The sequence below is a fragment of the Phyllopteryx taeniolatus genome, chromosome 9 (genome assembly GCF_024500385.1).
Source record: "Phyllopteryx taeniolatus isolate TA_2022b chromosome 9, UOR_Ptae_1.2, whole genome shotgun sequence".
Lineage (NCBI taxonomy): Eukaryota > Metazoa > Chordata > Actinopteri > Syngnathiformes > Syngnathidae > Phyllopteryx > Phyllopteryx taeniolatus.
Genome location: NC_084510.1, coordinates 4,221,514 through 4,285,611, shown reverse-complemented (window position 1 = coordinate 4,285,611; position 64,098 = coordinate 4,221,514). Strand labels below are relative to the sequence as shown.

Below are 64,098 nucleotides of genomic sequence, written 5' to 3'. Positions count from 1 at the left end.
GTGTGGAGCTGAGGAGGAAACTTGTCTTCCCACAGGATGCGGCAGTGACCCCACGCCAACCAGACATTCTCCTGCTATTCAGGAGCATGAAAATCATCATAGTTGCTGAGTTCATGGTGCTCAGGTAGGAGAGGCCAGCCACCTCCCACTAACTGAAAAAAGCCAAATACTGAGATCTGATCGGTGAAGTGGTTTTCAATGTGTGGCACACAACCACTTGAATGACGCCCCTAGATGGCATCGTCCAGGTCTATCGTCAACGGGGCTGCGTGGGACGGTGCTGATGGTAAATTGTCGCCGATCAGCAATGTTAAAAAAACAAAGGGTATATCTTTAGTTGTGTTTGCCGCAACCTTGTTACAAATACTCAGGCACCTGTAAAACTTACACTATTTAAAATATTGCTATTTAAATTATTTTCACCGAAATTAAGTTAAATATTATTTGAATACTAAATTAATGTAGGATTTCTCTGATTATAGTAACATGGTTGTAAATTACTACTAATGTTGGAGTTTTTGCTCAATTGTACATGCTAGCTGTATTAGCTTCCATGATAACTGGTCAAGAACAAATTTAGCAATATAATCAAATCGCTGGGGTTATCTGTAATGTAACCACTGCATTAAACAAGGGATTACTGTACACAGTATTGATGGTGGCGGCACGGTGGACGACAGGTTTGCATGTCTGCCTCACAGTTCTGAGGACCTGGGTTCAAATCCGGCCTCGCCTGCGTGGAGTTTGCATGTTCTCCCCGTACCTGAGTGGGTTTCCTCTGGGTACTCCGGTTTCCTCCCACATCCCAAAAACATGCATGGTAGCTTATTTGAAGACTTTAAATTGCCCGTAGGTGTGAATGTGAGTGCGAATGGTTGTTTGTTTAAACGTACCCCGCGATTGGTTATCGATCAGTTCAGGGTTACCTCGCTTCTTGCCCAGAGTCAACTGGGATAGGCTCCAGCACGCCACTGACCCTGGTAAGGATAAGCAGTACGGAAGACTAATGAGTATTGATGGTGCACTGTTCCCCCCTCCTGAGACGTAGGATGCCGGACCAGAATTTTCTTGAAGCCGTCAGCAAGTCGTTCTCCATGGTCTCACCAAACTCCTCGCATTCCCTAGGTTTTTTGCCTCAGCAACTGCTGAAATCGCATTCCGCTTGACCTACCAGTACCCATCAGGAGTCTCAGGAGTACCATAGAACAAAAAGGCCTGATCAGACTCTTTTCGCTTGACTGCATCCCTAACCGCTGGTGTCCACCAAAAGGTTCAGGGACTGCCACCACGACAGGCTCTGACCACCTTACAGCCACATCTCTGGTCAACCGCCTCAAAACTGGAGGCACTGAACATGGCCACTCAGGCACGATGTCCCCCACCTCCCCAGTGATGTGTTTGACGTTCTGCCAGAGGTGGGAGTTGAAAGTCCTTCTCTCAGGGGACTCTGCCAGACGTTCTCAGCAAAGCCTCACAATACGTTTGGGTCTGCCAGGTTGGACCAGCAGCCTCCCTCACCAATGGAGCCAGCACACCACTAGGTGGCGATCGAATGACAGTTCCATATCTCTCTTCACCTGAGTGCTCAAGACAGGCTGCCACAAGTCTGATGACACAACCACAAAGTCGATCTTCAAATGCAACTTTAGGTGTTCTGGTCCCAAATGCACATATGAGGACCCGTATGTTTGAACATAGTGTTCGCTATGGACAATCTGTGATGAGCACAGAAGTCCAACAGCAAAGTACCACTGTTTCAGATTGGCATGGCCATAGCAACAACATATCACCACTGGTTCCGATCAGGAGGACTCTCTAGCACCACCTCCAAGAACTCCAAAAAGAGTGGGTACTCTTAAGCACAAACAAGAGTCAGCAGGCTACCTTCTCGTCCACCAAGTTGAACCCCAACGTATAAGCAACGAGCTGGGGTGTGTGTGTTTGTGTGTGTGGATGTGGGGGTGCGGGGGTGGGTCAATGAGTATGCCCATGCAACGCACTGATAAACTGCAATATAGTTGGGGAAGTTTCTAGTTAATAACCGTGAGACCTAGAGTGAGACATTTAGTTTTCTTACTGAAAAGAGTAAATACAGTAGAACCTCGATAAAACGGACCCCGATATAATGGATATCGGATAAAATGGACCGTTGGGACTGAACAATGTGTCCTAAATAAGTCTGTTAGTTCCAGAATTGGCCACAGTTGTTTACTGGTGCTGTGGCGCAATGCAGGCAGACAATGGGAATGACGTATTTCCGGGTCACTGATAGACAATATGACTAGATCCAATTCCAAGACGTGCAAGCCATGCCTATGTGGTGGCCATGTTAAATGTGGGGCATTGACGTGGCAGCCATGTGGTCTGTGTGTAAAGCACTGGCATAGAGAGAGCGGCTTGGCTGCGGTCTTAACTATGCTATTTTTGGTAGAGTATGCTATTTTTTGTCAAGCCATTCGCCTTTGGCAACAGATTTGGAACTCGGAAGCACACCAATTCCTCACAGTTCATGAAAGCGACTCACCTATGATGAGTACTGTACATCAACAATGCCCAAGCACACTGGCGTCGTAAGCTTGGCTAAAATGTGAAACTTTCAAGCATTTTCAAGCTTTTTTATATTTATTTACAATAACTTTATATTTTAGTGACTGTTTTAGGCTATAAAAAAACCCTACAAAACAATAATTTTGTACTTTACAGTAATATGGGTGCACATTGACTAAAAAAAAAAAAAAAAAAAAACCCAAGCGCTTCAATGTAATGGACAATCAGCTATATCGGACGACCCGTTTTATCGAGGTTCCACTGTACGTGCATTTTTTTGTTTTAGTGGTTGTAATTGGTATTCCAGGCAGACCCATAGCACAACATAGTGCTCCCATTATGCCGACCTGATCCTGATGCCCTGAAAATTATATACACTCCCCCCTAGTGTGCTTCAACCTGTGGCCAGTGGCGTGCAAAGCTCCGCTGATACCTGGGGCGAACTGGTGAAGTGTATGCCCCTGAATCCAATTTGTTGATTGGGGGGGGGGGGGGGGGAATGCGATTTATACACACTTGTCGTTGGTGCTCGCCATTATACACACTCGCCATTGATGCCCCCTAAAGGCCTCTTATCGCCACTTCCTCTACATACCCTGGGTTCCTTTCTGCTCTTTGCCAATTTGTTCCTTTGCTTTGTCCAGTTACAGCATTTTTCCTCGTGAGTAATTCTATCCTTTTACCCGTTGATATCAGCTATAGCCTAGCCTTTTTTTTTTTTTTGTGCTACTTTGGACTTGCTACTTTGTACTTCTGTATTAACCTACTTTCTGTATTAAAGGACAACCAAACAAACAACCATTTGCACTCACAGTCACACCTACGGGCAATTTAGAGTCTCCAATTAATGCATGTTTTTGGGATGTGGGAGGAAACCGGAGTTCCCGGAGAAAACCCACGCAGGCACGGGGAGAACATGCAAACTCCACACAGGCGGGGCCGGGGATTGAACCCGGGTCCTCAGAACTGTAAGGCTGACACTCTAACCAGTCATCACCGTGCCGCCTATTTAAAGGACTAGTTTATTCTTATGATGCTCTGTGCCGTGCCTTTTGGACCAGCCTGTGTTGCACAGCTGTAACACTTCTACTATTTTTTTAAGTTTTAATATTATCATGGTTAACGTGTTTCTTTTTTTTCTTTTTTTTAACATTTGAATGACTGTAAGAAGTGTTTTAAATTATGTGTATAATTTATCATTTTTTCCCATATTTGCATTTTCTCCTAATGGAAAAACTGTTTTGCCTTTAGAGGTTCCAATGTCGTAACATTTCTTTGAAAAGCAACTTACAAGATACAGTATTTTGGGGTAAAAATATCTACCGAAGTTCACATACTGTATGAACAAAATGCTTTTGACATTCAGCAACGCACTTGCACAACAAATCTTTGATTTCACTGTGGGTGCAAATGTTTGAGATGCACATGGTGACTCTTGTGAGAGTTGACAGATTAAAAATGAAGTCTGGGAGACTCGATTTGTGCCTCCAGTACCCATAATTGACCATCCAGACATGGTTGCCTGGGTTACTGTATCCCATCAGATGGCCAGCTCAGTGTTGATATGGTAATGAGAACATATCAAAGCCACATGATGGTACAGCTCCTAATAAAGCATTTAAACGTGTGTTTGTTTTGTTTGACACCATGGTTCAGTGTGAGGACAGAGTTTGAAAGCTCACAATAATAAAGAATTAATGGAATAAAGCAAGTGATACTAAACATATTGCCTATAATATATGAAGATGGTGATTGTATTCATCTATTTCTGTGCTGTGTCTCTGCCCCCGCCCCCTCTCCATCTCTCATCTCACCTCTCCCACAGACTTTCAGTTTAACACTCTCCTATTTCATTATTTACATCTCCTTCTCCCCTATATTTTGGTGCAGTTTATCAGTTTAATCAGCCTGCGTTGGGTGAGGAGGAGGAGGAAGGGAGGGGAGGCGTGCTCTGCATCACTCTTATAGCCTCCAAGTGATGTATCTTTTTATACTCCAAACATCAGCCTGTGAGATGAGATGTGAATTCCCTGTCTTCTAACAAACACACAGCACACAGATGCATAGAAAGAGACATTATGTTTTATTAAAATATGCACAGCAGTGGAAAACATACATGGAATGTTATCAGGCAATAGAAGGTGCAGCAGCGGAGCTTGCGGTTTCATTTAACTGAGGAATCATTTCACAGGAAAGAATGAAGTTGGCAGGCTTTCATTCAGAACTGGGACAGATATTACATTATCATTTCATCATGGCTTTCTGGCAATATGGCTTTCTCAATCAGTGGTTATGCACATTATTTATTCATAGATGCATTTTAAGATGCACACAAGCATAGACAATCAAAACAGAATTGACAACAACAACAAAATATGTTAGTGACATGTTAGTGTGGTTGGGGGGCTAGACTTTATTGTTATGGAAAACAAGGTGAAATAATCCAAAGAAACAAAAGAAAGATTTCAGCAGAAGCACTTGGTCCTATTTTGTTATTCTCTGAAATCTCAAATGGATTTGTCTGAAGCTGCCTCTATATGGGCATCGGTTTTTGCTTGGCTGGATGAAAATCCACTTTTTGTGCGTGTGTGTGTGCATGCATTGTATGTGTTGTGTGAGTGTGAGTGTGTGTGTGTGTGTGTGTGTGGTCTGGCAACAGCACATACTTGCTTTAAGGCAAGTGTCTCTTTAGTGAGGCTTTGCAGCAAAAGGTAATCCCTATGACTCTTGACATACATTGCATTTTAAACACACCCCTCACACTCACACACTCACACTCTGACACACTGATTGGTGTATTTTTTTTAACACACCAAGAACTTGTCAATGACAGTCAGCTGATTGGTGGATTTCCTGAACAAAGTAAAAGCTTGTCAATGCCAGTCAACCCTTCCGATGCTGTGTATTTGTATTTCTTTCCACCCTATGTCCCACTGTGACACTCTCTGACCTCCTGTTTATGTATCTCACTGTTTCATGGTGTCAAACACCTCTTCTATGCATCTCATTCCCCTGTATTGAGCGCAAAAGTCACAGTTTATTAATAAATAGGAAATGAAGTAGAAAATGAAAGGAGTAATACATATATGTTTGTGCTCTCGGTATAACATCGAAATGTTTGGGGTTCAGTCATACATTGAATCTATTGAAGAGTGTATTTGTTTGTTTAGAGAAATTATTAGGTCCTGTTCATGTTCAGAACCTGCTCTGAGTGAATGCATTTCAATGTATAGCTACTGTCCAAGCAGTACAATATTCAACTGGTTGGCACTATTTTCTTTTTTTGGGGAAATAACGTTTCTGTGGACTAACTCAAGTATTGGTCAACTTTTGTGTTCAAATGATGGCTTTGCTTGCTTGTTTTAGAAGAGAATGAAGTGCTCAGACAATCAGCTCATTAGTGTCCCCATTGAACTTGTCTTAATGACTACTATCAGCCTGTATTGCAGAGTATTGTTTTTGTGCACAACAAAATCAAATGGTGTTTAAAGCATGTGCGCACGTGCTACATCAATGAATGATTGGTGAAGTGGTCTTTAAGGAATGAGTAGACACTTTGGTTTACAGGGGGCTAACAACCCCTGAGAAATCAATGTCTCATTTAGACCACAGCCACTGCTCAATACCTGCTCTGGTATCGACCACATTCACTGGATGTCTGTGTATGTGTGTGTGTGGCGGTGGGGTGGGGGGGGGGGTCGGATTGGTTACACTGGATTGGGATAGGACAGAGGGAGAAATGCAAAGGAGGTGAAGGGGTTATCTAGTTTTATCTCCTATTGATGATGGTGAGCTGACATTACATGCGTGAAACAGATCTGTTTACAGCTCCTAGACAACTGCAAAAGTTTCTTTCTCTCCAGTTGTGTACAGCTTAACAGAAAACCATTTCTTTCCTCTTGAAAGATTGCAGATAAAAATGAGAATGTTCACTGCATGAGAAATCTGACAGCTTGTGAGCACTTGTAGAAGTTGAATTGAATAGTTATCGAAGCTACTATTCAAAATGTCTCATTGTGCCTCTCGTTTGACCTTCAGTCATCCAAAAGTAAAGATTCCAACTAAAATTAGTATACGAAATAATTTGGTCCAACGTTTTTCTGGAAAAGCAGCTAGTGGTTACTTCAATATTTTACTGAAAATGAAACACTGGTTCCAAAATTTCACTCCAGAATTTCTGAGATCCTGACTGTCAGCTGTGTCTCCGTGCCTTTCGGAACAGTCACCATGGTAAATTACCAGGTGCAACTTTTACAGCACTTTATAGCTCATCTTAATTTCAGGACTCTCAAGCATCCATCCAATCTCTTGAAAGTGTCAGGATCGCTTTTCCATCACTAAGACTATTTGGAAGCTGGCAGGCAAACACGAATCACGATAAAATTAGTTGGGAAAGAGTGAGGGCTGGTAATGAGGCTGGAACACACCCAAGGTTGGCACAGCATACTTGTATCTCATCTGTACTCCACCTTGTTTTCATCTCGAGAAGGGAGACATTATTTAACAGTGGCAGTTTTATTTTCCAAATCACACCGCTAAAGGTCTACTCGACAGACCTTGACATAGGATGCCTGGTGTGACCAATCAGCATGTGCTTGTGTGTGTTGCTGGCTCTCTGATCTCTCTTTAAGCTGGTTAGCACTGTCCGATTAGTGGTGTTTGCGTACTGGTGTTTGATGTCTGCACACAGGCACAAATTGGAGATCAAATAAAGCTGACATGGACACAGGCCTTTCTCCACTAGGATTGAGATCGCTCCTCACTACTCCACTAATCTTTCTCTTCCTCTATGTGAGGGTTGTCAAACTCATTTTTGTCGCGGGCCACATTGTAGTGATGGCTTCCCTCGGAGGGCCGTTACGACTGTGAAGCCATATAAATTATCGCCTCATATAATTGCATACACTGTATACAACAAATTGATGGATAAATAGTTTAGAAATCAGAAGCCAATAAAAATGTTTGTTCAACTATTATTAAATCTATTTTAAAATGGGGATTGGTACATAAAATGCTTTGAATATCTCAATGTTATACAAGTGAAGACAATTTGCAATTTTGGCATTTTCACAAGAAAGATGAAGTCGACACACGATTTGCTTTCGTGGGCCACATAAAATGATGTGGCGGGCCATATCTGGCCCCCGGGCCACCAGTTTGACACAAGCTCTATGTTAAAGATTGATTTAGCTTGACCATTACAAGCCTGTTATTATGAAATGTTAGGAGGATTGTGTACAAAAATCAAGGCACTCTATTCACATACATATTACAACCCAAATTCCAATGAAGTTGGGACATTGTCCATCCATCCATCCATTTTTTTAGCCGCTTCTCCTCACTCGGGTCGCGGGCGTACTGGAGCCCATCCCAGCTATCATCGGGCAGGAGGCGGGGTACACCCTGAACTGGTTGCCTGCCAATCGCAGGGCACATACAAACAAACAACCATTCGCAGTCGCATTCTCACCTAAGGGCAATTTAGAGTTGTCAATTAACCTACCACGCATGTTTTTGGGATGTGGGAGGAAACCGGAGTGCCCGGAGAAAACCCACGCAGGCACGGGGAGAACAAGCAAACTCCATACAGGCGGGGCTGGGATTGAACCCCGGTCTTCAGAACTGTGAGGCAGACGCTCTAACCAGTCGTTCACAGAACAGAAAAACAGAATACAATGATTTTATGACAGCCATAAAATTCTATTAATTAATGATTATTTGCTAAAAACAATAATGTTTATCAGTTTGAACATTAAATATCTTGTCTTTGTAGTGTATTCAATTAAATATAGGTTGAACATGATTTGCAAATCATTGTATTCTGTTTTTATTTATGTTTAACACAATGTCCCAACTTCATTGGAATTGGGGTTGTATATACAAAATAGTGTTCTTTTGTATTACCATAGAACATCTAATGTCAAATATTGACATGGTAAAATGTGAAATTTAAAACAATATTGTCAGGGAAAAGATGAGAAAATAGAAAAAAATGCAAGAACAGTAAGTAAAAATATCCTGGATGTTGTGTGAATGGACATTACATTCAAAGCATTCACATCTGTGACACATATTGTCTTTGACGATTAAGTATTTATTGTCTATTTTGTGTTTACAATACCATTTAAATCCTACCCTAATATGACAGCCAATTTGTGTTAAAATGCTACTGTAATAGTTTGATCCGTGAACAAACTATTTAAACAGACTTTTCCATTATTTCATAAGGCAAATCAGAGGACAACCAGCTAATTGTAATGTAGTATGTTTTAGCAAACACACTTTCAGCCGAGCATGGACCTCTGCCAAGGTGGAATTGTTAACAAAAGTATGTTTTATATTGTGACTATGGGTGGGCCATAGGGGGCCGTGGACACCCCCCACCCCCCACTGGCTCGTATCTCTACAAATAAACATTTGTTTGCATTTTTTTTTCATCATAGTAGCTATTTTTGTGTTAAGAAAAACTATTATTGTGTTATACAGCACGAAAACAAAAATATTAACAAACAATGGTGTAATTTTGTTTGATTTATGGCCAACCTAATCTGCAACAGGCCTTACTTAACATTATGCAAGGTGCGCATAATTTTTTTTTTACATTTCTGTGTGCAACAAAAATACTTGCAAGTCCGGGGGGAAAAGACACTGGGTTGAAGCTACTAAATGTTTAAATGACCCCTCCTCTCATTTATGAAATAAAAACCAGAACTAAAATTATCTACCTGCAGAAATCCAAAAACACAGTTAGCTCCTGTATGCATCATCATTTTATTACTTGCACTTAAACGTGAACCTTAGCGCATTGTCTGTGTGTGCACATTACAGCTGTAAAATGCAAATATATACATAGACACTGCCTTGAACAGGGTGGCCCTTTCCGTCCGATATGTCAGCACATTTTGCCATATTGGACGTGGCATTCGTATTTGCCACAAAATCCGCAAATTATACATGTAAAATGGTGTTAGAATGGCCAAATACAATAAAAAGTTATGGTTCTCATGAGTTGTGGCTTTGAAAGTAAAACTGTTGATGCATCTCAAACCAAGAAATGAACAAGGCATCTTCACAGATCACTTTACTTTGCCACAGCCATACGGCTGCGATGTCAACGGAAGATTCAGTACTCAATGTGGGGTCTATGAATATGTACTGTAAATGTTGTCTACGGTAATACTTGTGTCGGGTGTCGCACAGGCCGCCATTATTGACTGCGTGCGGTGGAGGTGCGCAAATAGAGTACAGTATAGGGTCATTAAAAATACATAGCAAAGTTAAGTACTGTTTGTAGGATAATAACTGGGGCTGGGCATTTTGTTGGAACACAATGCATATTTTAAATATAGTGCAGTACAAATGCAAAGCTTAATTTGAGGCATGATTACTTAAAACATAAATTCTCGTGAAATCTTTTTGCCCTGACAGATGTCCTGGGCAAAACCATCCACATTGCCTATTAAATATAGTTCCTCTATTCTTCAGTTCCTTTTAATCTGCCCTCTTGCTTTCTTCCCTGCTGCTGCTTGGGGACTGGTGGAAAAACCAAGTGCAGTGTTGGCTCTTCCCTTATGACTCTATCACCAGTCTGTCAGTGCTCTGCTTCTAAGTCCTATTAATTGGCCTGAGTGAGACCATCATCTTCATTAGAAAAACAGGACCGATATGAATTAGTGCGGTGTAGCAATCACAGGCTGATGCGCATGAGGGCACTCAGGAAGGAAGGCTGAGCTGTATCATGCAGCATTAATAACCATGGCTTCAAGATTCCTCTCCCTGACGAAAAGCGCTAACATTTTCATAGCCCCAAATTATCGCACACAGTATTTTAAAGTTAAACACATGCGCTATCATTAGAGCTCCAGTCGAACTGAAATTAGCACTTATAAATTCACACATGCAGCAACAATCCAGGGATGAAATTGCATATATAAATATTACAATAAGATGTAACTTAGCTGAGGTTTGGTCTCTCTCCCATTAAAAATTCTCTCATGGACGTTTTTTCCCCCCTGCTGCTGCTCCTTTTCTGTTGTAGCCTCCCCCCCCCCCCCCCCACACTAATACCTCATCGTCTTCCTGTGGTAGGTGTGTGCGTGTGCATGTTGCGTGTGTGTGTGTGAAAAAGAAAAGAAAGTGATGAAGTTTCAAAGGAGAGGAGGGAGAGACGCAGGGTGACGCAAGTGATGAATCTCCCCACCGTCTGTAATATTTGCCTCTTCCTTCTTCTCCCCCCTTTCTTGACCCAAATCTAAAGCGACAGGACTCATTTTCACTGTAACCTTCCTCCCACACATACACACCTCCTCCAACCATCCCTCCTTCCATCCCACCATTGCAGAAGTCGTACACCACCCTTCTATTTTTATCTTTTTTTGTCCTTGAATTATAATCCCTGAGCATTGCTCTGATCCATAAAAGTGTAGGAGAAAATATACCCCATGCCGTGCCCGCACGTGTGTGTGTGTGTGTGAGCAGTGCATCGTTACCAATTTTAAGTCATTCACCATTACTGAAGCGAACATTTCTCTCATTAATGAGGTGAAATGGAGAGAGCATTAAACGAATGTAATGCTGACAGATCAGGCTGTTCTTTCCATTGCCATCCCACTCCTAACCCTATTATCACCCCCACCACACACAAACCCCCGCCTTAGAAAGTTATCAACTGTAGCCAATTAGCATGACTGCTCCGCCTAGAGTTTGACCCCCTCTTCCGTATTTATTCCTCCCTCTCATCTTTTCTGTTTTCCTCTCCTATCGTTTTTCCATCCAATACCCTCACCCGCTCTCTCATTAGAGCAGCGTTGGAACTTTGTGAATCATAATAAGTGTTCGACACTGTGAAATGGCTACAACTTTCTTGAATTTCAAGGCTTGTAGTGAGAGTATTAGTAAACAGACAATCTGCAAATTTATGCAGAAACCTTCTCAAGGCTTTGAATCGATCACAACTGGACTGTTCTGGTTGTCTTAGTAGATGTTTCACATCTCATCCGCGCAGGCTAAAGGTCTCTTTATGCTCCTGCGCTCGCATTGCATCACATGAGAGACGCAATGGGCCGCACGGCCCCTATGCGACACTTGACGTGCACACGGCACAAATAGTCGCCGCGCGCAGAATGTGGCGGAGATCATCTCTTGTCATTGGTCTGTTTTAGTCACATGCTGAGATGACGTAATCAGCTACTCAGCCGTACATACAGTACCACCTACGCCACCGCCTTCTTGATCGATTCTGCAATATAATTAAATGCATCATGTGGTCATCTAGGCCAATTTGCTCTAGCAGGCACTGTTCCAGGGTCACCATTATTGTTGCTTTGTTCCTTGTTCCGGAAAGTAAAAACGGCTACCGGAATTGGCTATAAAATGCAGAGGAAACTCCACCCTGTGGTGTCCTAGTCAATACCAGCTCTAGCGATAACCCCCGACTTGGAGGAGAACTGCAGTACATTTTCAAAACAGCGTGTGTGGGTTGCGGTCGAGTATAAAGGCAAACTGCGTGCAGGATAGCCGCAGTTGCGTCAGCACGGTCGCCGCCCGCACGAGTATAAAGAAGCCTTAAGACAGTGGTTCTCAAGTGTTGCGAGCCGCATTTCCCATTGTCATCAAGTCGCGACGCACTTCTACAGAACTGAAGAAAAATAAAGACCATGATCTAAACAGCCGTTGAAAACACATATCATATTTTGTCAACATAACAACACGTTACATGTTCAAAGTACCTTTCAGAGCACCTTATTAAGAAAAGAGGATGAGCATAACAACTTGTGCAAAAATGATTACCGTAAAATTAACTCAGCACAAAATACAGCCACAAATTTTCACTGACTTTGGCACTGATCTCTTCTTTTTGGGAATGTCCCTTACCCAAACTAATACCTTTTCTCACAGATAACTGTCAAAATAGTTATTTTCCAAATAAAATTCAAGTCCGACTTGGGCTACACTTGAATATTTCACTGGACAGGGTGTCCTCGTTTTTTTGCGTACGTACAGAATATGTATTTAAATCGACCGTGTGGTGTCATCAATAACTAATCTACACGGACACAGTAGTAAAGTCATGGTTATATTAGCTATTTATTTGAAAAACACTTGATAAATATAAAAGAATCCAATGAAGAACAGCAAGTACTTGAGGCTCCTGTCTTGTGCCATGTGACCATATATTTTTACGGCACTGCAGAAATGAGTTAATTGACTGGTATTCGTAACCTTGAAACATACGTCGGTACCGTTGAGGACCCCACGTCATTTTTTTACTACCTGTCTGCTACTCACCCATTATGGGTCAGCGACCCACTTTTGGGTCCCAACCCACCAGTTGAGAAACACTGTTATAACACAACATCCATCCATCCATTTTCTGAGCCGCTTCTCCTCACTAGGTTCGCGGGCGTGCTGGAGCCTATCCCAGCTATCATTGGGCAGGAGGCGGTGTACACCCTGAACTGGTTGCCAGCCAATTGCAGGGCACATACAAACAAACAACCATTCACACTCACATTCACACCTACGGGCAATTTAGAGTTATCAATTAACCTACCATGCATGTTTTTGGGATGTGGGAGGAAACCGGAGTGCCCGGAGAAAACCCACGCAGGCACGGGGAGAACATGCAGACTCCACAGAGGCGGGACCGGGGATTGAACCCAGCTCCTCAGAACTGTGAGGTAGACCCTCTAACCAGTCCGCCACCGTGCCGCATAACACAACATGAGACGCGAAAGGTCTCCCGAGACAACCAGAACAGTCCAATTGCGATCGGTTCAATGCCCTGAAAATGAAATAACCTGCTTGAATGAGAATATTCACAGTCATGCAGAATCATACATTAGCACCATAACGGCTGTCCACGCTGCAAAAATGCAAATCTTAAGGAGTGCATTTATCTTATTTATAGTGAAAACATCTTACTGTACTTATTTTAAGACTCTTCGGAAATTTTGTTTTAAGTTACAAGCGCTTATTTGAAGAATCTTATCAAGTCAAGTCATACTAGTTTCAATGGCTAATTTGAAGTGGCTGAGGCGAGGAAAGTCTGGACTTCCCTGCTAAAGCTGCTTGCCCCTGCGACCTGACCTTTGATAAACGGAAATAGATGGATGGATGATTCTTAAAATAAGTTGCATCTTAAAAGTGTTTTTGTCTTGCTGAAAATGTAGAAAAACAAGTGTTTTCACTCAAAATAAGATACTGTAAATGCACTAAGATTTGAGTTTTTGCTGTGTATATTTTAGTAGTCTTAAAGATAGCCAGAAAGGGTAAATGCTGGGAGGAGATGGCAGCACTGATCTGTTCTCTAAACCCAAAATGTAATATGCAAAAGGGGATTATCACGAAGTGCCAGGCATCGCTTTTTAGGACTTTGTTTCCGTGACACCGTGACGTTGGCTTTGTTTCCCTGACAGCGGGCGTGTGTGTGTGACATCCAGGCATCTGTTTCCTGCTGGAAAAGGTTAATTACATCTCCACTGCCTGACTGGACGTGTGATGCATAATCACAAACACTAATGAGACCTAGGAATGTGTGTGTGTGTGTGTGTGCATGTCTGTGCATTTTGTCTTTGGATCTTAATGTGAATTTTGAAAAGGCAGCGCTACATTGCCTGAATGGATATCTTATCCACTTATTTCAGGCCTGAAAGTCTATTGTTACAGCCAAGATGCACACATAAACACTCTAAACACACATTCAAACAGGTGATAGCTAAATATGCACTGTGGTGGCATTTATGGGCAGACACTCCCACTGGAGGGCATTAATCAAGGGTCTGCAGTGTTTTTTTGTGTGTTTGTAATTACTTGTCTGTCTATTAATGAGGGCAGGATGCTCTGATGTCTGTGGAGGGAATTCTCACAAACCCTGTTCCTCATTCTGACCCCTGACTCCTATCTTTACACTTGAGTGACGCTGCTGATTGGACAGCTGCTCAACTTTCGATCGTGCCCAGCTCAGTGTGAAAAGCAAGATGGGCTCTAGCGCACCACGGGTGACTTTGGAAATGGCTGTCGAGTTTCTCACTAAGTTGGAATTTTCACTAAGTTGAAGGGACATCAACGGGTAGATGCATAAGTGCTGTGTTCTGTTTGGCTTTGGTTCCAATTCAGTGTGGAATGGTGATTAAGGACAAGAAAAGATCAATGGGGCATCACTGAGAGGTGTGACATAATGAAATAATGGATTTCTGGAGCCAACTGACTTCACGTCACCATAAAGTGCACTGGGAAATACAAGAAAGGAATGGTCCCAAATGGGAAAAGCATTTTTTCTTTCCCCTCACAAAATACAAAATAAGAATAATTAAAAAACAAGAAAGGATAATGGGGTGTTCATTTTAAAACTCGTAGCATATTGAGCAATGGGGCTCACAATACCTTTGGAGTTGCTGGTTCAGGCAGTATAGGAAGCAAGTATTAAAGTTGGCACCTCGTCACCATTTCAGTTTGGAATAAGTGAGAAAGCAAACCATGGTCTATAAAAACATTTACATTCTAAAAAGACTGTTTCCCGTTAAAATATATACAGCCATTATATCGCAGTCTGGCAAGGTTAGTAATTCGTGTCACACGTATGTCTCCTGATCCTTCCATTGTGCTACCTTCTCACTTTGATCTTCCTTTAACTGTTGCTTTTTCTTGACCTTCTGTCTGTTGCAGAAGCTGTTTAGGCCACAAAAGCAGACACAGGTGAGGGGCATCTCCACACTAATTTGCTGCTGTCACGTAGACCTGTTCAGAAGAGGGATGGGAGATGGGAAGAAAGAAGAAAATATGACATTAAAACATTTCGGTATCATGGGGCAATATGCTAGGATATATAGTGTATCGTGAATGCTTCCCAATTCTTGCTGGAAACAAATGAATATATGGCCACCTCAGGGAAATGGAAGAAAACAATAGCACGGGATGGATGTCCTCAGGCTATTTCAGCGACACCGGCAGCCTCTCACAAATGGAGACTATTATAGTTATTTGGCGAGAATAGTAAAGTCCGGTTAGCAAAAAAAGTTAAAAAGAAGGAATTGACTCTCCACTTCAAATCAAAGTAAATATATATAAAGGTGGTGTGTGTCTTATACACAGATGGCTGCATGGCTGAGCTTGGAAAACCTCTGTGTATGTTACGGATTTCACCGATTCGTCAGGTAAGTTGATCACCTCTCTTACATTCTTAATTTATTGTACATCCTAAATAAATATAACATCAAACCAGTAACATTTCATGCAACGTTGGCTGCTCGCAGTTGAGGAAGGCCGCAGGTGAGTGGGACACAGCGGTCCCTTCCTCCAGGTCAATTCCAGAGGGCCGTCGACGAGCTTGCAGCAGACCGAGGTGCACTCTGAGGCAGGCAGGCGAGCGTGACAAACTTGATGGTTCGATTTTGTTGTCCCATTTTTGTGAACTGGGTGTTGATGGCAGGGGTGGGAGCGGGGACATTAAAATATTGCTAGCAGTTTGAAATATTGTCCCTTTAAGTCATACATGTCAAACCAAGGCCCGGGGGCCAAATTTGGCCCACGTTGTAATTATATTTGGCTCGCAAGACCATATCAAATGTGTATTGGAGCTGGCCCGCCAGTATATTGTACATGCGCCACTCATATTACAAATCCCAAATGTGTTGGCCCATCACTCTAGACCGGCGAGCGCCCCTTCCCTTTCTGTTGCAGTCGTTAGCAACTATGCTCCTCATCTCCTCGAGCAAATTTACACTTGTCCTTCCCAAAAATGGCCAAACAAAAGATGGAAAACGGTTTTCCAAGACAGGTGGGAGGCAGATTATCTGTTCGCTAAAGTAAAAGACAAACCTGTTTGTCATGTGCGGCGCAACGTGGCTGTAACAAAGAAAATATCATAATTGAATTGTTTTGTTTTTTAAAGCCCTTTATCAAGTCCTAGGCAGGGACTGTTAATAGCTTGAAGTTTGGATTTTTATTGAAGGACATTCTTATTTTTTGGGGGTTGTTTTGTTGTTGGCCTTTGAAAAAGATTTACATCAGAAAGAAAGGTACTTGGAGATAGATAAATAGAAGATGGAGAGACAGAGGAATTCATGTTATCTTTTTAAATACAAAACCCCAAACAAATACCACTGATGTCTTTTATCACAAATTTGATTTGATTTTTTTTTTTTTTATAATATTAAAGTTTGTTTATTCCAGATTGAGTGTTTAAGCAAAATGTAAGTTTGTTGTCATATGATAAACTTTAACGCTACATTTCTGCAGAAAAGGGAAAAATGCACATCGCAGTGATTTTTCATTAAATATTGTGTTTGGCCCGCGACGTTGTCCCAATTTTAAATTTTGGCCCACTGTGAATTTGAGTTTGACACCCCTGCTTTAAGTGGTTCACTTAACTTTACACTTACCTAAAATATTCCCTGTAAAGTTAATAAAGGTTTTATCATATGCATGTTGGCTTCATTGACAAAAGGCAGTTTGTTTTTAAACCATTTAATATTCATTCATTCAAATGGATAGCAAGTTTTACTGCAGTTTTTCTGTCTGGGATGGAGTTACTTTTAAGTAAACAGACTATTGACCTTCCCGAACTATGTGTAATTTGTCTTTGAGTTTAGAGAAGTCACCACATAAATGATATCCATTACCAATGTGCTTATGTATGGTCAAATGTGCTTTAAATTTAACTTCCTAATATGAAAATTGATCCAGTCAAAATGGAGCGGACAGCTGAACAGAGCACTATCTGAGCCGTACACAAAAAAACGCAATGCAGAGCAAGTTAGTGGGGTTTAATACATTGGACAGTTTCCATACTTTGACATATATACACAGTCCACTGAGTAATTGTGGCACTGGTTGATTTAACGCTGTAATTTAACAAAGAGGAAATTCATTATTTTTTTTATTCATAGAATACATTGCTTAACATTTTTACATGCACTCCATTTATTGTGTGTCTCTTTGTTTCTGCGCACAAACAGCCACAGGGAGTGTTAAGGCTCACTAAACTCCCAGCATAAACAGTTTTTATGAGTGTGCAACCAGCAAATCCCGAACGGGCACAGAGATTAGAAGACACAAAGTGAAACTGAGAGCTTCATTAAATACCAACCTGAGTCAGCAGCACCAGCAAGCCTGGCTGGGGAATGTACCCAATGCGTGTGGAGGAGAGTGGATGACAAACACACAGGCAGAGAACAAATACAAGGTGTGTGCATTATGTGCATGCATGTGACTTTAGGAACAGAAAGAAGCTTCAGTCTGTTTGCATGTGGGCAATGAGGTGAGGTCGGCTTTGGACAGGCCACGAGCAGTGACAAAAATGCCCCAGAACATGCATGTTTTACAACTGTATGCAGTACAGTTGCAGTACAGTCCACATACTGCATACAGTATGTTATTAAACCTCTTCCTTCGCTTTTTTTTAAAACCTGAAACCCCATATATTCAACTCGTCATTTGTGTGAAGACTTCCCACTCTGTACCCAATGGCTTTAGACCCTATGTGACATCCCAGAGTAAATCACATAGGAATAGAAAGCCATAAAACACAGCAGCGAGACGGTAGTGCAGTGGTAGCAGGAGTAAACTTACACTATGTTTGCACACTATGAGTGTGCAGTGCTTTTCTTTTAACAGCCCCAGCTTGTCTGACAGCTTACAAGGCCCTGCAGAGGATTTACAACAGTACTTAGACATACAACACTGCTGTCCCTCTTGTCTCCTGAGTATCATCCAAACATCTACAACTCCCTAAATACTCAATCCAAAGCCTCACTTTAGTCGTGTTGTGCTGTGTTTTTACTTGCGGCCTATATCACAGGCATGCAGAGAGATACAGCACAGGAAAACAACAGTCTGCAGACCTTCTGTATTATTAATTGGCTAAAACTTGATAAGTCAATGCACAGAGGGGGAACTAGAGAGAAAGAGGCAGCCAAAGCAGCCTACATGTATCTACAAATCTGTGTTGGGCAAGCAACTTGGAAAATGCAGTGTGCTAAGTAGTACTGTAACACTCGAAACCGATCTCGAGTTTGAATGTGATTGTTTATTCCTGAACACAGCCACATGCCAGTTTCAAGAGGGTGTGCACCGTCGTGCAACCAGATTATTGTAGTTATTTTCACCTCCTCTGTAAAAATGATTTAAAAAAATAAATAATCAACTGCGTTGGGCAAATTCTACATTAGGTCACATTAAAGGTAGATAAAAAGTTTTTAAATGATTATATTGGTTTAAATTATTTTACATCATATGAAAACCTGGCATTTGAACAGGGGTGTGCAGACCTTTTATATCCACTTTTGCCTTTTTCTTGGTTTTGTAATCTCTGCCTGGTGAGCCTTTGTGCTGTTTAAGAAGTGGAAACAAAATATTATAAGAACATTTGTTGGAGCTGAATTTGCCTTAATTCATTTTTTTTAAAGCTTGTATTATTTAAAGCTTGTATTATTTTAGATTAAGCGATATTGTTCAGCAATATTTGAATTTTCACATTCATGTTTGATGTCGTTATTTTTATTTTATTTGACTTTCATGCTCTGATTTAAGTTACTCAGCAGTTACTCAGTACTTAAGGATTTCTTTTCACTGAGTACTTTCTTACTCTTACCCAAGTAAGTATTTAGAAGACTACTTGTACTCTTGAGACTTGTACTTGAACTTGACTCCTATTATTCTAAAGTAACAGTACTCTTATTGCATAACAATTACTACTGTAATATTGTACTCTCGCGTATATTTGGTTACTCAACCCACCTCTGACCATGATGCATATCCAAAATGTGCCACTTGAGAGCAAATAATCACAATTGTGACCCTTGAACAATTGCAGCCTCAATGATCACTAGTTTATTTTTTTAAAGGTGTCGAAATACACATTGCATAATAACTACAACATGTGCACTATGAAATCTGAATTAAGATGGTTTTGCACTCCAAACTTGAGCATTACTGCAAGTTGATATTCATCAACTGAGTAGAAATATTGACATAGTCTTAGTCTTTTGCATTCACAGTCCATCCGGTATTTGTATTTGTGATGCAGGACAGCATAAGCTGTCTCTTTGGAGTCTGAGTGACAGAATCCAATAATGCTGATTTCAATGTCAACAGCACTAATGTCCCAAACTTTAATCTATTGCTATTCATTATTTAATACTACGCCTGCCATAGGGACGCACGCACGCAATCATGCACACGCACACACCAAATTGAACTATTCTACGTGAGTATGAATTGTGCTGATGTGAATCAGCCATTACAAAATCTCCAGCGCTCAACTTATTAATTGAAATGAAGTACTCTCGCTGGTCTGTTAACTAAGCCAACAGTGGGAATATTTACTCTGCCACCATCAATAATATTTGCACTTTGTCAAATGAATGGAGTACACTTGAAATCCAGGAGCATTTTCCAGATGAATAATGATAATTTCAAAAACATAAAGCGATACCTGCACATTCTGTTTTACTTACAGGCGACGTTTGTTGTTTCAGCATGAATCTTTTCTCAGTCTCATTATGAGGCTGGATACTTTTAAAGAAAACTTCTAATTTCCTCTTGACCCTGTCTCCTTTTTTTCTTATTGATGCAGTCCACAGTTTCTCTATAAAGTCTTCTGAACCTGTTTCAGGTAACTTTACAAAACCTGAAACTGTTACATTCTTATACCCGCCCCCTCATAAACCCTCCCCTCATGTTTCCCCTCTCCTTTGGGCTGTCTTCAACTCCCTTGTTTAAAACAAAACATCCTCTGTCCAGATTTCAAATGAAACAAACCCTCCCACCCAGGGACCATTACAATCTAGATAAGAGCGAAGGAAACAGAGAGGTATACACAAATGTATACAGATATAAAGAATGAAATATGTGCACTGGAAAGAAGAGGTTAACAGACAGTGATATGTTGGTAAATGTGTGCTGGAACAGAAGACATAGATGATCTGGCGGTTCAGGTATACCGTGAAGTCTGGTGGAGTCTCAGTGTGTGTGAGGTGAGCTCTCTTCCATGCAGGACGAACAAAGAACCTATTGACTTTTAACAAACAGGAGCATTCTGTCTTCTCCACAGGCTTGGGCTTTGTGCTACCTACTCACGATAACCCCCAACCCCCTCTCCCACCATCTCTCTTACACACGCAGAGATACACACACACACAAGCACAAAAAACACATACACCTGTGTCGGCCCAAAACGTGTTCAATACTCACTGTTCAAAAGCCCATAATGATCCAAGAATTATTAGCATGTAATAACGCCACAAATAAATATCAACTCTTGTTCAGGAACAATGCGGCCAAACATAAATAAAATAATCCACCTAACAAACTTAATTCACAACTCAGTGCTCCACAACAGTCTGCAAATATGCCTCATGTGCCACTCATATGAGTTAAAAACACTATGTATTTTTCCATGAAAAGGATTTCATTTTAAACAATCCATGAGTAAATTAGATTTGTGGTTTTAGACAGTCTTTGTACGAAATGACAAACTTCTTGTCTTTTAGAATTTTTTGGTTTGCTTGTTTTGTATGCCATTCATATAAATGGTTGTCCTCATTTGGGTCAGTGAGCTTTTCCCAATCCCAGCTGACATTGGACAGAAAGCTAGGGTAAAGCCAAGACTGTTGTAGACTAATATGCTCTATTTCATATTTGTAATATATTCTACAACCCCAATTCCAATGAATTTGGGGCGTTGTGTTAAACATAAATAAAAACAGAATACAATGATGGCGGCAGTTCTGAGGTGCGGGATTCAATCCCCGTCCCCGCCTGTGTGGAGTTTGCATGTTCTCCCCGTGCCTGCGTGGGTTTTCTCAGGGTACTCCGGTTTCCTCCCACATCCCAAAAACATGCTTTAATTGGAGACTCTAAATTGCCCGTAGGCATGACTGTGAGTGTGAATGGTTGTTTGTTTCTATGTGCCCTGCGATTGGCTGGCAACCAGTTCAGGGTGTACCCCGCCTCCTGCCCGATGACAGCTGGGATAGGCTCCAGCACGCCCGCGACCCTAGTGAGGAGAAGCGGCTCAGAAAATGGATGGATGGAAAATACAATGATTTGCAAATCATGTTCAAACTAATTGAACACACTACAAAGACAAGATATTTAATGTTCAAACTGATCAACTTTATTGTTTTTAGCAAATAATCAATAACATTTAATTTTATGGCTGCAACATGTCCCAAAAAAGCTGGGACAGGTGGCAAAAATGACTGAGAAAGTTGAGAAACACTCATAAAACACCTGCTTGGAACATCCCACAGGTGAACAGGCTAATTGGGAACAGATGGGTGCCATGATTAGGTATAAAAGGAGCTTCCCTGAACTGCTCAGTCATTCACAAGCAAAGGGGCCGAGGTTCACCTCTTTGTGGGGCTGTGTTAGTGCCAATGGCATGGGTAACTTACACATCTGTGAAGTCACCATTAATGCTAACAGGTACATACAGGTTTTGGAGAAACATATGCTGCCATCCAAGCAACATATTTTCCATGAACGCCCCTGCTTATTTCAGCAAGACAATGCCAAACCACATTCTGCACGTGTTACAACAGTGTGGCTTCGTAGTAAAAGAGTGCGGGCACTAGACTTGCTTCGATGGCGGCATATGTTTCTCGAATACCTGTATGTACCTTTTAGCATTAATGGTGCCTTCACATATGTGTAAGTTACCCATGCCATTGGCACTAACACAGCCCCATACCATCACAGATGCTGGCTTTAGAACTTTGCGTCCATAACAGTCCGAATGGTTCTTTTCCTCTTTGGCCCGGAGGACACGACGTCCACAATTTCCAAAAACAATTCGAAATGTGGACTCGTCGAACCACAGAACGCTTTTCCACTTTGCATCAGTCCATCTTAGATGAGCTCGGGCCCAGAGAAGCCGGCGGCGTTTCTGGGTGTTGTTGATAAATGGCTTTTGCTTTGCATAGTAGAGTTTCAATTTTCACTTACGGATGTAGCGTAACTATACTTACTGACATTGGTTTTCTGAAGTGTTCTTGAGCCCATGTGCTGATATCCATTACAGATTGATGTTGGTTTTTGATGCAGTGCCGTCTGAGGGATCGAAAGTCACGGGCAATCAATGTTGATTTTCGGCCTTGCCGCTTACATGCAGTGATTTCTCCAGATTCTCTGAACCTTTTGATAATATTATGGACTGTAGATGATGAAATCCCTAAATTCCTTGTAATTGTACATTGAGGAACATTGTCCTTAAACTGTTTGAGTATTTTCTCACCCACTTGTTCACAAAGAGGTGAACCTCGCCCCATCTTTGCTTGTGAATGACTGAGCAATTCATGGAAGCTCCTTTTATACCCAATCATGGCACCCACCTGTTCCCAATTAGCCTGTTCACCTGTGGGATGTTCCAAACAGGTGTTTGATGAGCATTCCTCAACTTTCTCAGTCTTTTTTGCCACCTGTCCCAGCTTTTTTGGAATGTGTTGCAGCCATAAAATTCTAAGTTAATGATTATTTGCTAAAAACAACAAAGTTTATCAGTTTGAAAATTAAATATCTTGTCTTTGTAGTGTATTCAGTTAAATATAGGTTGAACATGATTTGCAAATCATTGTATTCTGTTTTTATTTATGTTTAACACAACATCCCAACTTCATTGGAATTGGGGTTGTAAATTTGCTTTTTTTGTTTTGGCCTCCAATTTGAGCCAGGCCCATCTCCACCTGCACCTGATGCCTGCTTCAAGCTCTGCCACATGAATAGCATCCTCCTCTTGAAGCACTCATTCTGGAAAAGAATTGACTACAATCATTGTCTGTTTCACTTCATTTTTCAATATTACATACTTCAAAGGCTTAATCCCAAATGCATCCTCCAGGAAAATATCCATCCATCCATCCATTTTCTGAGCCGCTTCTCCTCTCTAGGGTCGCGGGCGTGCTGGAGCCTATCCCAGCTATCATCGGGAAGGAGGCGGGGTAGACCCTCAACTGGTTGCCAGTCAATCGCAAGGCACATACAAACAAACAACCATTCGCAGTCACACCTACGGGCAATTTAGAGTCTCCAATTAATGCATGTTTTTGGGATGTGGGAGGAAACCGGAGTGCCCGGAGAAAACCCACGCAGGCACGGGGAGAACATGCAAACTCCACACAGGCGGGGCCGGGGATTGAACCCGGGTCCTCAGAACTGTGAGGCTGACGCTCTAACCAGTCGTCCACCGTGCCGCCGGAAAATATTAAATACAATATTTTTCAATTTTTATTGGCGATTTTTGAATTTGAAGTTAGTTCATTCTGTGTTGTGACATAATCCTTAACATTGCTCCGTCGCTTATTTGACATTTGACGTTAACATTCCTAAACGAGGCGGCACGGTGAACGACTGGTTAGAGCGTCTGCCTCACAGTTCTGAGGTCCGGGGTTCAATCCCCGGCCCCGCCTGTGTGGAGTTTGCATGTTCTCCCCGTGCCTGCGTGGGTTTTCTGCAGGCACTCTGGTTTCCTCCCACATCCCAAAAACATGCATGGTAGGTTAATTGACAACTCTAAATTGCCCGTAGGTGTGAATGTGAGTGCGAATGGTTGTTTGTTTGTATGTGCCCTGCGATTGGCTGGCAACCAGTTCGGGGTGTACCCTGCCTCCTGCCCGATGATAGCTGGGATAGGCTCCAGCGCGCCCGCGACCCTAGTGAGGAGAAGCGGCTCAGAAAATGGCTGGATGTATGGCATTCCTAAACTAATTAGATAATTGTAGGCGTGTTTCCTAACTTAAAACAAGATGTACTAGTGGATTAACTCTTGTTGCCGATGTTACGTGTGCTTCGCAGTTCTGCTGGGACCACAACCAGGACCACGACCCGCAACACCTCAACGCGAAAATACAAAAGACCAGTGCAACAAATACGACACGGGCTGATCTGATGAGCAAAAATGTTGCTTAAACCTAAGAGTAGCAATAGAGGATGTCCGCTCCAGAGGTGGGTAGAGTAGCCAAATATTGTCCTCAAGTAAGAGTACTCCTACTTTTGAATAATGTGACTCAAATAAAAGTAAAAAGTAGTCCCCCAAAAAATTACTTGAGGAAGAGTAAAAAGTACAAGGTGAACTTATTACTCAAGTACTGAGTAACTAGTGAGTAACTTCTGTTTTTTATAGTTTTTTACCACAGCATGAACATCAATTTAAAAAAATTACAAAATAAAATGTGAATGTGCAAATTCTGACGTTGTTGTGAGCGTGCATGCCTGAGTGTGTGTGTTTATGCACAGTCAAAACTCCCAAAAAACATCTGCAATTTACCTTTAGGGAGTTTTCTCAAATTATAAATGAGCTGAAATATCCACATTTGGGCAGACAGTGCCAGACAAATACTATAATACATGAAAGCTGTTGTTTTTGTTTGTCTAAATGTAAACACGAGTAGCGCGCCATTGCCTTCATGGTAACGACGACCTTCCCAACACGGCCGCCACATACGCACGACGATCAGCGGAGCAGGCTTATCTCGTGTTAATACCTATGCCCGGGAAGCCCAATGGAAGACGTTGTGTGAGGTCTTGTGACTTTCTTGTGTCAATTGGTGAACTAGACTTAAATGTCACTCGTGCTTAAACTGGATTGGCGCAAACAGCGCCCGATGTGGAAGTCGAAGTCGTAGTCTCGTGTACGAAATAGTTGATGAATAAGCAATAAATGATAAATAAAAGTAGCGAGCAACATTTTGATCATTGTAACGGAGTAAAATTACCGTTACTTCTTAACAGCAGAAGCGCCGGATGTTTTTTGTCTGGTCTCGTCAACTCCTGTGACTTACCTAAACCAGCACGAGCACACAGGCGGAACCTCAGGCCGCATATTAGTCCGCCGCGGAGTAATATTTGAAATGACATCTGTGTGTGGCTGGTGGATGTGTGAAATGGATCTAGATGCCAGCGTTCAAGGAGTACAAAACAGCCTATGATGTCAGCTACCCCCCCCCTACCAGGAAAAACTAATTGTATCGATACGATTCACGTAAATGGCCTATTTTAAGTTCAAAACGGTGAATTTCACTGAAAGGCAAATGATTTGCATGTATGTAAATTGCCCGTAGGTGTGAATGTGAGTGTGAATGGTTGTTTGTTTATGTGGCCTGCGATTGGCTGGCGACCAGTTCAATCCACACAAGTGAGGATATGCGGTATGGAAAATGGATGGATAATTCAGACTGCTAAAACTGTTACATTTGCTTTCATTTCCTAAAAAGATGACAAACTATTGATGTTGCACTTTTCTAAAAAGAAGAGATCAGTGCCAAGATACAGTATACATTTTTGTACATGCAGTTAAGGACTTCCTGAGTTTTTAAATAAGAAGCTCTGAAAGCCACTTTTAACATGTACGCAAGAGTAGTTATATTTAAAAATCTGATATACATATCTTGCCAAAGACTATTTTTAAAAATACATGTTATTGTTCCTAACGTCTGTAAAAGTGGGTCGCGTCTTAGCAACAATAGAAGAATGCGGGTCTCTATTTGACAACTGGTGACAACACATGTTCTACATTATAATATTATTCACATTTACTCTGCTTAGTTTGTAAACCGTAACAGTGTCAGCTACTTAAGTAGTATGAGATTCTAATAAAGCCATCATGTAATCCATCCATCCATCCATCCATTCTCTGAGCCATTTATCCTCACGAAGGTCGCGGGTGTGCTTGCGCCTATCCCAGCTGACGAGAGGCATATTTTTGGGACCCTTCAAAAGTTGTATACACCCTGAACTATCCATCCATCCATTTTCTGAGCCGCTTCTCCTCACTAGGGTCACGGGCGTGCTGGAGCCTATCCCAGCTATCATCGGGCAGGAGGCGGGGTACACCCTGAACTGGTTGCCAGCCAATCGCAGGGCACATACAAACAAACAACCATTCGCACTCACATTCACACCTACGGGCAATTTAGAGTGCCTGAACTAGTTGCCAGCCAATCTCAGAGCACATAGAATTTTTTTTTTAAATTGCACTCAGATTCTCACCTACGGTCAATTTAGAGTCTTCAATTAACCTCTGATGCATGTTTATGGAACGTGGGAGGAAACTGGAGTACCCGGAGAAAACCCACGCAGGCATGGGAAGAAAATGCAAACTCCACACAGGGAGGCCGGATTTGAACCCGGGACCTAAGAACTGGGAGGCAGATGTGCTAAATCATCATCATGTAATGTGTCAATATATTAAATTTTTTATGGTATTTTGCTTTTATTCTTATGTGATCATTCATTGTAAAGTGAATGAGGACAGTTCTATGTCGACCAATCAACTTTCTACAAGCATACTGTCGACTGCCTCTAAAAATTGTGATGGTCCCGGTCAGATATTTTGGGACCCTTCAAAAGTTGTATACAGCTTGGTGGAAACAGCTACAGTGACATGAACCCAATGGAATACCACAACTGTGTGACCAAATATGATTCACTGATGGATAGGTTTCCTATAGCTTAAAATGTGAAACGAAACAAAGTTTGTACATATAATGGGATCAATCTGACTCTGTCATACAGTTTAAAATGCTTTCATCTTAATAATGGGAACGCATACAGTAATTCCGAAATTGGCCTTTACTTCCCCGAGGGCTCTGCTAAATTAACTTTTTGTAGTTTTCTTCAAAAGCTATCACCTTTGCCCCCTGCAGAGCATGATCAAGACCAAAGAAAGCCATTGATGCAAACCTGTGATGGACTTTAGGTGCATCAATAACAACCAGAAAGTGACCCTGAGGGAATAAGGTTTTACAAGGGCCAGGCAGGGAGCATAGGGATTACAAAGTCTAAATCATGCTATACCCCTGTCTGGCCAAAATTGAGCTCCTCTGTTGGAGATACTTTTGCTGAATGATAATGATTTTGTAAGGCAATGAACTGCGAACTGTGAGAGGGTAACAATGAAAGAGATTCAGATGAAGGGTTATCAAAGCTGAGAGATTTATCACCCCAGCTGGTTGGACAAATTAACTGAAACAAAAGGAGTGTGAAAGACAAAGCCTGAAGAATGTGCTCCGAAAGGTGAGAGCAGTGGTGTCAGAGACATATGGAGGTGCAGAATAGGGGCAAACTATTTTTAAAAGCCAGAGGATTTGTGCACCATTTATATATAGTGCCATGAAGAAGTATTGGTCCCCTTCTGAAATTCTTGCATTTTTGCATAGTTTCCCCACTTTTATTTTTCATCAAATGATCATCAAATGTAAATATCAAACAAATATAACCCAAGTGATTTACAAATGGGCGGTGGCCGATTGGGTTAGAGCATCAGCCTCACACTTCTGAGGACCCGGGTTCAATCCCCGGCCCTGCCTGTGTGGAGTTTGCATGTTCTCCCTGTGCCTGCGTGGGTTTTCTCCGGGCACTCCGGTTTCCTCCCACATCCAAAAAACATCCATTAATTGGAGACTCTAAATTCCCCGTAGGTGTGACTGCGAATGGTTGTTTGTTTGTATGTGCCCTGTGATTGGCTGGCAACCAGTTCAGGGTGTACCCCGCCTCCTGCCCGATGAGAGCTGGGATAGGCTCCAGTACGCCCGCGACACTAGTGAGGAGAAGCAGCTCAGAAAATGGATGGATGGATGGACGGATTTTAAAATGTTGATTTTAAATGGTGATTTCACTTATTAAGAAAAATATATATATATTCAAAGTTACCTGGCCCTGTGTGAAAAAGTAAAGGCCCCCTAAACCTAACGAATGGCTGGGCCATCCTCAGCAGCAACTATTGAAATGAAGCGTTTTCTATAGCTGGCAATAAGTCTTTCATATCCCTGTGGAGATACAGCAGCTGAAATAAGTATTTAACACCTCACCAAGGTGCTATTGACCTGACATTTTCACCAGATGTTGGGAACGACCAAAGTAATCTATAAATACAAAGAAAGTAGAACAATGGCAAGATGGCGCCTACCAGTGTGGTCGCCTCGGTAACGCGCTCTCTAGTATTGTCTTTGTTTTTGTGTTTTTCGTCCGTCTTTGGAGACCTTACACGACTCACTTACACAAGGGGAGACCTGCTAACCATCAAGGAGTCTACTCCAGACTTTCTGTCACCAACTTTCGAATATCCGCTCAGTTTTTTCCCAGAGTTACTCACCGGAGCGGCGTCCGCGGTTTTCGGCGCATGGAGACGGAAGCGGCGCCACAGAGGGAAGCGAGCCGGCATTCAGGTGAAACTCCGCAAGAGAGGACACAGATTGGCGTTCCCGTCGATCCACCTCGCGAATGTACGCTCCCTACCCAACAAAATGGACGAGCTTCATCTTCTGTTAAAGACACGTAAAGACTTCGGACGTTCCGCGGCCATGTGCTTCACGGAGACCTGGCTTTGCGACGCTGTACCCGATGCCGGCATTATGCTTCCCGGTTTCCACATTCATCGAGCGGACCGCGACATGGAATCATCGGGGAAAACAAAGGGCGGTGGGATATGCCTCTATATCAACGAAAAATGGTGTACGGACGTCACGGTGATCAGCACACACTGCAGCCCGCATTTGGAGTCGCTATTCTTAAATTGTAAACCATTCTACTCGCCACGTGAGTTCGCATCATTCATTTTCGCTGGCGTCTATATTCCGCCTCAAGCTAACACGAACGCCGCATTGCTAACGCTCGCCGATAAAGTCAACGAAATTGAAAAAAAACACCCCGACTCACCCCTCATTATTCTTGGGGACTTTAACAAAGCTAAACTCAACCACGAACTCCCTAAATACAAGCAGCACATCGACTGTCCTACCAGGGAAAATAATACTTTAGACCACTGCTACACCACGGTAAAAAACGCATACCGTGCTATACCTCGTGCAGCCTTGGGCTCGTCTGATCACTGCTTAATTCACTTAATACCGACGTACAGGCAAGAACTTAAATGTGCGAAGCCTACAGTGAAAACAGTCAAAAAGTGGACAAATGAAGCCAAGATGGAACTTCAAAGCTGCTTAGACTGCACAGACTGGAGTGTCTTTGAAAACTCAGCTGGCAGCCTGGATGAATATACGGACACTGTTACATCCTATATCAGTTTCTGTGAAGAGGTCTGTGTTCCAACAAAATCATTTCGCACATTCAACAACAATAAGCCGTGGTTCACTGCTAAACTTAAGCAGCTTCGCCAAGCTAAGGAGGACGCATATCAGAGTGGGGACAGGGCCCTGTATAATCGAGCTAGAAACCAGCTGACCAAAGAAATTAACATTGCAAAGAGGATCTATACAGCAAAGTTGGAAAAACAGTTTAGCGCAAACGACTCTAAATCAGTCTGGCATGCATTCCAGTCGCTGACTAATTACAAGCGACGATCCCCCCAAGCTGAGAACAATAGCACACTAGCCAACGACTTGAATACCTTCTACTGCAGATTTGAAAAGGACAGTTTCACACCACACACCAATCCGGCCGCACCCGCGACCACAATCACACCTCTGACCTCTGCGTTAACCATCCATGAACAGGATGTGAGACGCATCTTCAAACAACAAAAGATTAACAAAGCGGCAGGCCCGGACCACGTGTCTCCATCCTGCCTCAAAGTCCAGCTCGCGCCAGTCTTCACTCAGATCTTCAACAGATCACTGGAAATGTGCGAAGTTCCATCCTGCTTCAAACGCTCCACCATCATCCCAGTCCCCAAGAAACCTGCAATCTCGGGTCTGAATGACTACAGGCCTGTCGCTTTGACATCTGTGGTCATGAAGTCCTTTGAACGTCTTGTGCTGGACCACCTCAAGAGTGTCACAGGTCCCCTGCTGGACCCCCTGCAGTTTGCCTACCAAGCGAACAGATCTGCGGATGATGCAGTCAACATGGGACTGCACTTCATCCTAGAACACCTCGACAGTGCAGGGACCTACGCGAGGATCCCTGCGAGGATCCCTGCACCTCAGCGAACCCGACTGTCAAACTCCTGAAGTTTGCAGATGACACCACTGTCATCGGCCTCATCAAGGACGGTGACGAGTCTGCATATCGACAGGAAGCGGAGCGGCTGGAGCTGTGGTGCGGCCGACACAACCTGGAGCTGAACACGCTCAAGACTGTAGAGATGATCGTGGACTTCAGGAGGCATCCTTCGCCACAGCTGCCCCTCACGCTGTCCAGCTGCCTTGTGTCAACCGTCGAGACCTTCAAGTTCCTGGGAATTACAATCTCCCAGGACCTGAAGTGGGCGACCAACATCAACTCCGTCCTCAAAAAGGCCCAGCAGAGGATGTACTTCCTGCGGCTTCTGAGAAAGCATGGCCTGCCACCGGAGCTGCTGAGACAGTTCTACACAGCGGTCATCGAATCACTCCTGTGTTCTTCCATTACAGTCTGGTTTGGTGCTGCTACAAAAAAGGACAAACTCCGACTGCAACGGACAATCAAAACTGCTGAAAGGATTGTCGGTACCCCCCTACCCACCCTTGAGGACTTGCACGCTGCCAGAACTAAGACAAGGGCGTGCAAAATCCTCTCGGACCCTCCCCACCCTGGTCACCAGCTCTTCCAGCTCCTTCCCTCAGGTAGGCGCTACCGATCAATGCAAACTAGAACTAGTAGACATTCCAACAGCTTCTTCCCTCTTGCAATCAACTTCTTGAACAGCTAACTTACAATTCCATTACAACAAGCTGGCAATTTTTTGACTTGAGTTCGTTGTCACATTTCTGTATTATGTATTACTCGTGCACTCACTGTAGTTGTCTCGCCGTGCTGCACTATTTGCATATAGTGGCCACTCATGCCAGAGTAGTATCTGCTCCATTTGCACACTGATTGAGGAGTATCTGTAACATTTGCACAACCATTGTCCCAGATTATCGCACTACTCGTCACTTTAAACCGCATACACTCCTTGAAGTCTCAGTGCCCTTTGCACAATGGTCATTGCACCGGACTATTGCGATATTAGCCATTCGAACTGAGGACTCTGCATCTTTTTGCACAATTGTTGTTTGTTGTTGTTTTTTGTTAATGTCTTTATGTCTCCAAAGTGTTCTGTAAATTGACTGTCTGTTGTACTAGAGCGGCTCCAACTACCGGAGACAAATTCCTTGTGTGTTTTGGACATACTTGGCAAATAAAGATGATTCTGATTCTGATTCTGATTATGATCAGAAATTAGGTTGTGTTTAATAATGTGAAATGACACAGGGAAAAAGTATTGAACACATGAAAGGGAGGTGCAAAAGGGTATGGAAACCCAAGACAACGCCTAAAATCTATCAATAATCGAACAGCAATCCAGGCCCTTGTCAGTGCAAATGAATATTCGCTGGTTCAGTCAAAATTGATGGCCTACAAAAAGGTCTCATTGCCAAGGTGTGAGTCAAGTCTCATCTCCATCCAACCGGTTCAGTCCAAATTGATGGCCTACAAAAAGGTCTCATTGCCAAGGTGTGAGTCAAGTCTCATCTCCATCCAACCATCCATTTTCTGAGGTGCTTATCCTCACAAGGGTCACGGGAGTGCTGGAGCCTATCCCAGCTATCTTCGGGTAGCAGGCAGGGTACACTCGTTGCCAGCCAATCGCAGGGCACACATAAACAAACAACCATTTGCACTCACATTCACACCTACGGGCAATTTAGAGTCTTCAATTAACCTATCATGCATGTTTTTGGGATGTGGGAGGAAACCGAAGTACCCGGAGAAAACCCACACAGGCACGGGGATAACATGCAAACTCCACACAGGCGGGGCCAGGGTTTGAACCCCGGTCCTCAGAACTGTGAGGCAGACGCTCTAACCAGTCGTCCACCGTGCCACCAAGCCTCATCTCATGATTGGTAATCAAAACCATCGCAAAGTAATTGTTGCAAAACATAACAATGGTATTGGTTACAGGTGCATATCTAACCTTCTGAATGTTCCAGTGAGCACGTTTGGGCCATAATACGTAAGTGGAAAGCCAATCACACCACCATGAATTTGCCTCAATCAGGTGTTCCTCGCAAGATTTCTGACAGAGGAGTGCAAAGAATAATCAGAAGAGTTGTCCAAGAACCAAGGACCACCTGTGGTGAACTTCAAAAAGACCTGGAATTAGCAGGTACTCTTGTCACAAGGACTGAGATTGGCTGGTGACCAGTTCAGGGTGTACCCCGCCTCTAGCCCGAAGATAGCTGGGAAAGCCTCCAGCACACCCGTGACCCTAGTAAGGATAAGTGCTACAGAAAATGGTTGGATGGATGGATGTTGTCACAAGGAAAACAGTGAGTAAAGGCCTCTTTATGCTCCCGCGCTCGCACGGGCGACAGGTCCTGCATTGCATCACGTGACCGACGCACTGGGCCGCTCGGCCCTTATGCGACACTTGACGCGCACACGGCACACATTGTCGCCGTGCATAGAATGCCGTGGAGATCATTTCTCGTGATTGGTCCCTTTTAGTTACATGCTGTGATGACATACTCAGCTTTCCCCTTGGTTCCACATACCACCTACGCCGCCGCCTTCTTGATCAATTTTCCAATATAATTCAACGCATTAATTGGTCATCTAGGTCCATTTGTTCTAGCAGGCACTGTTCCACGGTCTCCATTGCTGTTGCTTTGTTCCTTGTTCTGGAAAGTGAAAACGGCTACCGGAATTGGCCATAAAATGCAGAGGAAACTCAATCTAGCCAATACCAGCCGTGGCGACACCCCCGACTTGGAGGAGAACTGCAGCACATTTTCAAAACAGCGTGCGTGGGTTGCACTCGAGTATGAAGGCAAACTGCGCGCCGCGATAGCCGCAGTGATGTCAGTGCGGTCACCCCTTCGGGTGAGTATAAAGAAGCCTTAATGCACTCCGCTGCCGTGGCCTGTATGCACGCTGATCAGACAAGACCCCATTGCTGGAAAAAAAAAGCATGTCGAAGCTCGTTTAAAGTTTGCTGAACAACATTTGCCAGTTAAATACGAGAAGAATATAGTCTGGATGAGAGCAAAATTGGACTGTTTGGATGCCATAATGTACACCATATTTGGAGGAGAAATGGCAGTGTACATCACCCTAAAAACACCATACCAACAGTAAAGTTCGGAAGTGGGAACATGATGGTGTGGGGCTGCTTTCAGCAAATGGCATTGGTAAACACATTATTGAAGGAAGGACGAATGGGCAAATGTACAGAGATATTCTTGACAAAAATCTCCTGCCATCTACAAGGATGATGAAAATGAAACAAAGGTGGACATTTCATCAGGATAATGATTCAAAACATATTGCCAAGGAAACTCTCAATTGGTTTCAAAAAAAAAAAATAAAGCTGCTAAAATGGCCCAGCCAATCACCTGACTTGAATCCAATCGAAAATCTATGGAAAGAACTGAAACTCAAGGTCCATAAAAGCCCACGGAACCTTCAAGATTTGAAGACTGCTTGTATGGAAGAACGGGCCAAAATCACACCAGAGCAATGCATGCGACTAGTTTCTCCATACAGAAGTCGTCTTGAAGCTGTCATTGCAAACAAAGGCTTTTGTACAAAGTATTAAATAAATACCAGTTGGTGTGTTCGATACTTTTTCTCTGTGTCATTTCACATTATTACACACAAATTAATTCCTGAGCTCATTTATTCTACTTTCTTTGTCTGTATGGATTACTGGGGTTGTTCCCAACATCTGGTGAAATTTTCATGTCAGTAGCACCTTTCGTATGTAGTGACAAAAATGGTGACGTGTTAAATAATTATTTCAGCCGCTGTATTTCTGCCCACTCTTCCATGGAGAATTGTTTGAATTCAACAAAAATAGAGGGTTTTCGAGCATGAATGCCACTGCATTTGACTTTCACTAGGCCACTCCACGGCGGCACGGTAGACGACTGGTTTGAGCGTCAGCCTCAAAGTTCTGAGGACCGGGGTTCAATCCCCGGCCCCGCCTGCATGGAGTTTGCATGTTCTCCGCGTTCCTGCGTGGGTTTTCTCCAGGCACTCCGGTTTCCTCCCACATCCCAAAAACATGCATGGTAGGTTGATTGGAGACTCTAAATTGCCCGTAGGTGTGACTGTGAGTGTGAATGGTTGTTTGTTTGTATGTGGCCTGCGATTGGCTGGCAACCAGTTCAGGGGTTGTACCCTGCCTCCTGCCCGATGATAGCTGGGATAGGCTCCAGCACGCCCGCGACCCTAGTGAGGAGAAGCGGCTCAGAAAATGGATGGATGGATGGATGGATAGGCCACTCCACAACCTTCATTTTGTTTTTCAAGCCATTCAGAAGTTGACTTGCTGGTGTGTTTTGGATCATTATCCTGCTGCAGAACCCAAGTGTCACAAACTGATGGATGAACATTCTCCTTCAGGATTTTCTGTTAAATCAGTAAAATCAGTCACAGCAATTTGTCCAGGTCCTGAATGAGCAAGCAGCCCAAGACCATCACACTACCACCACCATGTTGTATTCTTAGTATGATGTTCTTTTTCTGAAATGCTGTGCTACAGTTACACCCGATTTAACGAGACACACACCTTCCAAAAAGCTCAACTTTCATCTTGTCAGTGCATTTAATATTCTCCCAAAAGTCTCGGGAATCAAAATTTTTGTGAAAACAAGACAAGCCTTTATGTTCTTTTTGGTCAGTAGTGGTTTTCACCTTGGAACTCTGCCATGAATGTCATTTTTGCCCAGTCTCTTCCTTTTTGTTGTGTCATGAAAAGTGACCTTAACTGAGGCAAGGAAAGCTTGCAGTTCTTTAGAAGTTGTCCTGAGTTCCTTTGTGGCCTCCTGCATGAGTCTTTGTTGTTCTCTTTGGGGAATCTTTGAAGGCCGGCCACTCCTGGGAAGGTTCACCACTCTTCCATGTTTTCTCCATGTGAGGATATTGGCTCTCCCTATGGTTCGCTGGAATCCTAAGGCTTATATAACCCTTTCCAGACTGACAGATGTCAATTACTTTCTTTCTTGACTGTTCTTGAATTTGTTTGGATTGTATAATTTTGTTGCAGCTTTTTTAGCTCTTTTGTCTGACTTGAATTTGTCAGACAGGTTCTGTTTGAATTATTTCTTGATTGAACTGGAGGTAATCAGACTTGGGTGTGATCACTGAAATTTAACCAAAAGTTGTGATTAGCCACAATTAATTCATGATTTAACAAGTGGGTAATTACTTTTTCACACAGTGCAAGGTAACTTTGAATATAATTTTTTTTTCCTTAATAAATAAAATCATCATGTAAAAACAGCATTTTAAGTTCACTTGGGTTATATTTGTCTGATATTTACATTTGTTTGATTATCTTAAAGTGGGAAAACTATGCAGAATATAAGAATTTGAGAAGGGGGCAAATACTTTTTCACGCCACTGTATATATATCAACATCTGGGAAAAGGAACGCAAAAAGTTGGAGAAATACAAAGGACGGAAGGAGGAACTAGAGAAAATGTGGATGGTGAAAGTAATAGTGGTGCCAGTAGTGATGTGGGCATGAGGAACATTAACTCCCAAGCTCGGAGGATGGCTCCAGCAGCTACGAGGAACAACAGCCAACATCGCTGTCCAGAAAAGTGCAATCCTGGGAACAGCCAAGATCCTGCGCAGAACTCCCAAGCAGGCCAGGTAGAAGAGGAGAGGAGCTTGAAGAAGATACAGCTCGGGTCGACGAGAAACTTATTCACACTGTGTGTGTTTGTATGTGTATATATATATATATATATATATATATATATATATATATATATATATATATATATATATATATATATATATATATATATAATATACACCGGCTGAAATAGGTATTTAACATCTCATTAAATATATTTCCAAAGGTGCTATTGACATGAAAATGTCACCAAATGTTGGGAACAACCCAAGTCACCCATACATACGAAGATGAGCTCAGAAATTAAGTTGTGTGTAATTATGTGAAATGATAGGGGAAAAGTATTGAACATGCCAACTGGTATTTATTTAATACTTTGTACATAAGCCTTTGTTTGCAATGACAGCTTCAAGACGCCTCCTGTATGGAGAAACTCGTCACATGCATTGCTCTGGTGTGATTTTTGCCCATTCCTCCACACAAGCAGTCTTCAAATCTTGAAGGTTCCGTGGGCTTCTTTTATGGACCTTGAGTTTCAGTTCTTTCAATAGATTTCTGATTGGATTCATGTCAGGTGATTGGTTGGGCCATTCTCGTAGCTTTATTATTTTTGTCTTTGAAACCATTTGAGAGTTTCCTTAGCAGTATGTTTTAGATCATTTTCCTGCTGAAATGTTCACCCTCGTTTCATTTTCATCATCCCTGTGGATGGCAGCAGATTTTTGTCAAGAATGTTTCAGTATATTTGCCAATTCATCCTTCCTTCAATAATGTGAAGTTTACCAGTACCATTTGTTGGAAAACAGCCACACACCATCATGTTCCCACCTCCGAACTTCACTGTTGGTATGGTGATTTTAGGGTGATGTGTAGTGCCATTTCTCTTCCAAAAGTGGTGTGCATTATGGCTTCCAAAGAGTTCAATTTTGCTCTCATCCGAACAGACTATATTCTCCCTGTATTTAACTGGGTAGTCCAAATGTTGTTCAGCAAACTTTAAATAAGATTTGACATGTTTTTTTTTCAGCAATGGGGTCTTGCGTGGAGAGCGTGCATACAGGCCATGGCGGCGGAGTACATTACTCACTGTTTTCCTTGTGACCACAGTACCTGCTAATTACTGGTCTTTTTGAAGTTCTCCACAGGTGGTCCTTGGCTCTTGGACAACTCTTCTGATTATTCTTTGCACTCCTATGTCAGAAATGTTGCGAGGAGCACCTGATCAAGGCAAATTTGTGGTGGTATGATTGGCTTTCCGTTCACGTATTATGGCCTCAACTGTATTATGGCCTCAATGCCATCGCGATCTTTTGCAACCATTAGTTTGCGATGGTCTTAAGACACCACTCTGCTCTTACGCATCATGAGATTTGTCTTGACTCACACCTTGGAAGTGAGATCTTTTTGTAGGCCATCAATTAGGAATGAACCACCTGATATTCATTTGGGGCCGGATTGCTGTTTGATTATTGATAGATTTTAGGTGTTGTCTTGGCTTTCCATGCCATTTTGCACCTCCCTATCTTCATGTGTTCAATACATTTTCCCTGTGTCATTTCACAGTTTTACACACAACTTAATTTCTGATCATATTTGTTCTACTTTCTTTGTATGGATGGATGTATTGGGTTGTTCCCAACATCTAGTGACATTTTCAGGTCAATAGCACCTTTGGAAGTATATTTCGTGAGAAATATGGTGACGTGTTAAATACTTATTTCAGCCGCTGTATATGGCCGACTGGTTAGCACATCTGCCTCACAGTTCTGAGAACGCGGCTTTAAATCCAGCCTCCCCTGTGTGGAGTTTGCATGTTCTCCCAGTGCCTGCGTGGGTTTTGGTAGGTTTATTGACGACTCTAAATTGCCCGTAAGTGTTAATATGAGTGCAAATGGTTGTTTGTTTATGCCCTGTGACTGGCTGGTGACCGGTTCAGGGTACACCCCGCCTCTCGCCCGAAAATAGCTGGTATAGGCTCCAGCATGCCTGTGACCCTGGTGAGAATAAACGGTACAGAAAATGAATGTAAAAAAAAAATAATAATAAAAAAAAAAAATATATATATATCCATCCATTTTCTGAGCTGCTTCTCCTCACTAGGGTCGCGGGCATGCTGGAGCCTATCCCAGCTGTCATCGGGCAGGAGGCGGGGTACACCCTGAACTGGTTGCCAGCCAATCGCAGGGCACATACAAACAAACAACCATTCGCACTCACAACCATTCGCACTCACATCGCAGATATATATATATCCATCCATTTTCCGTACCGCTTATCCTCACTAGGGTCGTGGGCGGGCTGGGGCCTATCTCAGCTGACCCTGAACTGGTCGCCAGCCAATCAGAGGGCACACCAACTGAAATAATTTCTATTGAAGAGCTCTAGTAAACTGTTTACATGTGATGTGATCTATTCCAATCTACTATACGTGACACACGTTTAATCGGAACAGCCTTTTTACAGATGTGTGACTCATGCAGATCGATCACACAATTCATCAGGATGAACGTCAGTCGTTTTTTGCAAAGTAGTTGCGATTGTTTTACACGTTTGTTAAAGCATGCTTGATAAAAACAAGTTAGTAGTTAATCCATCCATTTTCTTTAGCGCTTATCCTCACTAAGGTCGCGGGATGCTGGAGCCTATCCCAGCCATCTTCGGGCAGGAGGCTGCGTACACCCTGAACCAGCCAATCGCAGGACACATAGAAACAAACAACCATTCGCACTCACATTCACAACTACGGGCACTTAGTAGTTAAAAATATCTCTGTCGCAGACCAGCCTTGCTAGGAAGCTGTTTTCAAGTGCGCCAGTCCTGGAACTTTTCTGACACACATCGTATTGTGTATGCCCGTAAAAGCCTCAGGTTGGTTTCATAATGTTTCCCACTGACAAATGTTACAGTGTGCTGAAAGAAATGGAAAAAATGTATACTGTAATGTGACAGCTTAACCTCTCATAGAAATCCAGAGCGAAATTCTTAAGTGTGTTGAATTCCAGTTAAAATCAGTGACAGGTCACCAATGAAGAGATACACAAAATGCTGGCATGACTAATTAGCCTGTCAAACAACAACACACCAATCTTGAGAAATTTTCTGCTTCCCAGAGGAGCACTAGCAGCAAGATTTTGGGGGGATGGAAGGGATTGGGTATCGCGTGCAGTGGTAATGATGATATTGAGGAGGAGGGGAGGAGGAGAAAACTAAGGACTCACGTCTAATCAAGGAACTCGCCGCAGCGGTCTCACTGTGAAGACACATTAATTACAAATGTACCAATGCACCCATTTCCCCTATTTGAGGCTTGACCTCCTTCACTCCTTTGTATGCCAAAGCGCCCAACTGACTGACCTGATTGCCTGAAGATCATTTATCTTGATGAAGCACCTGCAGTCTCTCTCTCTCTCTCTCTCTCTCTCTCTCTCTGTCTGTCTCACACACACACACACACACACACACACACACATACATTCACTCAAACACTCATACAGTACACATTCACTGATACAAACATCTCACACACATACACACGCACACACACACAAACACACATACATGCATACACACCTTGCTAAACTTGTTTGTTGAACAGCAGCATAGCCCTTGTCCGTTAAACCTTGCCCATATAGGTTCGCCTGTGCTGGATTGAAGTAATTGAGGGGCAGGACAGGAGGAGAGGATAGTGAAAGAATGAAGCATAGGAAGGACTGAGTAACTCGAGGGAGACGATGATAAAGGAGCAGAGAGGAAAAGCTGGCAGGGCAAATAAAGCTAGACATACAAGAGGAGAACGGAAAAACAGTAAAACATAAGTGCAGACTAACTAAATAGAAAAAAAAAATCTAGACCGAAAAACTGCAAGTAGTGTGACTGCAATAAAACTTTTCTGATAATTTGTCATTGTGGTTATTGTGGTTATTTTTTCATCTGTCAATAGTATACTCTATATGTACTATATACCATTGAGAGATTAACCATATAACTGGATCTTGCTTACACCAGGCTCCCCTGTTTACCAAAGCAGTCCTGACCCGTTCTCCGTTTAAAGGGTTAAAGATCCCCATTGTGTGGCGGCACGGTGGGTGACTGGTTAGAGTGTCAGCCTCACAGTTCCGAGGACCGGGGTTCAATCCCCGGCCCGCCTGTGTGGCGTTTGCATATTCTCCCCGTGCCTACGTGGGTTTTCTCCGGGCACTCCGGTTTCCTCCCACATCCCAAAAACATGCATGAATTGGAGACTCTGAATTGCCCGTCGGTGTGAATGTGAGTGCGAATGGTTGTTTGTTTGTATGTGCCCTGCGATTGGCTGGCAACCATTCAGGGTATACCCCGCCTCCTGCCCGATGACAGCTGGGATAGGCTCCAGCACACCCGCGACACTAGTGAGAAGAAGTGGCTCAGAAAATGGATTGATGGATGAAGGTCCCCATTGTCCCTGCGATGGGAGCTTGCTTAAGCCGGTGTCGAGAAAGATTCGCCAGTTCTAACAAATGCCGATGAAGCGTTCGCCCCGCTTAAGTTCGCCCACACTTTTGTCAGAGTAACCTTAGCAGATGCTAAGCTCTAACCACACTTCTTTAAAGCAGCTCCCTCTTTTAATGATCTTTTGCACTTGTGACTGACCTAAGATTATTTGACTTTATACAACAGTCAATACCTGTTATAAATGTATGTTATTGCCAACGTTCGTTTTGAGTTTGAGTTTCCTCAAGCGTCTTAACTCCTGTTAGAAAGAATTAGAGTAATTTTTGCCATTCCAGTTCTCTTCGGTCAGCTTTCTCTTTTCTCAATCAACTGCTAAAATGGTAACTGAAGAAATTACTGTAATTTGGAGACTGTGTATTCGGAGTTCCATTATCTGAGCTTGGTTTTCAGTAAGGATAGAGCTCTGTCTCTTCTGCCGCACTGTCCTTATGAATGTGGTATCAATCTGTTAACCAATTCCCCTTTGCACAATTCAAAACTATACCACGTTTTGAAACCCGATCAGGAGGCACTAATGGAATCTATTTCTTCATCCCTTGTTTCTGGTATCATTCGTCCTTTCTTAATCCGCAGTAGGCACTGGGTTATTTTTTTTACTCAAAAGAAGGCCAAAACTCTTAATACTCTTTATACTCCTACACTCGCGCGGCCGACCGCATAGAATGCCACGGAGATCATCTCTTATAATTGGTCCGTTTTAGTCACATGCTGTGATGACGTACTCAGCGTTCCCCTTGGTTCCACATACCACCTACGCCGCCACCTTCTTGATCGATTTTGCAGCATAATTAAATGTATCATCTGGTCATCTGGGTCCATTTGTTCTAGCAGACCTGTTCCACGATCGCCATTATTGTTGCTTTGTTCCTTGAAAGTAAAGTAAAAACAGCTACCAGAAATGGCCAAAATGCAGAGGATACTCCACCCTGTGGTGTCCTAGCCAATACCAGCTGTAGCGACACCCCCGACTTGGAGGAGAACTGCAGTACATTTTCAAAGCTGCGTGCGTGGGTTGTGCTCGAGGACAAAGGCAAACTGCGCGCGGGCCAGCAGCAGTGTCGTCAGTGCGGTCGCCACCCGCGCGAGTATAAAGAAGCCTTAAGTCCATGGATCAGCTACTGGGGACTTAATGATATAACCATTAAAAACAGCTACAGTTTTCATTAAACTTGACCACCGCAACGTGAACCAACTGACGAGGATTAGGGAGGGAGACAAATGGAAAAGAGCTTTTATACACCATTAGGGAACTTTTGGTTATGCCTTTTGAATTGAACAATGCTCCCGCTATGTTTCACAGTCTAATTGATGATGTGCTTTGTGACAAAGTCAACCGATTCTGTTTTGTTTACATTGATGGCATTTAGATGTTCTCCAGGAGTATCTGTGAACACACCCAACATGTCCCTCTAGTCCTGCAATGCCTTCTTGAGAACCGGTTCTATGTCAAAGCAGAGAAGTTTAAATTTCATTTTATGTCTGTTCAGTTTCTGGTATTCATTGTGGAGAAAGGTCAACTCAAGAGCCAATCCAGCCAAGAGCCAGGCTGTGGTTGCATTTATACTTAAATTCAACTGTCTTGACTCATCCTAATCCAAATCTCCTATTTTTTGTTGAGGTTGACGTATTGGATAGAGGAGTGGGGGACGTCCTATCCTAGCAATGCCCGAGTCAACTACAAGCTTCATCGTGTCACCTGTTAGTGATAGGGAGCTTCTGGTCATTGTTCTCTACAAAAAAGCTGGGACAGGTGGCAAAAAAAGACTGAGAAAGTTGAGGAATGCTCATCAAACACCTGTTTGGAACATCCCACAGGTGAACAGGCTAATTGGGAACAGGTGGGTGCCATGATTGGGTATAAAAGGATGCCAAACCACATTCTGCACGTGTTACAACAGAGTGGCTTCGTAGTAATAGAGTGCGGCCCAGACCTGTCTCCCATTGAAAATATGTGGCGCATTATGAAGCGTAAAATATGACAATGGAGACCCCGGACTGTTGAACAGCTGAAGCTGTACATCGAGCAAGAATGGGAAAGAATTCGACCTAAAACGCTTCAACAATTAGTGTCCTCAGTTCCCAAATGTTTATTGAATGTTGTTAAAAGAAAAGGTGATGTAACACAGTGGTAAACATGATCCTGTCCCAGCTTTTTTGAAACTTGTTGCAGCCATAAAATTCTAAGTTAATCATTATTTCTAAAAACAATAAAGTTCATCAGTTTGAACATTAAATATCTTGTCTTTGTAGTGTACAGGAAGTCCTCGAGTTACAACGTACTCGACCTACGACGTTTTGACTTCACGACGCCCGTGCCTCGTCCGCCATTTTGTCCCCAGCACCATAGTGTTTCTGCTTAGCCAGTGCATAGGGCTTGTGTGTGTTTGTGCGCCGGGAGTATCTTTGCCTTTTTCGCCCTCCTTTTTACACACTCTCAGCATCAATGGTAAGTACAGCATTTTGTTTTTTTATTTTAATGTATTTTAGTTCCTTTATACAAAGTGTTAACCTTTCCTGCTACGGTCACCTGAGCGTGGTCGGGAGACGCAGGGGAGACGCCTTCTCCAGGGCCGAGGTTGTCCTCCTCGGGGTTAACTCCCTTCTCTCGTTGCACAGCTGAGCTCGGTGGCAGCAACAATAAAGGCACAAAGCACCGATTTGCTGCTTTAATTGCTTTATTAGCTCCTCTGCACATTCAACGTCAACGGGTCCTCCGGTAATCGCTACTCTTCCCCGGTTGCCGTCACTACACTTGCGTAACCTATGTGACGTGACGACATCAGAAGAAATACACTGATTGGCTGACATGCCCACACGACTGCCCAAGCGACCAAAATGCGGCATCGCCGTTCAATGCGGAAGTAGTGTCTACAAAACAGCGGCTCCGCTGGCTAGAACTGTTTATAAGGGGTGTACGTAAATCACCCAATTAAAAAAAATAGTGGCGACTATTGGGAATTGCAGGACACATCATCGTCACTTCGAATGCACATCACCTGTCTGAGCGTCGCTTTGTAATTGATCAGGCGAGACATCGCCCTCGTGTAACGGGAGCAAGAGAGGTTGTGCGGCTGTACATTGAGAATGGTGCTTGATGTTATATTTGGCATACCGTCCGTGTTAGGAACAGTCTTCAAATCAGACAGAATTAATAAATGTATTATTTAAATAAATAAAGTTTTTATATATGATATAATAGTATCAATGAGTTTTGTGGGTTTTTTTAGTAGGAAAAGCAAGATTTTGCCTGATAAAAATGTAATTTTGGCCCGCAATTGAATTGTCAGGAAAGTATTTGGCCCGAGGCCTAACTTAGTTGCTGACCCTCGCCATAAGTTCTGATGGCCAGGTCTTCACAGGAACATTCAAGAATTAATTGCATGCTCTGTCTCTGTCATTGCCTGCTCTGTCTGAGTCTTTTCATCATCCTCCCGCTGGTCTTCATCAGTCACTTCCCATTCCCTCCAACCCTTCATCACATATCTCCTTTGACTTCATCAGCAGTCTTCCTCCAACCTCGTCTCAGACAGGGACTACAGTTCTCCCAGGTCTGGAGGGCAATTTCCAACGCGTTGGGCGACACTTTGATTGTTTCCTTTGATTAACACTCCCAGTCAAATGGCCAGAAAGAGCAGACCAACCAGGGATTGAAAGTTCCACTTTGCTGCGTCTGTCAGAAGCGCCCTTCTTCCTGGTCCCCCCACCTTCACTGGGTGAATTACGTCCGCAATTCTCTCTTCTGCTCAGAATCAGGTATTTCCCCGTTCAAGGTGGCTCATAGCAATCAGCCTTTTGTGTTTGCCTTGCAGGAAACAGACGTCCATTTCTGTTTGTCCACCTGTGCACCGGTCCACCTCTGGCAAGCCATCACCGGATTATGGCTCCTGCATATTGTCCTTGACAGGAGGTATGGCTCTCCACACGGAACTTGAGCTTGGCTGGAGTGACGAAAATGATGTGTCCATGATGTGTCCGGTCTATTGAAAATGGACTCTGTTATTAACCCCATTTCAATTAAACTCAAGCTTCCGCCAATCCTTAAGATCCACGATTCCCTGCTCAAGCCTGTGTCTACCAGCCCACTGAGTCCTCCAGTAGTGTGTCCTCCTCCTCTGTATGTGATCGATGGCGAGCCAGCTTCTTTTTGAGATCAGTTTTGGACTATAGAAGGAGGCACAGGGGGGTGCTAGTTGGGATTCAAGATTAGGTGGTATGCCACCCTAACAACAACAGTGCAGCAACACATATAGAAAGACAATATAACAATACACAAAGGCGTATATTCTTTGTCAGTGAAAAATGACTAATAATCAGGGCTGTAACAATTTTGCATTGAAACTCAAAATTGCGGTTTTCAAATAGACAATGCTGTGTCATCTTTAAAATGGCAGAAACGCAACACGCCCTTTCAACTGTGTGCCTCATCTACACATACAGCCATATGTGCTCACAGTGCTACCTAACATATATGTATACAGCGGCTGAAATAGGTATTTAACATATCACCATTTTTTTCGCTAAATATATTTACAAAGGTGCTATTGACAAGAAATTTTCACCAGATGTTGGGAACAACCCAAGTAACCATACATAAAAATAAAGTAAAACAAATAAGATCAGAAATTAGGTTGTGTGTAATACTGTGAAATGACACGGAAAAAGTATTTAACACATGAAGAAAGGGATGTGCAAGAAGGCATGGAAAGCCAAGACAACATCTAAAAACTATCAATAATCAAACAGCAATCCAGCCCTTTGAATGAATGAATGAATATCAGCTGGTTCAGTCCTAATTGATGGCCGACAAAAAGGTCTCATTGCCAAGGTGTGAGTCAAGACACATTTCATGACGGGTAAGAGCAAAGAGCTGTCTCAAGACCACCGCAAAGTAATTGTTGCAAAACATAATGATGGCATTGGTTACAGGTGCATATCTAAGTTTCTGAATGTTCCAGTGAGCACGGTTGGGGCCATAATACGTAAGTGGAAAGCCAAACATACAACCATAAATTTGCCTCGATCAGGTGCTCCTTGCAAGATTTCTGACAGAGGAGAATCAGAAGAGTTGTCCAAGAGTCAAGGACCACCTGTAGAGAGCTTCAAAAAGACCTGGAATTAGCAGGTACTGTTGTCACAAGGAAAACAATGACTACTGCACTCCGCCACCATGGCCTGTATACACGCTCACCACGCAAGACCCCATTGCTGAAAAAAAGCATGTCAAAGCTTGTTTAAAGTTTGCTTTGCTGAACAACATTTGGACAAGCCAGTTAAATACTGGGAGAATATAGTCGTGTCTGAGCAAAATTTAACTGTTTGGATGCCGTAATGCACACCACTTACTACTAATAATCCTGCACCTTACTGAGTTTCGAAGACACCGTCTTCTTCGTGTTATTTGTTTTGCAAGTATTATATTGCCGCCTGGTGGCCAAAGAAGGAACGGCACAACGTCAATGGGCATTGAAGTATGAAATCAGGCTGCAAAAACTGTTGAATTATTTACATTCTATTTAATTATATTACTACTTTATGATTTTATAAAGTACAACGCTATCGAGTGCTATTTTTCTTATTAAAAACACATTCCAACATTTTTTGTCAAGGCACCACTGTATGTCTCCTTTAAGCACTGATTATATGTAAATGAAGTCCATTGATATCATGCACTTTGGCAGAAATCAGAAACAACTGGCGGTTGCATTGATTTACTATCTATGTTGCGCGGCCATGCATGTCGATGAGCAAGCACACTATGCTCTCTTCTTCCACTTCTGAGTGGGTCAGGTAATCTTACCAAATTGAAGCGTGGAACAGAGCACCCATACTTGTCAAATAATCCAGCAAGTACATTACAGCAGAGTTTGCCTGATGTGAGTACAGTTACCAGGATCAAACAAATAATGTGTTGACTCTTGAACCCTTCTCAAAGAAAAGCACATACCGGCACCTATTAAATAAACCTTTACATAAGTGTGACAGCCCAATACTGATCTTGATAAGTGAAAGGTGATAAAACACAAAACAGGAGAATCGGTCACCATGCGATGCGGCTTGTTTGGACTAAACTCACCAAAGTGGCCAATATACCATCACAATCTGTCATATGTGAAAAATTGTCAAGGCATTTTGAATGAGATTGGATGGCGACCAGTTCAGGGTGTACCCCGCCTCTCACCCGAAGATAGCTGGGCACGCCCGCGACCCAAGTGAGGATAAGTGGTACAGAAAATGGATGGATGGATATTCCAATATAATGTCTGGATATCCTGTTACAACCTTAAGAGAAGGATACCACAATAGCAGCATCACATTCAGAGCCACTTTGAAAGTAATTTCTGGAGAATCTTCATTATTTAAGCATGAATTATGATAATTACTTTACAATTTTCCATACTTCTCTTTCACACCCTCCCGATGGGACACAGTACGAAAACAAAGTCCTTACTTCTCTGTCTCTGCTAACCACTTTTACATCTCTTTCAGGCTGTTGGAGGCTGCTGGTGTGCCACAACCTTTTTCTTTCATCACCAGATTTGATTTCTGTGGTACAAATCAGGTTTTATTGTATTTATACAATTTATTCACTTTGATTTTATTGTTGGCTGAACAATACAAATAGGGAAAATTCTCACCACGAACTTCCAATGTATTATCTATTGAATAAAAACCACCCTCTATGTGCAGCGTTGAGGCAAACGTGTACTGTCGACAATGTTTCACTCATGTTATCTCACAGCAATTCTTTTTATTTCCCACAGTTGTGTAAATGATCACAGACCTAGTTTCATTATAATTATTATGGATAAGTGTTGAAGCTTCAGGTTGTAAAAGGAAGGTGGTGAGGCAGCTTGAGTTGAGCTTGGGGTCCTGATTTAGAATTAGATCTATTTCTGTTCACTCTTAACCCCCCTGGGAAATATTTAAATCCGCTTTGGAATGTGTATATGTATATGTGTGACAGAGAGAACGAGCGACAGAGAAAAGAGTTTGAGTACAAGAAAATATGGAGTCATAAACAGTTGGCTGATTAATTGGAGTACCTTTACTTACCTTTGGGAAACTGTTTTAGTTTGTATTTTGTAGTGCCATAAATAAAACACAAAATAATACCTTGGAAACCCAAATGAAAATATGGTGAAAGAGGAAACTAAACTTTAAATCCTTTAGTTAGTTAGTTAGTTAGAAGAGTGCATGAAGAGACTTATGAACTAGCTTGGAGTAAACATTAGAGTTAGTAATTCATAAACTGAGCATGTACCGACGGAGCCAAGCACACCCTCTGGCTACGTGCACGCACACACACACACACACGCACACACAGCACAAGGCACAATTTTGTCGCATCTAACTCAACAGCCAGCAAAACGCCACTTTCTACCCCATTGACCACTGTTAATGCAAGCAATATAAAGCTAATCAACACACTCGAGGAAATGAATAGTGGAAAAGAAATAAAAAAATAAATAACTGTTCACAGACTGTCTATAATATAATAACATGCGACATACACACTTGTCGAATAAAGAGGCAACACACTCACCTCAGAAGCAAGCATGGCGCTCTGCTAGATGGACGTGTTCAAAATGATCGGCTTGCAACTCGTCCTCACACAGACACATGCACAAACGCGAGCGATGCGCGCATGTGTGTAAGGACAATGAGACTGGACTGGAAGGAGGTAAGCAGCTGGAGTAGGAGAAAAGGAGAGGAGGAGGACGAGGAGGAGGGGATTGTGGTTGGGCGGGAAGGTGAAGAGGAGAATGAAAGAGAATAATGAGACACAGGAGTGGCACAACAAAAAGTAAGAGGAAAAAGGAATAAGACGGCATCCCTTTACAGATACAGTACTTGTGCATTTGGAAACCCTTCTATCTTGACACCTGCTACTAGAAAGAACGTCTTTATACTGTTGTTTTTGAGTTCTCCATTTCATCACTATCCTGTGGTGCTCCAGAGCCTCTCACTCTCTTTCTTACTCACTCTGTCGGTCTGGGGGAAGTCCTCCAACAATAATCCTTTCAAAGGTCTCTCAGACACCGGCACCGACATACAACGTTTCGAGGTTACGAACGACGCACAATGAACTAGTTTTACATGTGTATGAGTACGTTGAGAAGACGAAGTCTGAGTCATGCAAATATTTACCGTAAGTATGACTTAACCTGCGTTAGCGCAGCCTTCTAACTTACGTACCAATTTGTGTTAACGTCGCGACCACAGGAACTGAATTCCATCGTAAATGAGGGATTCCTGTAAATATTTTATGGGTGTGACTGTTCATATATTCTGATGTATCAGTAGAGCGACATATTGAGTTCAAAACATCTACTTGAATACAAATACAGTGCAGCTCAGACTCAGGCTAGAAGACATCATTGCTAGCGATGGTTTTGGCAGAAGGTCAAACTTGTCAAGTCATTAGAAACGGTATCACACAAAACCTGTGTCGCGTGGGGGGAAAAATGAGGTGTAAACGGGACTTCAATCGGTATTGAAACAGCCTCTTAATATTAAATCAAAGCAATCACAACTGCCATATTTATGACATTATGATTCTGTTCAAACTATTCTTGTTTTAGCTGCAGCATACTATCCATCTATCTCTATTGCTCAACTTGTTCATAGTCACGGGTGACCTGGAGCCTGTCCAAACTGATGAAAAAAAAGGCAACATCCTCGACTTGTCTGCAGAGAGACAACCATTCACATTGACATTCATACTCATTTTAACATACAAGATTACATATTCAAATATGTTTTTGTTTCCAAGCATTTTTGAATAGTTTTGCATACAGATTTCGACCTTGTCGAAATTATCCCTGTTCACAATAATTACAAGCTTGTTATCTCTAGTAGCACACAGGTAAAAACCACAAAGCTTTTGGCCTCTGTTATATACTCATGAATGGGCACCTAATTTTTTAATTTTTTTTTCGCAGATGACCATTTTTCTTGTGCTTAAAATGATAATGTAGACATTTTACAAAAGATGCATTTGTCACAGTTTTCCCTTTTTTTTGTTGGATGTGGGTCAGTGTAAATGACCCCTTAGAAGTCTCGTTTAAAAAACAACGAAACAATCTTAAAAATTCTCAGTGCAAAAGCTATCGTTACTTCAGTTCATCCATCCTTTTGTCATCATTAGGGTCGCTGGACAGGCAGGGAACGTCTTGTACTGGTTACCAGCTAATTGCAGGGCACATATAAACCATTCACACCTACAGGCAATTTAGAGTCTTCAATTAATGTTAAATGCATGTTTTTGGAATGTGGGAGGAGTAACCCGTGGAAACACAGACAAGCACGGGGAGAATATGCAAACCCCGCACTGGAAGGCTTAACCATAAGATCACAGAGCTCTAGTATCACCCCAACTCTAAAATTTAACTCATACAGTTCTTTGTCAAAAATTATTTGCAATTAGCTTCAACCTAAATATAAGAGAGTAAATGAGATTAGTCGACAATTCAAAGTTTTCAAATTGGTCACTTGTGCATGCACAAAGTATCACACATACACACTCGCACACACCATGCGTTCCAGGTGTGTGCGTGGCCATGTGTGACGAGTAGCATCAGTCCTCTTTGCTGAACCATAGAGAAGCCAATCTCCACATCCAATTATTTGCTTCTCAAAGGAAGACAGATGGGGAGAGTGGGAAACATGTACAGGACCCAGATAGACAGAGTAAGTGAGGGAAAGACAAGCTCTTTGAGGATCTGCACTGGGGGGAATTAATTAGAATGAAAATGCAATATACAGAAAAGAAACCCTCTTTTAGTTGAATCCAGAAAATACTTTTAAAATTAGTCACAACCAAAGCCTGCGGACACAAGTAAGCAGTATGAGTGAAAAAGAAGCAGTTTGATACACAATGCAAAATGCCCATGTTTTTGTATCTAGGCTGTTGTTGTTGTTTTTTGTGTGTGTGTGTGCAGGCATACCCTCCTCAGGCAAGTCCTGACCTCTGAATCTCATGAGTCTTCTGCTTTTGAATTATTCTCCATCTTCTCGCTCTTGCTAACCTTCATCTTCTGGGATATTCCGTCGAAGAAGACACAAACTCATGGGGTTTAGAAGTTAAACTCACTCCAGTTTTGGTCTCCTTTCTCGGTTGTTTAGGCTGGTCCTTTTCTCTTATTAGTCTTATCTGCCAAAACATTTTTCTTTTTTATCTTGTATCGGTGACACGCAGCATGCGGAGGGGGAGGAGAAGGCAGAGTGGAGAGAAAGAATGAAAATGAACAAAAAAAGAGATGAGGGAGGCAGAGCAAGTGTAGGTAGCAGGTGGAGAATGATGGGAAGAGGGAGGTGGAAGGATAGTGACACATCATGGAGGTGGATGTCTACACGTGTGTCAGATGATGGGGGCTGGCCTTATTACGTACCACCAACGTGCACAAGGATGAATAGGTGAAGAGAAAGGTGGATGGATCGAGGGAGTGATTCAATAAGCCTGCCACCTCCTCTTGTACACCCAAGCACACTCACCCACACACGAACAAACTTTTGACTTGCTTATCATTCCTGAATTTTTCCTCCCCACAAATGGCTAATGGGAAACTGCTCTGAACAGAATAATAATAGAAGTGAGGGGTGGGGGACAGAGTGTGTGTGTATGTGTGAGTCTGTGCTTGTCCCTGCCCTGAATTTGTGTGTGTGTTTCTATTTCTTTCAGCTCTTTCTTTAGGTGAAAGAAAACACAGTTGTAGCAACATTCAGGTTCCCTGGGATTGGAGTAAATGACAAAGAGAGATGAATTCCAGGATTTCTGTTACAGCTTTGTTGTGGTAAAGAGGCTAAGAGTTCATGGCTGATGAGGTTTTGGCAACTGGTGATAAAGTACAAGGATACACAGAATGAATGATTGCAGAGACAGGCGGCATGCAGAGATTTCTGACAGGCTGGCGGACTGAGAGGAAAGGAATCGGCAAGCAAACAAGCAAACATTTTAATATTCTGGCAATGTGTCATTACACAAACCAAGTGATAAGTGAGTTTAGCTCTAGCGAAGAATATCAATATAGGCTGGATACAGTGGAACCTCCAAAGCTGATTGCTTCTAAAGTTGCAATATCTAGAATTTAACTAATACATTTAAAAAAAAAAAAACTGGAAACCTATGCCTCTAAAACCTCACAAAAACTCAACATGAATCTCGTCATGCTTCGTTACATCAGTCTGTAGCTCAACGATTATCTAACGCCAACATGGTGTATGTGCCACATTGCAAGTGTATACACACACACACACACACACACAGTATATATAAAAATATCCCCCTCTCTTTTTATTTTCATCCACACTCCCTTTCAGTTTAGTTAATTGTGCTTCACAGTGATAGTAATGCGGTGTCATTGGCCGCAAGGATCGTGGGGTACAGGGGGGAGTAAGAAATCAAAAGGATGCAACATCCCTATGAATGCTTGGCTACCCAAAGCAGATGCCGTAATACGGACCAAAAAGAGCCAAACTCTTTTCCATATTTAAATGGGGAACATGGGTGATCCTATCAGAGCAAAGCTCATTTACATGTCACATACAACGTAATAATGAGAAATCCAACCGTTTCAAATGCGGGTAGAAAAGACTCACTTGAAAACGTTGAAAAAGGACATTTTAGGCCTTTCCAACCAAAGTTATCATGCAAACATGATAAAAGGAAATCAAAGATGATCAAAATTAAACAGAAAAACTGTGACGGAAGGAGACCTTCAAGGAAATATGTTAATCTTTATAATTTAAGTGCCTATAATATTTGATAATTTTGTATGCATTTGTGTAGTGTTGTTTGAAGTGTCATTTATGTGTCATGAACGGATGGAGATTGGACCCAAGAGCAGGTGGAGGCTGAGAGTTTGTGATGAACAGTTTATTGAAAAAGGGAAATATTGTCAGGATTCAGGTTGCAAGTTGGACCCAGATGCAGAGAGGACAGGGAGGTGAGCGTTGATAGTCTGGCAACGAGTTGGAGTCCCACAGCGTCTTAAGAGCACGTCAGGTGTAATTAGGATGACAAGTTGCAGCTGCTAGACTCTAACACATCAACCCTTCAAAGCACTGATGACACACACACAGATGCTGGACTCAGGGTGCTGAAACAGGAGCCCTGACAAATGTAGATGGTCCTTGAGGTGCGCTGGCGCGTTGTGGTGGCAGGGAATGCGTGGCAGGTGGTGACGAGGGCAGGCGGCTGGCTTGGCAGTAGGAATTTACTTTGCGAGGAACATGGAGGGAACATTGAGGACAAGGAGAGACACGGAGTTCAGAAAGGAGACGAGGAATTCTGTAGTCTGGAGACTGGGGAGCCGTTGTACCGCTGGAGAAGCTGTAATACTGTGGCAATATTTTCGGGATCAGGCAGGCTTAAATGCAGGTGGTAACGAGGGCTGATTGGTGACAGGTGCGCGGCCAAGGAAGGTGCTGGAAAGAGAGAGGGGAGGGGAGAGAGAGAGAGTGAGAGGGCGCAAAGCGCCCTCCAGGCTCCAACAGTAGAACTGCAGGGTGGCTTATGACATTATGCAATGAATAATTCACCGTCACTCCGCCACCGGAAGTGGTGCAATTTCGACTTTCAAAATAAGAACAGTTTTGGTACATTTGCTTGTATCTAGTGATCCTATGTGCTTGTGTATTTGTGCTTTTTTTTTTCCTTCTCTCTTAGAAAACCACACCCACACAACTAAACACATGCACGGAGAGAAATGCTATTCAAGAAAAAAAACTAAAAAGAGAAAAATTGACCCAAATGTTAAATTTGCAAGTATTTTCACGAGTACCCTACAGAGGGTTATGCTATTAATTAAATGTTTGTAACATTTGGTAAGCATTTTTTAGCTTCGTGTTCATTTGTGTCTTGTTGTTATTCAAGTGGTCAGGTTCATGTGATTTGTGCATGGGTGTTAACACCACAGTGGTTGGAGGAGCAAAGCTTGCGATGCAGTTGGTGGAAGATTGTGTGTGTACAGGATTCTAAATTTTTTTCGGCTGTGTGCTTTAATGACAAGTGGAAAGTGACACACAAGTAACAGTGCCACGTTAACAATCGCCATTACCTGCTATACTCAATTATTAGAGTGAAAGTAGCTAAGTAATAAAAGTTGCCGTGCAGCAATGGCTAGGTTAGTGGCATAATATATAATGATAAATAATCACATAAAATATGCTGTCACAGGATGCCCCCCTAACATTTCTCCCTGCCCCCTCAAGTACTGTATGCATGCCTAGAACCGGCCCTGTTTCCATGTACCTTGCACCTCTTCTATGGCCAGTAAAAAGTGAAAGTCTGAATGAGAGCGTAAGTGAATGAGCCTTGTCTGCCAGTCAGTCCAAGAGGGTCAGGAAAGGGAGGGAAAGAGAATAAGAAGCAACTGACCATGCAGGTAGGTGTTTGCCAGGGCTTTTCATAAATTTTTTATTATTTTTTTCATGTCTTAACAGTTATTGCATAGCAGTATAGTTTTGTGATTGCTGTTTATCGTTTTAACTTGCAATTACTCTCATCTTGTGACTTGGTCTTCTTTTTGCCCTTATTTACTCTATAGTTTTAGTTTTTGGTTTTCAGGTAATTAGTTACGTGACGAATGATGGTTCAAAACAACGTTAAATACGATTTTCTTTCATATAGTTAAATGAAACTTGTGTTGATGGCTGGACTAGCACCCCATAGCACGCATGAAGTCTCCCTTTCCCCCCCAGTCTGCCCCTGGCTTTAACCATGTCAAATAATCATTCAAGTACATCAACAACAAGCAAAAACTCAGCAGTTACATTTTCCATAACAGACATCTTATGTTGACAACCATGTCATCCTGCTGGATCTTTCATGATGTTCCTAGTTACAATCTGACTAGCAAAAGCCACCAACGTGGCTAACCGCTAGTTCCTCCACAACTTGGGCAGCAAGGAATTACAAGCCTACAGGCTGCACTGCGTGTTTATGGTTTGTCAGACCATTGTTATTGTGCGACCAAGAATTTAAGCAGTAGACTTACAGGCCCTGCTGAGAGCATCCCAGCACATCCCCTCCTTTTGTCTCTCCATGTGATTTTTAGTTTATGTGAGCACAAATTACAACTGCAATGAACCTGTCACATGGAGAATGCTGCTGTCACTCTTATCTACAAGTACATATTACTCTCTCTCTCTCTCTCTCTCTCGCTGAAAAACAACAACAAAAAACACAGTCCCACACACGCACACATGCTTGCACGCATACTTGATGTTGAAGGAAAAGTATAATCACTATACTGTATATTGTGACACGATGGGTTGAACATACTGTATATAGATAAACTGTAATGTACTGGAAAGCACCGTAAATGAAAAAAAATTTAAAAGAAGAAAAAAAAAAGTCTCATCTGGACAGTGAGGATCACTACAATCACCTGAATGAATGTCTTCTAAATAATTCACAAAACGTGTTAAACGAGACAGATCCATATAGTTTTTTTTTTAACATTACAGATAATTGTAAATATTGTCAGATAACTGCCTTGTTGAAATGTAAAAGCAACACAAAAGAAACAAAATAATGTCAAGATCATTTAGGGCCGGCAGGAGGCTCCACTCACTTGACAAGAAGCAGCACTTTGGCTGATATCATTTGTAAATATTTTTCAGAAAAAAAAAGGCTTCAAACTGTATACTGCCACTACCAGTTGGTGTTGACTTGAAAACTAAAAGAGAATGACACGTGTATTTGAAACAACCCTAGCCTCTGTCAAGCATACAATGGAAAACACCACAGCCGGGATAACAATTAACATAATACAAAAATAAAATACAATAACGCCAGCTGGGTGTTTAAAAATTTTTAAAACAACAAGAGAAGGCCAGAGAAGTTCTGGAGCTACGTCTGCAGAAGATGCCATGTGGAGGATTCGCTCAGAAGCAGATCAATCGGGATGCATCACATTATTAAAGAAGCACTGAATGTCATGTGGGGTGCAAATGTTTTTACCATGTGTTTGTACACAATGTCGTACTGTTAAATGCAAGGTTTCTAATTAAAAAATGTAAAACAAAGGTTTGGACATGTAAGTGCTGAAGAGATTCACACTGCCTTCCTGCACAACAGCAGCAGAGAACGCGGGGGCCTAGCAAGTGTGAGGAGAGAGACAGAGAGTGAAAGAGAGGGCGAGAGAGAGCACATTCTAAGGTACAGGCACGCAAATGACACTTTAGTGTGTGTGTATGAGTGTGTGTGTGTGTGTGTGTGTGTGTATGCGTTCATGAGACTTTTAGCTTGATTACACTTCATAAGACCTGATATCTTTACATTCTTTTCTGTTATGTTTTTATGACTATATTTGACAATAAACTGCTAATTGTCTTTTTTTTAATGTTTAAAAAAATGTGGTGTTTTAGTGGGGACTGGAACAGATTAATTGCATTTCCATTCATTTCAATGGGGAAATAGAACAAAAACTCATTATCTCAAGGCACCAGTGCATATAAAACGTATTGGTTACGATTAAAAGTTACTCTGTTGAAAATGTAATACTAGTGTAATTATTTTAATTACTTTCTCAAAGTAATATAAATCATTACATCTGATTACATTTTGATTACTTTTCTTAACTCATTTAATGTTAGCTGTTTTTCAGAAATTGGGAGAGCCGGGTCCATCCATCCATCCATTTTCTGAGCCGCTTCTCCTCACTAGGGTCGCGGGTGTGCTGGAGCCTATCCCAGCTATCATCGGGCAGGAGGCGGGGTACACCCTGAACTGGTTGCCAGCCAATCGCAGGGCACATACAAACAAACAATCATTCGCACTCGCATTCACACCTACGGGCAATTTAGAGTTTTCAATTCATGGATGTTTTTGGGATATGGGAGGAAACCGGAGTGCCCGGAGAAAACCCATGCAGGCACGGGGAGAACATGCAAACTCCACACAGGCCGGGCCGGGGATTGAACCCCGTTTCTCAGAACTGTGAGGCTGACACTCTAACCAGTCGGACACCGTGCCGCCGGGGAGAGCCGGGTGCCTGGCTTTTTTGACAAAGAGACATGGAACTACCAAAAGATTTAGCCCTCTTCTTTCAACAGGAAAAAAAGTAGGTTTCTACCTTTTACTGTTCTTTAGTAAACAGCAGTTGAACATAGGTAAGGTTCTTGAAAATACCTGTTTCCATTCATCCATCCATCCATTTTCCGTACTGCTTATTCTCACTAAGGTCGCAGGCGTGCTTGGGCCTATCCCAGCTATCTTCGGACGAGAGGCAGGGTACACCCTGAACTGGTCTGCCAATCGCAGATACCTGTGTGGTGACTATGGCCCGGTTGTTATAGCAACCCCCCACCCCCCCACCAACAACTTGATAAACTGCATTCTTCCAAGCCGCCCTGCTGTGCAAGACGGCCACAAGGATGCGTAATTTATCTCACCCGGACCTTAAACTATTTAACAGCTCCCCAACAAATCTAGGTTCCAGTTATCAAAGAGCCTTTTGATGTGCAGAACTGATAGCGACCAAAAGGTTGGGAGACCCTCTCTCCACTGGGAACATTGCTGGAACGCGGACGACACCCGCTTGGCAGTTGAGATTTACTGCAAACCTGTGGACACGCATTCAAAGTTTCTTTAACTGAAGATAAATTTCTGTTTTGATATTTTACGTACTCTGCAGAAATATTCCAAATGTATGCCTTGGAGTCTGTGTCATTGTGTCAGCTTTACAGGTCCAGCTGCGAGACTTTGAGAACAAGCCGATGGGTGTGATCTTCTCCAGTTTCTCCGTCCATTACACACGCCCCCTCGGTATTTAACCTTTGACTCCCGCCTCTTCTCCGTCTCTGGTGTCTTGCTTCGCTGCTTTTCTTCCTGGCTAGCATCTCTCCAGCTGCGGGGTGGCTTTGACCAACCCGCCTCCCCCTTCCTTTTCCTTTGTCCTTCGTTCCCACAATGTGCACGAGCAACCGCCGCACAAAGACGGCGGCGCTTTTCGATCGAAGAAGCCGACCATGCGGCTCCGATCGTTTTTCCCAGCTTGATCGGTTGGTGGAGGCTCCAGCACACCATGCCCTGCATTCGTTACACCCGCAGTTGAAAGCTAGAGTGGAGCCCGCAACAAGCTCAATAGGCAGGGAAGTTATGAGCACATCCCAACGGGACCACAATTCTCTTTTTCCACCCATTTTTGTTTTTACTTTTTGGTGCATCTTCTTCTTCAACTAAACCTGCCTCCTTTCCTCCTGAGACAACTGAGAGAGACCAAGTGACCAAGGGCCAACTGATCTACGGTCGTGAGTAGCACAACAATCGTTGCCAGAATGCAAAAAATGAGTGCCTAATAATTTTAGGGAAAATGCCAGCTTCACACAAATCCCAACTTTGCTCTCTCTCACTATGACTCAACTCATTCCATGCGCACTTTTTTTTATTTCAACTACACACAATGTCCTGTTCAAGCTGAACTTTCACTTTGATGCAATTTTTTTTTTGCTTTTATGATAGCTCAAATAGCTAAGCAATTATTTCCTACTATATAACAACATAATACAAAAAAGGGTATTTTGATTGCAAAATAACTATTTACAAGTATAACACATATTTTCAAATTGATGCATGAACTTAGAAATATGTACAGTTGTGTGTGTGTGTGTGCAAGTGTGTGTGCATGTGTGAGTGCGTTCGTGTGGGACTTTTGTGGGTTCCCAGTCAGCAGACGACCAGCCATGAACAGCCCCACCACTGCTTCGATGCACCTCCTGTAAATGATAAAAAGTAAACAATTAGCATACAAATTAATCATATTATTGCTGCAGTGTGAAGTGGAGAAAAATACTGTTGTCACCTTTCTTGCCAACAGGTGTGAGAGTGCATCTGTTAGAGAAGTGTGTAGTATGTAGAAGTTAGAGAAATATGTACAATTACCACAAAATATTTATGTTGTTGCTCCAGTGCGAAAGGTGAAAAAAAATTTACATTACACACATCACATTGCCTAAAAATTATATTTTTCTGCACTACTGTCTATAAATAAAAGAACGACAATAAAAAAAATAAAAAATCTATCCAATTCATCTAGCTATCGACGATCCACATTTGAGTCTACAGGATGCATGATTTGTAAACGTGTAGTATCGTAGGACAAACAGGACAACAGGCTTTTTTGTGCATGTTGCATGATACAAATGGTAAAAGAGAGTAATGGTAAAAGAGAGTAATCGCTCAGGTTATAGACATTAGTTTTGAAGTTAGCAAGTTCCTACCTCTTCAATTACTTTCTGGGGGCCCACTGGAGGATGCCCTGCTGAACCCAGATAAGGTCGCATCTGGATCAGGCTCACTGTAATCCAAGTCCATATGTCAGTTGGCAGTCCACGTTTTGGGGGAAGTGGACCGTGATATGGTTGGGATCTCAGCGCGGGCCTTCGAACGCTCGACGTCACCACTGTTACGTGCCGTTCGTTGTTGTAGCATCATCTCTTTCTTTTTGGGGACTCGTCATCATTTTTGGCTTCGCAAAACTCAGTTTTGGAGGAAGCTGTCAGGACTCACATTGTAAGTTGGACCCAGATGCAGAGACAAGAAGGAGGGCAGTTTGTGAACAAATGTTTATTGTTAGACCGCTTGGTCGGAAGCAAACAATTCTGTTGGTGGGCAAAGGGACTCCAAGAGCTAGATCCGGGGTTGGGAGGGTTCCAATGAGGAGCAGTCTGGCAGGCTAGGAGCCCGGGTTGTCAGTGAGCAGCAGGAGGTGAGCGCAAGTTTGCAGGGAGCAAAGGCAAATGGCAGACTGGGGACAAAGAGCAAGAATGGGTTAGAGATCGAATCACAAGGTCTTTGGGAAACAAAAGGTGGATAATGTGGCTAGGCTACCAACTTGGCGTAAAGCGTTGATAGTCTGGTGACGAGTTGGTGTCGCACAGCATCTTAAGAGTAGTCAGCGGTAATTAGGCTGATGAGACACAGCTGCTAGACTCCAACACGTGAAACCTGCAAAGCACTCATTACACACCCACACACAAGGGCTGGACTCAGGGTGCTGAGACAGCAGTCCTGACATAAGTTGTCTGTATTTATCATGTTTTTTCACTTTAACTTGTCGATCACCATCTCTCACCATCTCTCTCTCTCAACCACGGTCCTACAACTCCCCACAGCCTCCTGCCTTCAAGCACTAGTTTCTGAAGTTTGGACTCGTTAGTCAAAGCACGGTTCATGGGTAAGTGTACACATACGTATATATAGATTTTTTTTCATTTTTTTTGAGGCCATATGCACCCATATTACTGTACAGTTCAAAAGTATTGCTTTGTAGATTTTTTTTCATGCCCTAAAACGCCCAATAATATACAAAGTTATTTTAAATAAATACAAAAAAAGCTTGAAAATGTTTGAAAGTGTCACTGATGGTGTAGTGGTACACTCGCCTGACTTTGGTGTGGGCAGCGTGGGTGCAGTTCCCACTCAGTGACGGTGTGAATGTGAATGTGCCCTGTGACTGACTGGCGACCAGTTCAGGGTGTAGTCCACCTTTTGCCCGTAGTCAGCTGGGATAGGCTCCAGCGTCCCACGACCCTAACCAGGATAAGCGGTGTTGAAAATGAATGGATGGATGGAATGTTTGAAAGTTTCACATTTTATCCAAACTTACCACACCGGTGTGCTTGGTCATGGTGGCTTACAGTACTCATCATAGTCGAGTCACTTTCATGAACCACGAGGAATTAATGTGCTTCCTAGATCCAAATCCGGCTTGACAAAAAAAAATTATTGTACCAAGAACAGCATGATCTCGCCTCCAGAAACCTGTTTTGTATTAACACTGCCGCTATGTCCCTCTTGCTCTGCCAGTGCTCTACATGTGTATATTCAGTATATACAGTGGGTACGGAAAGTATTCAGACCCCCTTAAAATTTCACTCTGTTATATTGCAGACATTTGCTAAAATCATTTAAGTTCATTTTTTTCCTCATTAATGTACACACAGCACCCCATATTGACAGAAAAGAAAACGGAATTGTTAAATTTTTGCAGATTTATTAAAAAAGAAAAACTGAAATATCACACAGCCATATGTATTCAGACCCTTTGCTCAGTATTTAGTAGAAGCACATTTTTGAGCTAATACAGCCATGAGTCTTTTTGGGAATGAATTTTTCACACCTGGATTTGGGGATCCTCTGCAATTCCTCCTTGCAGATCCTCTCCAGTTCTGTCAGGTTGGATGGTGAACGTTGGTGGGCAGCTATTTTCAGGTCTCTCCAGAGATGCTCAATTGGGTTTAAGACAGGGCTCTGGCTGGGCCATTCAAGAACAGTCACGGAGTTGTTCTGAAGCTACTCCTTTGTTATTTTAGCTGTGTGCTTAGGGTCATTGTCTTGTCTGCAAATATTTCAACAATTAAAAAAAATTCAGTCAATATGGGGTGCGGTGTGTACATTTATGAGGGGAAAAATGAACTTAAATGATTTTAGCAAATGGCAGCAATATAACAAAGAGTGAAAATTTTAAAGGGGTCTGAATACTTTCCGTACTCACTGAAAATATATCACGTACATGAAGAATTTCCTTCGAGCCATACTCAACCATAAATTGTCCTGCAAACAAATGTTAAAACAATTGTCTAAGTTAAAAACAACGATACATAAGTGCATTCCAGTTCCGGGGGACAGGTGGTACTTACTGGACTCCAACTCACTGTTTAGTGTCTAATGCAGCACTGGTCTCTTGTTTTGCCTGACTGACTTAAGGCTTTTTCAGACTGCACTTAGCAATGCGCAGCGCGACATAAACCTATTCATTGTGTATGTGCTTCAAGGGCACGAGGAAGAAATGGCGTATAAATAATAAATAAATAATGAACAAAATGCTTCCAGGTAATGTACAGGGATTGTTTAGTACTAAGGACATAAAAAATCACAATCAGCTTTATTGGCCAAGTATGCTACAAGACACACAAGGAATTTGTCTCCGGTAGTTGGAGCCACTCTAGTAAAACAACAAAAATATAAATTTTGGACAGAAACACGAGTGTGTGTGTGTGTGTGTGTGTGTGTGTGTGTATGTTAATACAGTTGGCATTGAATCAATCAATAAGTCAGTCAATCAATAAATTGAAACTATTTACACTAAATAACTTTTCATGCATGTGAACTGCTGCACAAAGGCAGCTCAATTGAACAGGCAGATCCCCTATTTTTCTTGGTGCCACAGATTATTTCATCTACCTTAATCTGCAGTTTGCATGTGTGTTGTGTGTGTGCTGGGGACCTCCCACTGTAACAGTCACTTGCCATGCTTTTCGACTATAATTGAGGGTTTGCTTCTGTATACACATGTTTGTACCATGGTTGAAATCCTGATAGGTCCCTAGACACATGCAATGAGGTAGCCTCTGCCCTGGTTCCATGGCAGCTGCTGTCTTTATCACTCTCACTTTTAGCCCTCACAAACACACACTTCTCATTGTATACTGACAGGGTTTCATTGCCACCCCACCCTGAGGCGTGTTTTGGAGCAGCTAAGAAACTTGTCAGGAATGAGAGATGGGTGATGTGTGGCTAAATGAAGCGCAATGGACAAACGATCACACAATTTCACACTTGAGTCGCCTCTGGCACTTCTACTGTGTCACACACGCATCTGTGCATACACACACAAACAAAGAAGCATGGTGAAATTAGCTTGAAATGAGAACCCCAGTGAACGTTGATATAGCCACCCACTGTCTATGTTGCAGAGGAACCATTTTTACAAATATCAATATTATCCAGGGCGGCACAGTGGACAACTGCTTAGATCATCTGCCACACAGTTCTGAGGACCGGGGTACAAATCCCTGCCCCACCTGTGTGGAGTTTGCATGTTCTCCCCGTATCTGTGTGGGTTTTCTCCGGGAAATCCGGTTTCCTCCCACATCCCAAAAACATGCATGGTAGGTTAATTGAAATCTCTAAATTGCCCGTAGTTGTCAATGTGAATGCGAATGGTTGGTTGTTTATGTGTGCCCTGTGATTCACTCCAGGGTGTACCCCGTCTCTCGGCCAAAGATACAGTAGCTGGGATAGGCTCCCTCACACCCGCAAAACTATTGAGGATAAGCAGTACAGAAAATGGATGGATGGATGGATAACTGATGAGACCGGAATTTACCAAAATGCATACTGACATGCTTACACACCTCCTGGGTGAATATCCTTGTACTGATGAGAAAAAGCTGAGCTTTTTGGCAAGTCACATCCGTTCTATGTTAGCAGACACAAAAAATGAAACAGATAACAGATAAATAATACTGCACATCCTGTGAAAAGAAGGGGGAGGCTTCGTTACATACTGGGGCAGCTTTACTCCATCTGGCACAGAGTGTTTTGAATCCGGGCAGGGTACAATGAAATTTAAAGACTCTCAAGTCATTCCGGAGCAAAAAGTGCTGTACAGTGTCCAAAAACGTAGTCAAAAGTCATGGGTACTCAACAGGATATATATATAGAGCGGGCAGAGAGAGTTCAGATTCCTGACAGCCTGATGAATAAAACTGTCTTAGAGTGAGCTAGCCCTGGCCCGCAGACTCGCAGTCTCCTTCCTGATGGCAGCAGACTGAAGAGGCTGTGTTATGGATGGGTGGAATCCCACGCTATGCGGAGGTTTTTGCAGGTGAGGCAGGTGCTGTAAATGTCCTGCGGGGAGGGAAGAGGATCTTCTATGCTTCCCTCACTATGCAATGGAGAGTCTTGCGGCAGGCTGCGGTGCAGGCTCCGTACCACACAGTGATGCAGTTGGTCAAGATGCTCTCTATGGTCCCTCTGTAGAACGACCAGATGATGGGGGTCGGAGCTCTTACTCTTCTCAGCCTGTGCAGGAAGTAGAGACGGTGGTGAGCTTTCTTGGCCAGTGTTGAGGTGTTGCTGGTCCAGGAGAGGTCCTCCGTGATGTGCACTCCCAGGAACTTGGTGCTGCGCACTCTCTCCACTGCAGCACCATTGATGTTCAGGGGAGAATGTTGGGAGTTGCCATCTCCTGAAGTTCACAACAATCTCCTTGGTTTTCTCCACATTTAGGGAGAGATTGTCTTCCGTGCACCACCCGGCCAGGTGGCTCACCTCACTCCTGTAGTCTGTCTCGTCCCCGTTGCTGATCTGCAAACTTCATGAAGAGGTTGGAGCTGTCTGTTGGTGTGCAGTCATAGGTAAGCAGGGTGAAGAGGAGGGGGCTCAACACACAACCTTGAGGGCCCCCCGTGTTCAGAGTGATGGTGCAGGATGTGTTGCTGCGGTCTCCCTGTCAGAAAGTCCAGCAGCCAGTTACACATCGAAGTGTTGAGCCTCAGCTGGTCCAGTTTGTAGATCAGTTGTTGAGGGATGATGGTATTGAATCCTGCGCTGACGTCTATGAATACGAGTCCTAAAAGTCCAGGTGTGTGAGGGCAGAGTTGAGGGCGGTGGAGACATCATCATCAGTTGACTGGTTGGACCAATATGCAACCTGGAAGGGGTCCAAGGAGGGGGGGAGGGAGGACTTGATGTGGTGCATGACTAGCCGCTCGAAGCACTTCATCAGGATGCGAGTGAGTGCTACCGGGCGGTAGACATTGAG

General features: G+C 42.8%; 1 long non-coding RNA gene across 1 annotated transcript; it reads right to left on the bottom strand.

The window, feature by feature from the left end:
• Positions 1–4,609: 4,609 nt before the first annotated feature.
• LOC133484058 (uncharacterized) lies at positions 4,610–48,200 on the bottom strand. The gene is made up of 2 exons (XR_009790283.1): positions 48,087–48,200; positions 4,610–15,285 (listed from the first exon to the last, which is right to left on the bottom strand). It is a non-coding gene; the product is annotated as an uncharacterized LOC133484058 (long non-coding RNA).
• Between the last annotated feature and the right edge of the window lie 15,898 nt (positions 48,201–64,098).